The sequence below is a fragment of the Lactuca saligna genome, chromosome 2 (assembly GCF_052625555.1).
Source record: "Lactuca saligna cultivar CGN05327 chromosome 2, ASM5262555v1, whole genome shotgun sequence".
In the NCBI taxonomy this organism is placed as follows: domain Eukaryota; kingdom Viridiplantae; phylum Streptophyta; class Magnoliopsida; order Asterales; family Asteraceae; genus Lactuca; species Lactuca saligna.
Window position 1 is genome coordinate 185,620,118 of NC_136418.1, and position 72,089 is coordinate 185,692,206.

Here is a 72,089-nt window from a genome sequence, read left to right on the forward strand (position 1 = left end):
ATACCGTATGTTTATACAAGTTACACTTGGCCGTATCAAACTACCTAGAATGAGGTTGTAACAAATACTAAAAGAATCGACTTTATCTCCTAATCGATTTAGAACCGATATGAAACCTTTGAGACTTTATCTCCTAATCAGAAACTTTAAGCCTTTGATTATAACTAAGGATGAGAAACAAAAGGAAATCAGAAATGAAAATCGGAAGCTTTCATCAAACCTTTATCTCTTTGTGGATTTAGAAATTAGGTTCAGAATACTTTGCAAGAGAATCGAGCATGAGAAGCAGAGAAGGGGATGGCTAGATGGATTGAGAAAACTCAGAATGATATCGTTATGCAGAGAGAGAGAGAGAGAGAGAGAGAGAGAGAGAGAGAGAGAGAGAGAGAGAGAGAGAGAGAGAGAGAGAGAGAGAGAGTCCACTTTTATATTTAATAATAATAATAATAATTTCAATAAGTGAAAAAAATGAAAATTAAATTCATTAATGTATAATAGTCTTTTTAGTTTGGACAGGGATCAAACTTGTAAGCAAACTAACTCAAAATGATCACTAACCTAAAAAAAATCGAGGTTTAAACTAAATCTAAAGAAAAAAAAAAAAAAAAATTGCATAACTCACGGACAATTGTTGCAATTTTGTCGATTGTGAATTGAAAAAACAAAAGGTTTAAAGGCAAACAAAGATTTTTTGAAATTCATCGGTTTGCATGAAGACAAATTCAAAATTATATATTTTAAAAATCCAAAATACTCATGTTTTATGATTATTTTGATAAATATAATAAAAGTTAAATCATTCACTCTAATTCTAAAAAATTATGTGGTTATTTTACGAGTATCCTTTGAATAGTAACCTGAAAATGGCAGGCGCCGTCCATGCCTTCTCCTCAACCTAAATAAGATGTGATTCGTCCAAATCTCCTCTTTCTCTTTCATCTTCGGAGAGAAACAAACAGAACCTTCACCACAAGTGGCATGTTTATCTAATATCTTCAAGCACGGCACCAACTATCTTCCACTCAAGTGATCATTATAAACCCTAAATCAAGATGTCGCTATTCAACTGCCAACAGTGATTCTATTTTAACTTAATGAAGACGTAAATTCCAAGTTCCCCTGTTTCAGAGATCCCTGTTTAAATCGTGGGTTGATGGAGAAATTGGTATTCGTTAAAGAGCTTCACGCTCGGTTGATTAAAACCCATCTCCACACTGACCCATCATCAATATTTCCCGTAATCCAATCCTATTCTCTTCAGCCAAGTAATCTGCAGAGAACCCTTTTCATATTTGACCAAATTGAAAGACCCACTTTATCTATTTGGAACATTCTGATCCGATGCGTCTCGCGGAGCGATCGTCCTGTTTTTGCACTCCATTTGTTTGATGAAATGCGGGTCCGAGGATTGATAGGAAATAACCTGACCTCTATATATGTTTTAAAAGCTTGTGGTCGTGCTCAAGATGCTAGCTATGGAGGAAAAATTCACGCACATTCGTTTAAGATGGGTTTCAGATCGTATCTTTATGTTTGCAACTCACTGATTCATATGTATGCTTCATGCAAGCAGTTGGAACGCGCGCAGAAAGTGTTCGATGAAATGCCTGAGAGAGACTTGGTTTCTTGGAACTCCATGATTTGTGGGTATAGTCAATCTAACAGATATAAAGAGGTTTTACGTCTTTTTGATCTTCTCCAAGAAGCTGATCTGATCGCTGATTCGGTAACAATGGTGAAGGTTATATTAGCATGCATCAACATAGGTGACAAGAGCATCGGATTGTCCATGGCTAAGTACATTAAAGATAATACCATTAAAACGGATGTTTACCTTGGAAACACTTTAATCGATATGCATGGAAGACATGGTTCAATGGATTTGGCTCGTGAAGTATTTGATCAAATGGAGGAACGGAATATGGTTTCCTGGAATGCCATGATCTCAGGTTATGCAAAAGCAGGCGACTTGACCAATGCACGGAAGCTATTTGATAAAATGCCAAAAAGAGATGTCATTTCATGGACTACTATGATCACTGGTTACTCTCAAGTTTCTCAATTCTCTGATGCATTAACCCTCTTTATCGACATGATGAACACAAACATTAAACCTGATGAAATCACAGTTGCTAGCGTGCTCTCTGCATGTGCTCATCTAGGGTCAATCGATATGGGCAAATCTGTCCATGACTACATTTGTAAAAACAACATAAAACAGGATTTATACGTTGGGAACTCTTTGATCGATATGTACTGTAAATGTGGTTCAACAGAAAAAGCATTACAAGTGTTTCAAAAAATGGAACACAAAGATTCGGTTTCCTGGACCTCAGTGATTTCAGGACTTGCTGTGAATGGAAATGCCAATTACGCCCTGGACCTCTTCTCCAAGATGAACACGAAGCCAACTCATGGAACATTTGTAGGGGTGTTACTTGCTTGTGCTCATGCTGGCATGGTGGATAAAGGTTTGGAGTATTTTGAGAGCATGAAAAGAGAGTATGGATTGCATCCAGAAATGAAACATTATGGATGTGTAGTTGATATGTTGAGTAGATCAGGTGATGTTGAAAGAGCATATGAGTTTATGAAAGAAATGCCAATGAATCCAGATGTGATAATATGGAGGATGTTACTAGGTGCTTGTAAGCTTCAAGGAAACATAGTCATAGGAGAGATTGCCTCTAACAAACTCCTTGAATTGGATCCTGATAACAGTGGGAATTATGTTCTTTCATCAAACATTTATGCAACTGCTGAGAGATGGGATGATGCTATGAATATGAGAAAGTTGTTAAAAAAAGGCCATGTGTTTAAACCATTAGGTTGGAGTTCTTTGCAAGTTTAAGACAATCTTGGATACAAAACATAAATTATTACAAAAGTATACATATAAGATTAAACATACTTAACGTACAATAATATTTTTATTGTCTAGTCCCTATACTACATACTTTAACAAATCAGCCTCAAAGATTAAACATAACCTTAATCGCATTACCACCCTGAGCACTTGTTTCAAATGCTTTCTCGACATCTTGTTGTGTAAAGTTGTATCTGTGAGTTATAAGTGGCATCACATCAATCTTTTTGGTTCTTAGAAGCTCAATACATAGTGGCCATGTGTTTCTGTATCTAAATATCCCAATAACGTCAACTTCCCTGTCATCAGAAATTCATGTCATCAATCTGTCTCTGTGTGTGTGTGTGTGTGAAGTAAAATGTAAATGAAAGAACCTTGAAGCCGCAGCAACCAAAGGGATAGTCATGTGAGTCTGTCCCAATCCCACAAGGCAGACTTTGCCACCAGCCCGGGTGGCATTCAGAGCCGTTGACATTGTTTTATCAAACCCGACACAGTCAAAGCTTATGTCAACACTCTCACCCATGGCTTCAAAAATCATTGTTGTTTCCTTTTCTATATCCTGTCCAATAAAATAAAAAACGTACATTAATTAAAGACTTGATAATTCATATAATATCATCAATTAAAAAAAAAAAAAAAAAACCTGGATGTTTGTTGAGACTTGAATGGTGGCATCGGCACCAAGGTCCTTTGCGAATGATAATCGAAGATCATCGACATCAGCAATGATGATTTTGGGTGCTCCAAATGCACGGGCTGCAAGCATGGTTACAAGCCCAATAGGCCCAGCTCCAAAGATCAAGACTTTAGTATCTGGGCTGACGTTGGCCCGTCTACAAGCATGTATACCAACGCTAAGTGGCTCACACATGGCACCTTCTTCCAAGCTCACGTTATCAGGTAACTTGAACACCAGATTTTCAGGGTGAATCACCTGTGAATGATTCGAAAGAAAATCGAGTTGTTATTCTGCATTTAGCAACAGGGAGATTAAGTAGGTTTACCTGATTTGCAAGAGCGCCGTTGTTTGGGGGAGAACCGAAGAACTTCATCTTTCTGCATAAATTGTACCTTCCATTTTTGCAAAGATTACAGCTTTGGCAACTGATACCAGGCTCCAAGGCTACTCGATCACCCACTGCTAAACTTTTCACGTCGTGTCCGATTTCTTTGATGATTCCAGCACATTCATGTCCGAGTACCATTGGTTTTTTCACTATGAAATTTGCAACTCGCATGTTCTAAATAATCAAATCGTAATCAATGAACTGAATTAATTAAGCATCTGTCTGGGATACGAATTAGAAGGGAGGTTTACGTTTACGTACCTTGAAGTGATGAACATCACTCCCACAAATTCCGAGAGCCTTGATCTGGACTTTTACATCGTTAGGGCCTAAATCGTTGAACAAAAATCAAGTGTAAGAAGATTCTGTAGAATGTTTTAGTTTTTACCCGGTTTGGATCTTAAGTTTTGTAATTGGAGTGTAGAGTATTTTGATTCTATTTCTGTTGCAGGTGAAATGATTGGGAAAGAAGAAGAAGAAGAAGAACCTAGAGGAGGAAGATGGTAAGGTTGAATTTGCAGGTGCTTGATTCCAAGAAGCCAAGCTGCCATGTTCGTCTCTTCACCACCTTCATTCTCATTCTCTTGTGTGTGGCTGTGCATCATCTTTCAGAAAGCAGCAATCCAAGTGTCGAAGTTGATTATTGGTTGGTTTGATTTGAAGTTATGGACATGATAAACCTTTTTCTCACGACTACGAATTATTGAGACGAAAAATCAAAAAATACACGAGGATAATGTGTACCTCATCTCCAGCTCCACTAGTAAGCTCACTGATATTAAATTTTGGCTATAATAATATTACAACAAATATAAAATTGCATAATTTATTATTTTATTTTAACTTTTATTTCACTATTAGTTACGAGACTTAAATAAGTTTAAAAGAAAAGTTAAAGTATTTAAATTTATAAGAAAATTTTAAAAATAAAAAATTTAAAATTGATTTGTATTTTTTTCTCCTTTAAATTAAAAAAAAAAAATAGATAGATAAACAAAGAAACTAATGGGGCCTTAATTTACGAATTTTAAAATTAGAAAAAAAAATCTATTAATGAAATTGATATCTATTAATTGTTACATTTATTACAATTATTACATTTAAATATTATATGAAATTTAATAAAATGAAAACACCATAATTTTTTTTTGGGAAATGATGGAATTATATTAAAAAAACCACTTTCTAAATGACGAAGGCCGGGCAAAAAACACAGAAAAAGTTAGATCATGTGGAAAAGACAAACACATTAGACCCGTTATAATTTCTGAAATACCCCTATGCTTTACCCAACTAAACACCGTGATGATACTATCCACCAATTTCAAAGAAGAAACACATGTTTTATTGAAACTTTTGTCATTCCGAGCCCGCTACCCCCCCCCCCCCCCCCCCCCCCCCCGCGTAAATAGCCACAGATGAAGGCTACGAAAAGCTTATTTTTTTGGATAATTTCCCTAATGGTCTATAAAGTTAACCAACCCATTAACATATGAAGCTAGATGGGGAGAGATATTACACAACTAAAGAATCCTATCTAATGTCTCGATAGCAAAAGGACATCTAAGAAAAATATGCTTCGTTTCATCCAGCCCCGAGTCACAACTATAACATGAAGTAACATGAATTCTGATACCTCTCCAAGAAAGTGCAATCGCAAATGGAATGCGATCCATGCAAGCACGCCAATTGAAACAAATGATTTTTAAAGGAACCAACTTGATCCAAACGGTAGAGTTTTTCACTAGAGTAGTAAGTCTCGAGTCAATCAATCTTTGGAGATCTCGAACATAGAATTTCCCATCCGAAGAGAGATGTGGAAAAAAATAAATTAAAAAAAAAAAACCATAAAATGACACGTGGAAAAAAAAATCCAAATGACATATGTTAAATTGAATGATAGTATGACATTTGACAAATATATATATATATATATATATATATATATATATATATATATATATATATATATATATATACTATTTGTGAAACCCGTGTATTACACAAGTTTACTGAAAAAATATGAATATTTATAAAGTTAGGAAGTTTGAATTTATAAAGAAAGAAATAAACATTGTGAATTATTTAAATGTAATGTTCAATTTGTTATATTTAACTATTTTTTTAATTTTTTTTTTAAATTTAAACAAATAAACAAATAAAATTGGATTAAATTTAGAAACTTAGAAATTAAAAAGGAAACTTACATTAATTAATATGATATGGAATTTATTATTACATTTATTACAATTATTACATTAGATATGTGGAATTTAATAAAAAAAATACATAAAATATATATATTTTTAAAATGGCATGTAAAAAATGCAATGAAAATAACACATTTGTCAAAATTGATTTTCATTTATTATGATAGATTATAATAGATTTAAATTTGTTGAATATTTAGTTTATTTGAATTATTAAAAAAAAAAAAATTATATACTTTGAATTTATTTAATTATATTGTTATATTTTAAATATACATTTGTTCTAAATAAAGGGTGAATATCACATATACCCTTATTAAAAAACAAAATATCATATTTACCCTTTTTAATTTTTTGAAATATCATATTTGTTTGAATCTATTTTTTAAGTATTTTTTAATAAAAAATATGACGGTGAATTGTTCGAGGTTCTTAGAAGAAGAACCAATATCAATTTTTAATAGTGCATTGCAAGAGTATCATTGTGAATACTCCATGAGCAACAAATATGGATAATTAATCGAAGGAAGTAAATTATGTATATGATATAATTTGAGGCAATGGTTCAATAAAATTCATTCTTTAAGGAATGAGATATGTCAGATCCATGTTAGTAAAGTCAATTTTAAACAAGCATATGAAGGAAGAGTATGCGATTAAATGAAGAATTGAAGATAAACCATTATTTGCAATGGTTATATGTTCCTAACCATTAACTGCAATGGTTATATGCTCCTTACAATAAATATGATTTGCCGTTGTTTAAATTGCGCACACTAATAAGTTTGGTAAAAATGATATATTTAAAGTTTATGAATGGGCATAGATAATATTATAAATTTTTAAAAAGGATATAATAGTCAATCGATAAAAATAAGAATTTAAAATGATTATAATATATTAAGAAATATTAAAAAACAAGCTTAGGACAAATTTGATATTTTGAAATTTTATTATGGTCAAATATGATATTTAGAAACTGACAAATATGATATTTGAATGTTTAATAAGGGTACATATGAAATTCACCCTTAAATAAATATATTTAACTTTTAATATTTCGAATAGTTTTATAATGTGATAACGTGTTTAAATGTATGTGTTATATTTTTCAAATAATGCACAATGTTTCAATAATGACTGTATATATTTATCTCAACATGTTATGAATAAAATTATTTAATTGATAAATTGGTCGTTTTATTAATATCAAAATTAATTTGATTCATTTTTATATGAACTATTTATTTAATAATATATATTTAAAATTATTGAATAAAGGATACTAAATAAATTTATGGAACCTTGTAAATTGAAAAGGTGTTTATGAAAATTTTAAAAAGATGGAGAAAAAGCTTTTTTTCATATATAAAATACAAAATTGCAAAAATGGTCCCTGTGACATGAATTTTTTGGGGTTTTGATCCAAACCACGAATTTTTTGAATCGATGATCTTTTGAGCTAGTTTGTTTAAAGTTTTGGTCCTTGTCCAAACTAAAAAGACTATTATATCATTAATGAATTTTGTTTTCACTTTTCTTTTACTTTTTAAAATAGTTATTATTATTATTAAATACAAAAGTGGGCCCCCTTATCCACCTCCCCCCCCTCTCTCTCTCTCTCTCTCTCTCTCTCTCTCTCTCTCTCTCTCTCTCTCTCTCTCTCTCTCTCTCGTAACACATCGTATCCCCCAGATTCATATATATTTAATACCCTGTATCTTCTATGCTTCCAAACCCAGGACGTAGCTCTCATAGTGGGGGATGTGATGGTTGATCGTAGTGTTCAAGGTGGCGGCAACTCAAAAAAGAAAAAAAAAATGACAGCGATGGTGATGGGTGGCGTACAGTGGCAGTTACGTTGTCTTTTTTGTTTGTTTTTTTGTCGGCATGAACTCAGGGAGAGGGATGAGGAAGGTGGCAATTGATCTGATGATGAGAAGATTCTGACAACAACAACAATGGTGGTGGGTTGCATCGACGAGGGGTGACAAGTGGTGGTTGAAGTAACTCGGCAGCAGCAGCTCACTAGCGGTGGGTCGGAAAGTCTCACTGTGTCAATGAGGTGGCGACCTTGTTGCCCTGTTTCTCTTCTGTGGGTAATGAACGAGAATAAGAAGGGGGGGGGGGGGGGGAAGCAAGGAGATGGTTTGGTGGTCAGATGGTTGTTTTAGTTTGGAGTGGGTTGGGATGGTTGTTTCCGGTGGGGAGAAGGTGATGACAGTAGGGTGGTGTAGCTTCTTCCTGCTCGTTTTTCAGTACACCAATGGAAGGTGGCAAAGCTGTGGGATTTACGGTGACATCTAGTGGCTGACAGGAGGCTAGCAGGTGGTGTGGTGGTTGCCTCTAGATCACCAGAGGTGGCAGTCTCCACTCTTTGGCTTCGTTTTTCCGGCAAGGCTAAGAAGAGACGAGGGGTCGATATTTTAGGGGGGAGAGAGAAAGAGAGATGGTGGATAAGTGGGCCCACATTTATATGTAATAATAATAACAATTTTTAAAAGTAAAAGAAAAATGAAAACTAAATTCATTATGGGTATAGTTGTTTTTTTAGTTTGGACAGAGACCAAAATTACATGCAAACTAGTTTAAAAGGATCATCAATCCAAAAAAACTCATGGTTTGGACCAAAACCCCAAAAAATGCATACCACAAGACTATTTTTGCAATTTTGTCTATATAAAAATATAGTGTAAAATAAAATATAGTTAGAAATTTATATATATATATATATATATATATATATATATATATATATATATATTATATGTAGAGAGAGAGAGCTAGATTATTTTGTTTTTTACATTTATTGTATGCTATAATGCAACAATAGAAATTTAGTAAATTAAATAATTATGGATATTAAATGATTTCCAAAATTATATGTATATTAAATGATATCCATAATTATAATTCTCTTTTTATTGAAACTAATTAAATCCGTCGTTAATGCCAACAATAAAATTCTTTCAGAATGAATTTGCATCTAGGTTTTTGTATATGAGTTCTTATTTTGTTTCAAGACTCAATCACTTAAAATACAATAAAGTTGTATGAAATATGAAGAACGAGAGTGTATCTCATTCTGCTGCAATACACTCTCATTCTTCTAAATATGAATTTATTCTGAAAGAATATTATTGTTGACATTAATGACAAATTTAATTAGTTTCCATAAAAATGAGTTATAAGTATGGAGAGCATTTAATATAGATATAATTAATATTAAATTCCTATTGGTGCATTGTAGCACACAATAGATGTGAAAATCATTTGAATATATATATATATATATATATATATATATATATATATATATATATATATATATATATATATATATATATATATATATATATATATATATATATATATTATCATACGGCTAATTTTAACTTATAAATCCAAACCTATTTTTCCATATTTACTTAAATTGGACCATTTATATATATGTAATATGTCTAAGAGAATTATTAGTTAAATTCACCATTTCATCCCTCTTATGTGGGATAATGTTCTACTTAATTAAATCCCAACAATAACAATGAAAGGATAAATTACTTTTTTGTACATTGTGATACTATATGTTTTGGATATTCTTAATCTATAATCTACTAAAAATCAGATAATTTTTTTTTTTCAAAAACAAAAGAGGTATCAAAGAACCCGAGATAGACGCTAATAAAAGTTGATGGCATCTAATTCTACAAGATTTGATATTATATACTTTTTGATAAGTGTACGTTATATGGGATTTTCTAGACGTTAATAAAAGTTGATGGCATCTACTTTCTACAAGATTTGATATTATATACTTTTTGATAAGTGTACGTTATATGGGATTTTCAAACTAAAAACTGTATGAAAATGTAAAAGAAAAAGTTATAAAAACATTTTATACCGTTATGAAAATATAAAATTCCCTAACCCCGAGCTTCATTTATGGCGTCTCATCGCACTCTTACCACCTCACCTTCCTTGTCAGTTGTTGGCCGTTGGAAAGATGAGCTACCATCAATGATCTCTCTTACATTTTCACGTGGCCACCGGAGAAGACGTCGTCGCTTTAATGTTACTGTCATAGATCATCTCTCCCATCTCCCCCATGAAGCTCGTCTACTATTTATCCATAGAGAAGACACGACACTGCCACTTATCTCATATCTTCTCTATGATTGTCGATCTCATCCCATCTTCATGTGACCATTGGAAAAAGAAGCCACCAGTTTTATATCAACTAGAAAAGGACGTCCGGCTCCACCGCTTTTGCACTATGTCATAGAAGTTAAAAATCGGTAAAATTTAAAAGATACGTAGAAAGTGTAAATCGCCACAAATAGATAAGAAAACCGACAACCCCTAAAATTAGATGTCAAAAGTGTAACCAAAAGAAAAAACATTGATGGAGAAAACCCAAAAATATTGTGGCTATAGTGTGAAAGTTGTCAAAGTTTGAAAAATATATTGACAAAAGTCTAAATGAGGTTTTCTGTGTTTTTTATGTCAAAATATAAAATTTTGATTGGAATGTTGAGAAGTGTCAAATTCTGTAAAAATTGTGGCAAAAACATCAAAATATAAAAGTTTTGACTATAAGGATAAAAAGTGTCAAAATCACTAAAGATTTGTGGCAGAAACCTAAAGGCACAAAAACTTATTCAAAACTTAAAAATGTAAAAGTTTTCACTTCGAGGACGAAAATTATAAATCATCATAAATAGAGGAAAAAGTCCACAGCCCTTAAAATTAGATGTCAAAAGTGTACAACCAAAAGAAGTGACATTGGTGGAGAAAATCCAAAAATGTTGTGGCAATAATGTTAAAATTGTCAAAGTTGGGTAAATATAGTGGCAAAATTCTAAAAGAAGTTTTTTGTGTTTTTTAATCAAAATGTAAAAGTTTTGACTACAATAACGAAAATTGTCAAATTCATTAAAGCTTTGTGGCAAAAACACAAAAATGTAAACTTTTGAATGCAAGGACTAAAAGTGTCAAATTCACTAAAAATTTGTGGCAAAAACCTAAAATCATAAAAACTTAATCAAAACATAAAAACTTAAAAGTTTTGATTTTAGGGACAAAAAATGTCAAATGCACCAAACATTTGTGGCAAAAACCTAAAATCAAAAAATTTAATGTTCCTAAGGTCCTTTGGATTATATATATATATATATATATATATATATATATATATATATATATATATATATATATATATATATAATGCCATAGATCATATCTGGCATCTCCCTTGTGATTACTAGTATAGCTCCCATCTTTCTATGATTGTCAAATACATGAAATGTCATGGGTAGCACACGTAAATTTTCAAGGTATCACACCGAAAAAATTGCACTACATTGTCGCTTGTTTAGCCCCATTTTGTTATCATCCTCTTGACTTCAAATTTGGTAAAGTTATTCTTAATTGCAAAACATATTGCCAAATAGACAAAAGTTGATATGTATGCGCTTATAACATGGTTGCATTGGATTTGGATTTTGTTTAACTTCTTTTATTGTTCCAATCTACAAACTTTTGTTAGAACGCTTTTGTTTCACCTTTTTTGTTTTATATAACACAAAGGAACTAGCTATGAATCTTTTACTAAATTAATCGTTAGGAAGGAGTCCTAATAAGGTTACCCGAAGTGGTACATCGAAGATGCGTGAGAGGCTGACATGGAGCCCACCAAGACGCGTGTACACCGATCCTAGGACCGGTGTTTTTACTATGACGTGAGTGCAAAGACGGAGGAAGACGGATGCTCTAATTGGGTATCTCGATTTTCACCGTTGGGAGGGGGGGTACATTTCGCCCGCTTAAAAGTTATTTTAAAAAATCATTCAATTCTTATATAGATATTAAAGATGGACACTTCTTAGGAATAGTGAATTTCTCTGTTTTTTGGCAGAAATAGTCCTTTGTTTATACCCGTATGTCATGTTTTGGCTTGGCTTCTATTCTGGGTAGCATTTGCTGTTTTATGAATAGTTTATGTCTACGTGTTTGCCTTTTGTTTGTAACAAAGTAAAAACCAAAATTTTCATTTTCAGACATAATAAAACACATGTCACATTTTCTTAAAAATCTCAAGTATCAAATATCACACATATTTCAAAAATTGTTTATCACAAATCCAGGATCCTCTAAAAATATAACTCCAGCTAAGATGTGTGTACAATCAAGCCGGTGCCTTCCCGCGATCCTCGGAAGTACCTGAATCACATAACACATAACACGGTAAGCACGGAGCTTAGTGAGTTCCCCAAAATACCACACACGGCTCATTAGCCACTCGATGCTATAGCTCAGTAAAACCCTCCAGTCAATGTGTCTCAGTGGGACCCTCCGCTCTCACAGCTCGGTTTAGACCCTCTGGTTCCACAACTCGGGTTGGACCCTCCAGTCCGATCTCAGTAAACACAATTATAACACATATATTACACAGACAAAATACATAATATCACATAACTCAAATAAGCACATAAGACCCTCCGGTCACACACAGATACCACTCATGGTAAAGTATAGTGAGAAGCCTCACCTCGTAAGAACTCGGATAATCTCGAACTCGAATCACCGGTCTAGCCTCTACCTAACACATACGATAATTATCCCTAATTAATAACGGCTCTTATTAAGCTAGACTAACCCTTATATAACTCACAGAAGGGTAAAAGACCATTTTACCCCTCCATCGGCTTAATAGTCCACAAATTGACCAAACCCAAAAAGTCAACCAAAAAGTCAATGACAGTGAGTATGTTGCGCGCACCAGCTCTTTATGTTGGGCGTACTCAGCTGTCATGCAGGCATGCTGCGCGTACTGGGATTTTGCCCAGCGTACGTCCCAATCTCACTATTCTCACTCATTTGGTCTTAATTAGTTAAGACTTTGGCTCATATCACATATTTGGACTCCCTAATAGCTCTGCTCCATAAAGTGAGTGACTTTAAGCCTTTGCATGGCTGATATGGTCACAAACACACAAAACACTCACTCTCTTATCTCAAAAAGCTCATAACTCATGCATGGCTTGATTCCAACGTCCAAGATTGGATTTTTATGATATTACACCACTAAATACACTCAAAGGGGTTGATTAAAGTCTCTGGTGCTCAATATCTAATAAAGTCTCCAACTTTTGGGACAAAGCCCTAAAATACTCTACTATGATGCACAAATCAAAAGAGTAAGAAAGCTTGAAGCTTTATACCTCTATGTGAAGCTCCCAACACAAATATGCTTAGATCCAAGGGCCTAGACTCTCACTCCTTCTTCTCCAAAGGTTCTCCTTCACTTCAAGAACACACAAAGACTCTCAAAGGCTCTCAAATGCACTCACAAGCTCAATAACGAAGGTTTAGGGCACAAGAGGGTTTGTTGTATGAGAATGGTAGCCAGGAATGAGGCCATCATATCCTTTATATAGGGGACTCACCCTAAATTACGGTTTTCACTATGGGCCTAGTACGCCTAGTGTACCCTCTGGTACGCCCAGCATACTAGGTGGCTTCCGCATCAAATGCACGCATATGAGTGCGCTGAGTGTACACTCGCGTACGCCCCACATTTCCTCAATAAAAGGCTAAAATGGACAAGTACTCAAAAGATCAAGGGTTTAAAGGTATACTTGGACTTGGGATGTTACAATTCTCCCCCACTAGAATCAGACTTCGCCCTCGAAGTCATGCTCCACAAATAACTCTGGATACTGCTATCGCATCTCAGACTCTGACTCCCAAGTCAACTCGGACCCTCTCCGATGTTGCCACTAGACCTGAACCGGGGGCACCTCTTTGTTCCCCAGAAACTTCACCTTTCAATCCAAAATCGCGATCGACCTCTTAATGTAGTTCAGGATCGCATCCACCTGAATGTCCTCTAGGGGTACCACTGCAGTCTCATCGGCTACACACTTCATCAACTGGGACACGTGGAAGGTGTTATGAATCTGACTCAACTCTGCAGGTAGCTCCAACCGGTACACTACGCTACTCACTCTGGCGGTCACTCTGAAAGGACCAATGTATCGGGCCCCCAGCTTGCCCCGTTTCCTGAATCGGATCACCTCTCTCCATGGGGATACCTTCAGGAGGACAATCTCCGACCTGGAAATCTAGCTCGGATCGTCGCCTGTCTGCATAACTCTTCTGGCGACTCTGGGCCGTCAATAATCTCTATCTGACCTGCCGAATTTGCCCAGTCGTCTTCAACACTATCTCAATGCCACCCATCACTCACCGCCTCACTTTTCCCCAACAAATGGGAGTCTGACACCTCCTCCCGTATAGAAGCTCAAAAGCAAGCATACTAATACTCGCATGATGGTTGTTATTGTAAGAAAACTCAGCCATGGGTAAATAAGTGTCCCAACTTCCTCCGAAGTCCATAACACATACACGCACCATGTCCTCAAGCTTCTGAATCGTCTGCTCACTCTACCCGTCCGTCTGTGGGTGGTATGCAGTACTGAAATGCAAACACGTACCCAACTCCTCATGAAATTTCTTCTAAAACCTGGAAGTAGATCGCACGTCTCGATCTGAAACTATCGAGGTCGGAACCCCATGCCATGCTACCACCTCTCTCACATAGATCTCAACAAATCTTTCTACAGAAGAGCTCTCATTAATAGCAAGGAAGTGAGCACTCTTCATCATCTAGTCCACAATCACCCAAATCGCGTCAACTCCACGCGCAGTCCTCGGTAACTTGGTGATAAAGTCGATAGAGATATGTTCCCACTTCCACTGGGGAATCTCCAGAGGCTGTAATGGACCATATGGACATTGGTGTTCTGCCTTAACCCGATGGCAGGTCAAGCACCTCTCAACTACCCATGCCACATCCCTCTTCATACAATGACACCAATAATCTCTTTTCAAGTCCAAATACATCTTAGTGACCCTGGTATGGATCGAGAATCTCGATCTATATGCCTCCTCCATCAGTATACGCTGAGCTCCGCCCGTATAGGGCACCCAAATCCGCCCTCGGAAAGTCATAAGCCCTCGACTATCCGTCACAAGCTCAGACACCTGCTCAATCACCCGCTCCCTCTTGCAGTTCTCCGCTCTCACGACCTCCACCTGGGCCTCTTGAATGGTATGTAAGACTGGAGTCATCACCGTCATCCTTACACACACATCTCGGATAGGATCACTCTCTCCTTTACGGCTCAGGGCGCCGGCTACCATATTAGCCTTGCCTGGATGATATAGGATCTCACATTCATAGTCTTTCACTACATCTAACCATCTCCTATGTCTCATATTTAGGTTAGGCTGATCCATGAGATACTTCATGTAACACTCGTATTTCTAGGCTAGGCATTAATGATGATGTAATAGTTTAGGTCAACCTTTGTAACTTGTTTTGAAATAAAAATATGTATTATTTCAGTATTATGTGCTTATACTTAATTATTATGATTTAATGAATTAAGGACAAAAAATAAGTGTCGAAAATAATTATTAGATAACCCCAATATCTATGAAGGAAGTTGTAGTGGTTGAAATAAGGATTCCGGAGAAATAAAGAATACCGAAATCCGAGTTATAACGAAGAAGTTATGACCTGTCGAAGTTTCGCGACAGAACCGACACGACGTTGTATGACGTAAAAAGTGAATTTACGATAAAGTGCTTTTTAGCAATAGTGATCTAAATGAAATTCGTAGTGTTCGTTAAACCGAGAGCGTGCATAAAAAGAATGTCCAAATCTGATTTTGTATGAAGAAGTTATGAATTTTCTAAGATTTGGCATAACAGTATTCAGCCCGAAACTCGAATTTTAGATCGAGTGATTTTTAGCTGAAACAACCTAAACGAGAATCGAAGATCTTGTCGATTGTAGTTTAACGGTAAAAAGACATACGAAAACCTGGAAATGGCCAAAAATGACAACAAGCAAGCTTAAATGAAGATCTAAGTGAAAAGGAGCCAATGTATAAGTTTTATACCTCTAACAAGTCTGAAATGCAACCCAAGCTCTAGATCTTTTGTCTTTTCCTTGGATATTCTAGTCTTTCCTTTCTCCTTCTAGCTTCATATCACAAAATGGAAAGAAAAATAACTCAAGAACACACAAGGTTGATTAGGGTTTCGAAAGTAGGGTGTGGAGGTGATGGAGGCTAGAGTTAAGGTCGAATAAGGTGTTTAAATAGGGTTTAAAACCCCGAAATTAGGGTTTCACCTTGGGCGAGCTACTTGCCGACTCAAGGACCTCAAATCGTCGAGTAGATAACTTAAACCCCCACGCATAGTTTGCCCTCTACTCGACGAGTTAGGGCCACCAACTCATCGAGTCAATCTTTCAAAATAAATAAATAATTAAATTAATTGTGTACCGGGAAACCAGGCGTTACAACTTCGAGCGACTTGCACCGAATTTAGCGGCTTATTTGACAATCTTAAAATATGCATAGAAGTGGTAGCAACGATTTCAACATTTTATCAACCGTGTTGTATCAATACAACATTACCAACAATGGTAAATCATTCGCCAACCAAAAAGCGTGAGAAGCTTGTCGTAATGGTCCAAAATGGGTTATTTATCTGCATACGGGGCTTTCGGGATCTACCAGCGACTCCAATAAAAGGACAAGAACTTTCGAGTCAGACATTAGTGTTAGCCTTGACCTCAATGATGAGTTCGACACCACTGAGGGGGAGGGTCCACCAGACGTCCATCTTCATCGACCACTGGGAATGGACAAAACGAGAAAGGGGGTGTCTTTAAGCGGAATATCAACCAACGATGATGTACTAGCAAACAAAATAGACAAAACTCTAAGTTTTTTAGAAAAAAAATTGAATCAACAGACGAAGCTCGTCGATGAAAAATGACACTCACCGATCTTCAAATTTTAAACACGATACCGCAACTGAATATCGACCTGAAAAATTTAAGGACGCTTTTAAAATTCAATAAGAAGTTTTCGAAAAATATCTCAGCCAAATTCTATGTTTTTTTTTAGTAATTTAGGTTTAATTTTCTATGTTTTTTAGTAATTTATGTTTAATTTTCTATTTTTATGGTTTTTTAGTAATTTTGCTTTAATTTTCTATTTTTTAGGTTTAATTTTCTATGTTTTTTAATTAATGTAATGTGGTTTCAATTAATGTAAAATATTTTATTATGTTTTAAATTGTGTTTCTATTTAATTTAATCATACAAAATAAAAAAAATAAAAAATAAAATTATGAAATAGTAACCATTTTCAATGTCTAGTGAGTTGATGGTGAAACTGATGTGACTTTGAGTTGGTATCATTTTTTTGATAGTTTGGCTGTGACTACTCTCCACAGCTTAATGGTGACAGTAGTGATGGTCTAGCACGGTTGGAGATCTTGGAGAGGAGGGGAGTATGTGAAGTATGTTTAACTTTTCATTTTATCATAGTTTAACGGAAAAAACTAAATATCAAAAGAAAATATGCAATAAATGTAAAAAAGGGACATTCAAGCCAAAAAGAAAAACTAGGGTCTAATTGTGCAAATCGCCAATAAATGTAACTTTAGGTTAGGGTAGGGGTGAGCAAAAACCAAACCGATTAAAAAAAACCGATGAAACCGCAATAAACCGCAACCGACAAACCGAAATCGATGCAAAAACCAATGGTGCGGATTTCATTTATGCAAAAACCGAAGGTCAACGGTGCGGTCCGGTTTTTATGCAAAAACCGATCCACCAAAACCGAACCGCATATATATATATATATATATATATATATATATATATATATATATATATATATATATATATATATATATATATATATATATATATATAAACTAAATGTTGACTTTCATTCTTTGAGTTTTACAAATTCACGTTAATGAATTCACTTTACCTCCAGCGACTACCGACTAGCTCCAATCCGACCGTTTTTTTTTAACCTTCTCTCCTACCTTTTTTTTTTTGTTACCTTCCCTCCTACCTTTTGGCTTCTGTTACACACGAAATTATGATATAGTTTATGAGCATCTTGTCTTGCAAGTTACGACATCACTCCCAGCGACCATTCTCCATCACAGTCTACAGGTTTAAAACCGAAACCGCACCGATATAAACCGAAACCGCATTTAAAAACCGCAAAACCGAACCATTGAAAAACCGCACCAAACGGTTTTAAGAATGCAAAAACCGCAGCATGCGGTTTGCGGTTCGGTTTTTCCTTAAAACCGCACCAAACCGCACCATGCTCACCCCTACTTTAGGGACATTCCAAACTAAAAAAATAGGGTCTAATTGTGCTTATCGCCAAATAATTTACTCAAGATGTATTAGATTCTTTTATGTTGTTTTTTTTTTTTTTTTTTTTTTTTTTCGAAAACCTCTTGTGCGCCATGAAAAAACGTTTTTTTTCGCAAACAAATCGTCCCATCCATTTCTTCATAAGAAACAGCCGGCAAATTCATTTGTATAAAAGCCAATTATTGATGCTGTTTTACTATAAAGTTTTTGTTCTATTTTAAAATTTAAAAGTGATATCCAAATTTATTCCAAACAAATAGATTGGTGTAAATATTGTTTAGAAAATCCATTAAACCGCCCAACACTAGAATTGTGTCCGCCACATCGAGGAAAATCATTATGTTTTTTTTAATGCAAGTATTTCTTCGGTTTTAAAAAAAAAATTATATACATATATAGACACACATACTAGTGGGGTAGCCGCACTATCTGAGGTCAGTGATTAGGTTTTGATGAGTAGTTGCTGGGCAACGAAAAATTCTTTTTTGTGAATAGTTTTCTTTTGGGAATAAAACTTGTTAAGGTAATTAACTTTTCGGGTTGTTCACATGTAGGTAACTATTTTTTTTTTTACACATTTAGGTAATAAACTTTTTGAAACTGTTCACATATGACCATTATGACCTGCTGTACCAGGTTACATCCAGCTACAGCAGGTCATAATGGTTATATATGAACAGTTTCATCAAGTTCGTGACCTACATGTGTACAAAAAAAATAGTTACCTAAATATGAATAAAACCAAAAGTAAGAGTAAATTACATGAATGGTCCCTTTTGTTTGGGGGAATTTGTGCATTTGGTCCCTAACTTATTTTTTTTAACTCGGATGGTCCCTACTGTTTATTTTTGTTGCGTGCTTAGTCCCTGTCTTAACTAAAAAGACTATTATGCCCTTATTAATTTATTTTTTTAATTAATTTTCTTATTTATGTTTTTTTAATATGTTTAAAAAAAAATTAATAGACCCTACATATCTGTATCTCCTCACTGTAAACCTGAAACCACATTTGAGAAATTTAATTTGGGTCCCACCGGTCACCATCTCATCTCGCATCCTCTTCAACCTCTATTTTCTTTCAATCTTTAGTGACATGGAAATCTTCACCATCCTTTTTTTTGGTCCTTCAACTCTTGCGAACAAACACCATAATCCACTGTCTCTTCACTTTATTGGGTTGTAGTGTTAGTTCGCTGGAGTTAAGGACCGAAAAAGAATAGATGGTGAAGACTTCGTTGTCATTAAAGATGAAAAAGAAATAGAAGTTGAAGATGATGAAAGATGGGATGGTGAGGAGATACAGATATGTGAGGTCTATTAGTTTTTTTTAAACATATAAAAAATACATAAATAAAAAAATTAATTAAAAAATTAAATTAATAAGGACACGTTAGTCTTTTTAGGTAATACATGGACCAAACGCAACAAAACAAAACAGTAGGGACCATCCGAATTAAAAAAATAAGTTAGGGACCAAACGCATAAATTCCTCCAAACCACATGGATCATTCGTGTAATTTACTCTTATTATTTTTCTTTTGTACACATCTAGGTAACGAACTTGTTGAAAGTGTTCACATGTAACCATTATGACCTACTGTACCCGGATGTAACATGCTACAGCAGGTCATAATGGTCATATATGAACAGTTTCAAAAAGTTTGTTACCTAGATGTGTACAAAAAAAGATAGTTACCTACATGTGAACAAACCGAAAAGTTAATTACCTTAATTATTCCTATTCCATTTTCTTTTCTGTGAATAACTTTTTTGTAATTTGGTAATTCGTCATGACTCTATATAACTTAAAAAAAGTATAAGATTTAGACGGAACGCCAATTTCTCTAACATTTTAATATTAAACTTATAGGTGACAAATTGTTAAATTTTAAAATTATAATTGGTGGTTGTTAAATTTATTTCCTGAGCATTTTTGCTCAACACCCTTAAATTAACATACTTTCGATTAATGTTAAAATAATAATATTTTGTTTAGACTATCTTTCAAGGTGCAATTTTATATTCATCTTTTGACCATGGTTGTAAAAATCGGTCTAGGTGGCCGATTAATCGGTGCCTAGGTGCTTGGCGGCCTCCAACCGCCTACAAATAAGGGTTAGAAGGTAAAATAATCGACAATGGTCAATATCGGTTAAGACTGGTCCAATTCGGTCCAAATCAGACTAAATCGGACCCAAAATTGGATCCAAAATCAGACCCAAATTCAGGCTTAACAGAGACCACTGCCCCAAAGCATGGTTGGATCTGAATTTCAGTGAGGCCTTCTACCTTTTTTTTATAGGGATATTTGCCTTGGTTTTTTATCCCACCAACGATGTGGGATACTCAATTGAAAAAACACATTTTAATGAAGTTGAGAGCTGGTCAAACTTAAAATCAACAATTCATTCTTTCTTCTTCTATTTTCTTATTCGTATGTTCAGAGGATGTTTGGGATTCTCGGTTTGATCGGAAAAGCCTACTCCAACGATTACATATGCTTTTATTAAGATATTGGATTGTTTTTTTCTTTAATCCGGGATCAAACATAGGGCTGAAGAACAAGCATCGAAATTGAGACCTGCTCAAACTCAAAATAGTCGGAATTGAGAGCTGCTCGAAATTGACGGAGCCTCACCCATCGCTTCATGTATCATCGCTTCATCAGAATTCGTCGATTGTTCGTCGATTTCACCTGCTTGACTCTCTCTCCTTCTTGTTAGCGATTGAATCAGATGAAATGATTGTTAATTTTTTGTTCGTCGAAACACTCAGGAACAATCAATAGTCATCACAATTTTGGTTGTTTTCGTTCTCAATCATCGTGACCAGTTACCCCTGCCCCATCAAACCACGAAACACATAAACTGAAGTTGTTCCTTATGAATATTGATTGTATGTCACATATGAATATTGATTGTATGTCATCATTCACCATGTCTATGCTCCAATCTGTAAACTTGACTGTTCTTTTGAAGGAGTGGAAATCTTGTGTTGTTAACTACAAGTTTGGGTTTCATTCTATTTGGTTGTATACTGGAAATAAGCAATTGTTTGTATACTACAAATATGAAAATTGATGTTTGTGTGTTATATTTTGTGTTTATCAACATGTATACAATATGCTCGATGAAATGCTAATGTGGTTAAAATGTTGTTCTTTATTCCAGGTTCACCTGATGAAATGCCTAATGTGGTTAGATATGGAACCTTAAAGGTTAAATACCTAAATAGTGCTCCAATCATTGAAGATCATCTTGCATCAACACGCTTGATGGGTAGGCATAGGGTCTTCTAACATAAGATAGTGATATAGATGTAACATGTATTTGAATTGGTTTTGTTTCACAAGAATGCTAGAAAAAGAGTCCCACCATATATTTGTATTGTTTTTATTTACTTATATTCTTATGATTAATGTTATATTTATTAAAATTTTAATACTTTTTTTAATAATTAATGGTCCCTGATTAATCATCGCCTTGCCGATTAATCCCTTGACCACAGTCCACCGATTAGCCTGTCGAACGATTTCTACAACCTTGCTTTTGACAACGGTAAATAACCTAGAAATATATATTTTATGTTTTATGGCATTTGACAACTTTTAGATCAAGTATATACCAATTTGATAGCTTTCTTTTAGTACCTATATCACCAAGTATTTTCATTTTCATCTTCTTTACTACTTACAGTTAGTTGTATGTGAATGTCAAATGGAAAGAATAAAAATATTATTTATCATTCATGCTTTTACTTCTTTTCTTGTTCGACATTTAATGCTATATTTCGAATTCTATTTAAAACGGTTAGAATTGTCTTATAACAAAACCAAAATCAAAAACCCCTCTCTTTCTATCTTATGCTGTCACGAGAGTTTGTTGGAAAAGGACATTATTTTATTGGGAAAAATAGTCATTTTAAAGGTTCACTAAAAGTGGTTCAACATGCATTGTTATATCAATGAAAAAAATGACATTATAAGCTTTAAAACTACAAAACTAATGAACAAAAAAGCACATGATAAAGCTTGAAAGTACCTTGCTTATTCACGCAGAATATGCACTTGAAGGTAAAAAAAATGACATTTTATTGATAAAAGGTATGCACTACATCAGATTATAAGTACATTGCTATTTAAACAAAAAAAAGTTAAAACCTAAAACATTTACTTTTCATTAATGCCCTATGTATTTGCAAGTTTTCAAAACATTCACTCACATCCTCTATAAAATATATCGAATACATGTATAACGTCCAGTATGTTTTTAACATCTTACTTTGTTTATTTTCAATCCTATCCCTAAGAGCCATTAATACCCACGTTGAAAGCGACAAAAACCAATCAAATAACTCGTTGAGCCTATAAATCGAACACCTTATGTGCATGAAACCAAAAAACTATTTAACCTTTCAGAATTTGATCATTTGAAGTTATATATGTTGGGTTATGAGCATTCTAACACTCCTAAGTGTACATGCAACCCTAAATACCTTGGATCTATGTTTTCTCTATTATACATGCAAATATGAATATCCAAGGTATTATCCTAAACTAGCATACAAAACTATCAATATAACAAGATAAAATACATACCTCTTTGATGGTTCTTGTCTTCATGAAGCTTGAGTGCCTAGTGCCCCAAGTGTGACACCTCAAATGGTTCACAATCATCAAAACACTTAGAATAACTTAGAGAGAATTCTACACTTCATGAAATCGGCTAGCCCTTTCTTTTTCTCACTAGTGGCCGATTTTCCTCAAGAATAAGATGCTTATATAGTTATACAATTAGGGTAAACCCTAATTGTCATGACTTTCCATTTCCTTGGATCCATGGGTTCAAATACACCATGGAGCATCATATGGGTTTTGGCCCAACTAGATAATCCATGGAGCATTAGCCCACTATACAAGTATGGATGATTTACACAATCAACCCATATATTTAATTAGTCTTCTTTTGATCACTCAATTAATCCTAGATTAATTCTTGATCAATACTAATTAAATAATCTCATTATTATTATTATTAATATACTAGAACTTATAATATATTAATAACCATAAGTGTTTTATTTCTCTCATTTAGTCTATCCAAGTGCATGATGGTATGCAACCCAAATGGACCATGTCGGGTCGGGTCAAGTCTTACCAATTATAGTTATGGACTTAGACATTAATCCAACAATATATTCAGAATATATACCAGAGAGGGAAAAAATTCACATTGAAAGTACCATATTTTCACATAGACAAATGTTATGATATAAGAAAATTCACAACCCCTAGATCAACCTCATGGATTATACCATCCAGTTAATTTACTAATAAAATCATCTAATGCTACAAAAATATGTGTTTTGCAGGAAAAAAAAGATTTGCAAGACGAACAGTAGTTCAAATTACACTCTGCCTTGTAGAAAAATGGAACAAAAGATAATTTTATGTAACTTGCTAATGGATTCGTCAAGTACATAGTAAAATGAAAGCTTTAGCTTGCTGTAACGCCCCATTTTCTGGTATGTAATTTAAATTAAGTATTTTAATTTCTTAAGGGGTACTCGACGAGTCTGTAGCCCGACTCGTCGAGTAGAGACAGGATGATCATGCGATTTAAGTTGGCTACTCGATGAGTCCATATGCTGGGACTCGGCGAGTCTGCCTGTCTGGTTGAAGCCCTAATTTATAGGGTTTGCACCCTATTTAAACGCATTTGTGTGCCCCAAAACCAACCTTCATCACCCTTAGAGCGTCCTTTACCAAACCCTAGCCTCCCTTTAATCTTTTTGGAGTATTTCTCATCTTGTGAAGCATTTTTGGTGCATTTGAAGTTAGGTAAGAAGAGAGAAGAGAGGTTCTCAAGAGGAGAAAATGAGATCTGAGTTTCTTGTGTCCTTACAGTCTCCAATAAGGTATAAAGCTCGAATTTTTGGCTTGTCATTATATAGATCTCTTTAAAAGCTTGCTAGTGTTGCTTCTTTTTCCATTTTCTAGACATTGAGGTTGTTTTATGGGAAGTTAAGATGAATGGGTTCAGATCTAAGCATTTTTGGACTCCTTGAGCTCTAGGTTGCCACCTTTATTGAGTTAAACACCCATTCCGAACCTAGATCTCCTCTTTTAGCTTCTTTTTGGGCATTTTAGCTTCTTATGTTCTTGCATGAACGTAAAGTTAGAAACTTTACGTGTGAAATCAGTCCTAGGGACCCAGATCTATGTATTGGATGCACTGGAATCAAGCAAAATCGACTGTATAGTAATAACATGCTTGGGACTCGGCGAGTTGTTCTTCAGACTCAACGAGTCGAGTCACGAGTCCCTGTTTTTCCCCGATTTTAGAGTTTAGAGTGAAAAGTGAGTGGGGAAGGGACTCGGTGAGTTAGAGTCAAATCTAGTGATGGAGGGACTTGGTGAGTCTACGCCATGACTCGGCAAGTCCGATCAACTGAAAGTTGACTTTGACCGGGGGTAAAATAGTCATTTTACCCTGAGGGCATTTATCAGTACCTGATTTAGTGTTTTTGGAATCTGTAGCCGAGGAGTTCCGGAGTAGCAGCCAGCCAGCTTTAGAGTCAATATCTCAGCAGCCAACGTTACGAGGTGAGTTTTCCTTCCAGTAGGAATGGGTCTACGGCCACAATGCCTGCCCGTTTAATTAGCAGTATTTCCAGATTTCGGTCCAATGCAGTAGTTCAGTGTGCTTGATGTCTTTGTGATTCAAGCATGTCTTTATGTTATGTGTTTCGGACTCCGGTCCGATACAATATGTAGTATGTGTGTTTATGTTAGTAGTTATGATTATGTTATGCTATGTTCAGTCAGTTCCGGACTTCGGTCTGATGTAGCTAGTTCCGGACTTTAGTCCGATGCAGGGGACAAGGTCCCACTCAGTTCCGGACTTCGGTCCGATGCAATTTCCTGACATCGGTCTGATGCAGAGGGCAAGGCGTTGGTTAGTTATGGACTTTGCTCTGATGCAGTTTTCGGACTTCGGTCTGATGCAGTGGTCATGGCCCAATAGTTGTTTATTTGTTATTGTATGATATGTGGTAGTTTGGGGAGCTCACTAAGCTTTGTGCTTATAGTTTCAGTTTTGGTTTCAGGTACTTCCGCAAGCAAAGGGAAGAGCTCGGGTTGATGGCATCGCATGCACCACAACTTCAGTTTCATCCTGGGAGTTTTATTCAAATATTTTGATATGATTGATACAGTTTTGTTTTGACACAGTTACTATGACTTTTGGGTTATTCATTCCATGGTTTTTATTACATATGACATTCGATGATGTGACTTTTAGTAATATTAAAACAAAAAATTTTGGGTCGTATTTTGAGTCGTTAGACTAGCTAAAACGAATTTTGCAGCACACAATCTCACTGGCATATATACTCTACACTCACAACTTCTTACATCGATCCAGAGTATGTATTTGAGTCAATATCGATCCATATCAGGACATTTTAGCTCATTTTCGTCATCATCTTCACCTAAAAACGTAAAATTATATATTAATTTTCTGTATAAATAAGCAAATAACCATAAAACAATAACCATTTCAACGAAAACCTGAAAATCAACCAAAACTAAATAAAATTCAAGATTCAACCAAAAACCCAAAATTTTCATTTAACATTTTTACAAATAAAACCTAGATGGGTATCTTTATCCAATATATATATATATATATATATATATATATATATATATATATATATATATATATATATATTGTTTTTCAAAAGTTGAATACTCATATACATAGATTTATCATAATAAAGTGAACCAGGATGAACTTAAACATCTGGAGGCTTAGTTATGTGTGTATAAACCTTTAACCATTGCACAAATTTGGTAATCTTGTTCTTTGTGAAGCCTGTCATATAAACCATACACAAAATTAGTGAAACTTGACGATTGTTTTTAGGGCTAGGGGTTTCTTGGAGAAACAGTGGGAGATAGAGAGAAAAAATGAAGTTGTGTATGGGTCGTAATAGAGGTGAAGGAAGGTAGCGAAGATCAGTGGCAGCAGAAGCGACATAAAAGAGTTTCTTGATGGTGGAAGAAGTGGAGAGGGCATTGAGAGTGGAGGAGGCAGCCAGGTTTCTGAGAAAATGATAGAACGGGCAGAAACACTCATAAAATGAATGGGGAAGGGTGGCTTAAAAAATGCTTTAAAGAAGAGGGAGAAAAGTAAGCGATAGATTAGGGTTTTAGAGAAGGGTGAAAAGAAGGGTGGCCATGGATGGTAGAGAAAGGTGCAACTATGCACCAAGGGAAAAGTAATTGTTATGGTAGTGAGATAATGGATGATTAGGGCCGAGATTGGTAGGTAGGATAGGAGTTACCATTAAAATTATTCAACATTTTCTCCAAGCATCTTATGATGGTATTTGATGCTATAATAGTTGTACCTCTTAAATCTTTCAAGAAACATCAAATATGCTTTATATAATAGTGTGTGTGTGTGTGTGTGTATATATATATATATATATATATATATATATATATATATATAGACTAAATTTTATTTCAATTTTGGTTTATTTTAACAGTATGCAGTCGTTAAAAAACAAACAATCTTATCCTTGCAGATTGCAGACATTTGGACCACCTCTTCACCCATGACACTCACCTGAAATGAAGAAACCAAGAACACTATGATACGCTCCCTGCTACACTGCTTTTAATTATAACATTTCCATTTTCTTTGGAAGAGTGGGCCGACTGTAAGTCGTAGGCACAGAGGCTTTGGAAGAGTGGTTGGGTTGAGGTGGTAGGCAAACAAACCCTGGCATTCAATTTTTAATTATAACATTTCCATTTTCTTTTAAAAATTGGTTTCAAACGTATGTAAATAAAAAATCACTGTAACTTTCATTCGATGATGAAAATCTCGAATGAGTTAATCAATTGAATTAGCTTCATAGTATTTGCCAACCAACTAACTACTAATCATTATATTATGTTTAGATATCATTTTGTTCAAATTCATTTATCCAGTAGCAAATAAAAACTGTATGTAACATCCTATTTTTCGCAACCAAAATTTTTCATTTTTATTAAGGTAAAACTCCCCAATTTATAAATCAATTATTAAGAAAACCGTTTATTCCAAATTACATTTATTAAGAATCAAAGTATCATAGAAAATGCGGAACCCCAATGCTATTAATGAGTGTGTACAGTCCCACCTTCGCCTTTCCATAGTCGCCGATGATACAACCGGGTAAGCATAAAGCTTAGTGAGTTTCCCCCAAAATACCCCATACGATAAGCATACAAGCATGCATCGGGTCTATTCAGCCATCGAGCTGGAATACCCAGGGTTTTTTGGCCTACCACCTCAACCCAACCACTCTTCCAAAGCCTCTGTGCCTACGACTTACAACTGGCCCACATAAGGTATCTTGGCCTCAACCCAACCGCTCAAGCCACTACTACCATATGTTGACATATAAACATTCAGGATCAAGTAGGCACATAATAAAGGCAAACAACAATCATACAACTCATTACAACCTACTAGTCATCTTACAACATATAACCTTGCTACCAACTAACCTCCATAGAATGCGTAACTATAAGTAACCAGAGTTGAGATAGCCACCCGAACATATGATCATAGTCTAGAGCCACAATCAAACAAGGAACAGGAAAGAAAGCCTAGATCAAGAGTTCTCAGGCTATCCTACATAACTACATGTAGTCCTTAGGGTACTCCATTAGATGATAACCATCAAGTACAGATAACATACAACTCTATAGATCACTACCGCATAACAACATCCTATATACCAAGATACAGATCTAACAGATCACTCATCACAGCAAAATCCTATATAACAGGTACAAATCTAAAATATCACTACAACATAGCAACATCCTATATACCAGGATACCGATCTAACATATCACGATAGCATAACAACATCCTATATACCAGGACACAGATTTCACAGGTCACTACAACATAGCAACATCCCATATACCAAGATACCGATCTAACAGATCACTACAACATAACAACATCCTATATACCAGAATACCGATCTAACAGATCACTACTGCATAACAGCATACTAAATATCAACAATCCAGGGAATGCATAACCGTATATACTTAGAGGTGAGATAGGCACCCGGACAGGTGATCCTACTCCAGAGCTACAACCCAACAAGGAACAGGTAAAAGAGACTAGATCAAGAGTCCTCGGTCAATCCTACATGACTATATATAGTCCGCAAGGCATCCATCTACTAACAGATAACAAAAACTAGTGGGTCGTCATTGGTGCCTTCGACCCACAGGTATAGTGAGGCGAAACTCACCTGAAATGAAGAAACCAAGAACACTATGACACACTCCCTGCTACACTGCTTGCTCCCGCGGATCCACTAACATTAGAACCATATAAAATCCTAAAGTCATGCTTGGTCAAAAATTCAACGGTCAACGGAGTCAGCAAAAGTCAAAGTCCAAGGCTGGTTGAGTACGCCCTGCGTATTCAACTTATGCCCCGCGTACATGGGATTGCTAAGTAGGCTGAACGTATGAAAATTATGCCCAACGTACTCGAGCTGGTTCCATCATTTCCATTCAGCACTTAAACGCTTAAGGACTTTTCACCCAAACTCAATCTAGGCTTAAAACATTGTCTTATGTCATAAAGTTTCCACCTTCATGACTTTCTATGTCTAGGGAAGGTCCAAAAGCTAAAATCCTAACTTATTAATCGATTAAGACATCACAACTCTTTCATGGAAGGGATAGATGGACCAATATCACATTTTTATGATTCATAATAGCTCCATAATGGATAAAATTTACAACTTTATCCATTAGAATGGTCCCAACAAACAAGATCTAGTCTTTAAGCCTCAAAGGGACCAAAAGTGCATCTTTTTCAACTTAATCCATTAAGTCGAAGTCTCCAACTTTCATATTTGAATCAAAATGATGTTTAGATGGATAATGTTTCCAACTTTATCCATAACAAGGTCACAAACTTTCAAGATCTAAATTTTATGTACTTAAAGTGACCAAAAGCTCATAACACCCAAAACGAGCTAGATCTAACAATTTTATCATACATATTCAAACTTTATACATCTAGAAGAAAGATCAATGTGAACAAGGTCTGGATCTACAAACTCCAAAGCAACCAATGCTTCTTCAGTTAGTTCTTCCTTCTCCAAGGTGCACCAAAAACACTCCAAAACATTTAAAAACACTTTCTTTTTGCTCACAAGGCTCAATCTAAGGTTAAGGAGAGGGTGTTGGAGAGGTGGAGGATGATAATGGAGTGGATTTTGGAATGTTAAGGAGCTTAAATATAGGTCAAACCATGAAAATAGGGTTTAGGCACTGATCGTGTATGCCCAACGTACTCAATTTACGCCCAGTGTACTAGGGATGACTTAGTACGCTCAACATACTCCCATTACGCCCAGCGTATGCGGCTCCGTTTTCGACGTTCTTGATGGGTTTTTGGTCATAAGACATCCTATGTGCTCATACAAACCCTAATGCTTGGATCTAGGTTTCTCTATTGTACATGCTTTGAATCCAAGACTATAAACCCTAATTCTAGCATACATATAATCATATTAACATGAGAATAAGTTTATAGTGTTACCTTGATTGTTATGTAGCAATAACAATCCCAAATCTCCTTGTATTAACTTTGGAAGGCTTAGAGTCACAAGTGTCACTCCTCTAATGGCTCACAAACACCATAAGCAAGAGGATGAAGAGGAGAGAGGATGGAGGCTGCCAAAAACGTGTGTAAACCCTTACAAGAAGCTTAGCCCCGTTTTTGAGCCTTAAGGGGTCTTTATATAGTTGGGCTATTAGGGTTATCTAACAAGGAAACCCTAATTTGGATGCTTAAGCCCTAAGCAACCCATAGACTCCTTTAATTAAGCCCATGGACGATTTCCTTATGGGTTTCCCATTAGAATTCGTCCATCCCTTAATATAAGGCAATCCATGCCCAAATTGCAATTATCCTGTAATTACAATTCCAGTCCCTTAAGTTTAATTAATCTCTTTTAGTCACAAAACTAATTACCAATTAATTATTGACTAATATTAATTAAACAATATGATTTCTCCTTTAATATATTATTCTCATAATACATTAATAAATCATATTTAATCCTTACTCTCCATAAATCATCCTATCAAGTTGCTTTGGTGAAGGCAACCCAAAAGGACCATGCACCATCGGGTCAAGTACATACCAAAATAGTTATGGACTTAGACACTAATCCAACAGTCTCCCACTTGGATAAGTCTAACAACTATTCTGCGTATGACTTCAGATCCTGATCTGCAATCATAGCTTTCCAAAGCCGCTATCAACTCTGATCATATCAGATACGCGTGTCCTTAGATAAGGGATCATATATTCCTCCATTCTAGATATCGTATGAGATATGATTTCAAATCATTCTCTTTGTACTATATCTCGATTTCCGATTTATGACGACAGACTAATTGAACAAATCAAATTAGTCCTACCCCGGCCGAGCATTTACGTATGTCATCACTAAACCATCGAGGGGCCTAAAGATATCGCTTTTATCCTACTTTGGATAAAAGGAACGGATAAACTTTGATACAATGCTCGCTTGCACTCACTCACCGAATTACACACAACAATATGTTTTATAACACCAAGTTACTGGTGCGTTTACATATTATCAATGTGCAACCGATCAGCAAGATACAACTCCCACATCTCGGTTTCAAGAATATAAGATGTTATCGTCTCACTAATCACTCGTAATATAATTCATGGAGTGATCCAAGTGAGCGTGGGTTTAATCCAATGCTCAAATCATATTCATAAGCACTCATGAACGTTGCAGCAAACATTTGCTTATGTCTAATACTTTTCTAGACAATCCACACACCAATTCATGACAATCTTCATTCATATCTACTTCCAACATATGAACGACTGTGGCCCGTTTGAATAATTTGATTATTCTTAATAAACTCAATTATTCTGGAAGTCAAAACATGCAAAGTGAAACACAAGAATAATACTAATCCCATATGGCCTCAAACCTTTGAGTATAAACAAAACACATTTTATTTATCACCATATCGATTACTCATTATTTGTCGTTTCGGGTAATCAACTTTTTACTTGAATCATTACACTTGTCCCATGCTCCTAGCATGCACACAATGTTTACCTATGGTTCTTACTTTTGTGAAATAGACAAATTGAACACATTTCCAATCATTCTCATTTCACAACTCCAAATCCATTTTCTTAAGTGTAAGAATATCAAATTCTTGTTACTTATAGAATATACTAGATTCTAACACTTTATGCAACGATCCTTTTGTAATGTCACTGCACCAAAGTCTCAAAGACTATTGCCAATGATATTACAAAGTCCTCTATCGGAGATTGTTACAAGACAATTCCTTAGATGTGATGTCTCTCACTCAAAGTACATTCCTTTGAACATCCTTTTGCATAAAAGTTTCTAATCTAGACATAGATTTTTAATCTTTATTTCCCAATATGGACACATTTCCATACTTTCCATATGACAACTCATTTCTTAATAGAATCTTTTCTATTCATCATAATGTCAATATGGTCCATTAATACCATGCTTCCAACTACTCACAAGCAACCAATCCTCGTCGAACTTTGGATTGTTCTTTGACAATTGTTTAATTATTTTAGTCAAAACCGATTCTAGTCCCTTTTCCCTCTAAATGCGCTAGACATTTGGAAAATTTTAGAATGGTCAAACATTAAAGCATTTGCAATCGATCCTATACCCGAAGCGTATGGGACATGATGCACAATGTTTTATTTGCTATGTTCTCAAAATTCGAATTGTGAAGAGGAATGCCGTAATCATAATCGAAATTTTAAGAACACACTATGTACCTTTGACTAAATTTATTAACATTTCACAACCTAATCCTTTAGATTTGAAATGAAGCATAATATTCTCTCCCTTAATTATAGCAAAACAACCTTTCAACTCTTACAACTTTGCAAAGTATGACTCTTGTTTTCTATAATTAATATTGCCAACTATGCAATACTTGCCTTAATAATCATACAATCATAACATTTATGCTCCCACTATCATGATGATTATTATAAAACATAACACTTATGCTCCCACTAGCTTCGACATATATTCATAAACATCTTAACTTTTAGAAAAACAATACTTATTGAATTTCTTAAGTTCATGTTTCTAATACTTAGTGCTTTGATAATCTTTTATCAGGACTTCTTGAACTTATACACTTTTGCCTTAGATAGTTCATATGTGTGTCTTAACAATTAAGATTAATTTCCAAACCTCACAATTCAAATTATGGAAAGGGATGCCGTAACCATGATCGAATTCGAGAATGCAATTTTACAATCACTATCTTTTAAAATCTTTCTTAGTGAAAGCATTTTCTCACAATCATTTTCATGAAGGAGGAAATCTTATGACACTTAGATTTAAACGGTGTATGTGTTCCTATCCATGTGAATTTGTTAAAACCAAAGTTTACGACAAATTCAAACTCATATAGATCGAACTTCCTTAATCTTGATTTCTTGCCTTATGGTAGCACAGCTGCCCACCACGTCTTCCAAGTAGTTAAGCAGCTCACCTTTTCCTATCAATGTACTTTCCATTGATCAAGGTCCTTGCCTTTTATGCTTTCAAATGAGAACTCACAGGACTCACATGCATAATTAACTCGATTGGATTGGCACAAAAACAAAATAATGTCTTCACGATAGGTTGTAAACCTCAACTCGTGTGCTAGTGATGATCGATAAGGTTTATTTGATTTGTTCTTGAAACTTTTCAAGACTATTAAGACTCCCACTGACTCCTTGACATATACGATTCTCTTATCAAAACATTTCTTGACAAACAAATATTCAAGAGTTAGTGTAGCTTTTATCAAAACACTTCATAAATTGGTCCAAGTTGGTCTTTGTCTTATTCAAGACATCACAACTTTCCACATTTGATGAATGTTATAAACCTTTAATACTTTTCACTTATTGTCACAATCTTAACTTTAAGACTTGTTATTGGAACGAAGTATGATAGACTTCTTGATTTAACCATTTCTTCAATCCTTGATTCCTCTTCTTAAACATACAATTGTACTAAGACTCACTTAGAGGATCAATTGAGATATGGTTCTTAATCATTAAGACCTATCATAAAGCATAAAAGCTACTCTCCCTTCTTCTTAGAATGGAGAAACTCTTATCTTTCTGCCTACTTGATTCTTCTTATTCGTTTTGCTATTGATCTAAACCCTTCAATCAATTCAAAATTCCACTAATCTTGTAAGTGTAATCATATTTACTAAGCCTTTAGTAAATCATGACGAATATCTTTGTTACTCTTATGGTGAACTCGATCAACACACAACTTTGTGTACTCGATCTCCTAGTCCTTCACTTGACATTTCCATAAATAACATAACTAAGAATCATATCCATTCGTTTGTAGAAATATGCAAACATCAATTTTCATAATGATTTCATTGCAAGGAAGTAAACAAATAAATAAGTCAAACAAAATTTATTTTATTTATAAAAGCAGCGGAAAAACATTTGTCCTTACAATGCAAAATCTATTGAAAACTATGTAAAAAGAAAATTTCTAACAACTCTATCATAACTATCTAAGCTCAAAATCCAATCTTCAAGTCCATGCGATCAAGATCCATCTCTTGTGATTAGATTCATCTTGCTCTCTTATCAAGCTTCCTTTCTTTTCACCGATCCTTCAAAACATTCAAATGCAATCTTATCACATCATGTATTAAGAATCAATGAATAGGAACTTAATGGAGTTAGATAGTGGATTCTTACCTAAAGTGTAGTCATACTTTTGACTCTCCCATCTCTTAGATCTCTTAGGTAAATAGGGCAACTTCGTCTCCAATGCCCCTTCTTTTGGCAATAAAAGCAAATTGACTCTTTTGGAACAACACATGGAACTACTTCAGACATCGCCTTTCTCTTATGATCAAACTTTTCGATCATTGCATGTCTTTCATTGCCATTGTCTATATCCATAGAGGTCTTGAAGGCAGATTCACCAATCAACTTTGCTTTTCTGTTGCGCCAAACCATTGTTGATTCAGCAACAATAAGCATGTAGGTGAGATCTATAAGTGTCACGTCGTGGTTCATCATATAGTACTCTCTTACGAACTCACTATACGAGTTAGGAAGTGACTGAAGAACCCAATCAACAGCCATTGCTTCACCGACAACGGATCCCATCATTCTTAATCTATCAATGTGTGACTTCATCCCTAAGACGTGTGCACACACCGACTTGCCCTCTTTATGTTCACTTGCCAAAAGGGCTTGAGTGATATTGAATCTTTCAATTTTACAATCTTGTGGGTTAGGGAGAATAATTGGAGGAGGAGGAGGAAGTGAAGCATGATTTCTTGTTCCTCGATCGAATCGTGGAATATCATCTTCATGTGGAATGCTTGTTACACAGGATTTGAGAAGACCATAGTTGTCGAACTTTGACATCGGGAGAAAAAACGAATTCAAGTTAGTTGATTGATTGAGTCCTTGGTAAATCACCCAAATGAAATTCCAAGGCTAGGACCCAACACAATATCCTACAACTCGGGAGAGGGATGCCGTAACCCAAATTGCAGAACATTTGAAGGTAAGTGAATGACGATTCACTAGTTTCCACCATGAAAAACGAAAAAGAAATTTAAGTTTTAAATCTATGAAAACTCCTAGATCCTTTGAGATTCATTGAACTTTCAATGGCATGTTTAAATCTCGATATGCCCCTCTTGTTTGTGACTGGGATGTCGAGGATCACAAAGCAGGTGTGAATAACCATGCAAACTACATGGTACCCTCACATGTTACAATCACCTATACGATGTGCCGGTAAACCACACACACTCCACCGAACTATGACAAACATTGAGTCACCCTTTGCTACCTTTGCTTAGAACCATTTAGTGTGCCGGTAAACCACACACGCTCCACTAACGTCTTTGCAAGGGCACAAAGTGTAATTTCATGGAATTGCATCAATTCACTTTTGCCTAAGTAACTAAGATTGGGAATTTGAAAAACATTTAGTTACTTTGTATTTCATTATACTTATAATGGAAGGTTTCGTCCTATCCTACCCGTTCGGCTAACGACCCTCCACTAGTCAAGAGTGCGGTGGGTAAGAGTGGATACCCATTCAATCGCCATTTTATAGGCAATTTCCTTAAACACCCCTTACATACCAGCTTCGTGAATGAGGCCTACTAACGGTAAGACTGACTTTTACTCATACATATATATATAATGTTAGACCTTTAATGTTATATATATAGTATATGGTGTATTTCACACTTTTAAAATACTATATGGTTAACTTTAACAATTACACTTTTAATTCAATTAAATGGTTAACCTAAACTTTTATGGATTTATTAAACCTCTTTTAATTATACTCCTTAATTAATTAATAAAGCCATAAGGGTGTGATTTGAACTTTTCAAAACATTACTAGGGTTTTAGAATTTAACATTTCTAATTAAACCTTTAATCAACTTTTAAATTCCAAAACTTGAGGGCAAGTTTTGAAACCTTTTTCAAAACATTAGGGTTTTAACTATTTAAATTTCAAAACAACAAAACTTTTAGGTTCAAATTTAAACTATAAAACGTAAATGGTAAAATATGAAACTTTTTATAACAACAAGAATCAAATAACAAATAATCTAAATTAACATTTAATCACATAATTATCTATATTTGATTTATTTAATGATTTCTTGCAAAACAATTTATCAATTTACTCAAAATAATTAATCAATTATCTTATAAGGAAACAATTATCTTGTTAATTGATAATTATCTTTAATTAGATCAAGAATATAGTCATATATATCATAAAATCGGATTTATATTGATCTAACATGATAAGGTAACTATCCAAATGCAAAAACAGCAAGAAATCCCGAGATAAGCATTATCTGACGCTCGAACTCGCCGAGTACTACACTGTACTCGCCGAGTTGAGGGGTACTCGCCGAGTTCCTCAGCCATAAAGCCCAAAAAACGATTTTCCAGTTATACAATGCATCAATACAATTGAAACCAAACTAGGCTCTGATACCACTGATGGGTTTTTGGTCATAAGACATCCTATGTGCTCATACAAACCCTAATGCTTGGATCTAGGTTTCTCTATTATACATGCTTTGAATCCAAAACTATAAACCCTAATTCTAGCATACATATAATCATATTAACATGAGAATAAGTTTATAGTGTTACCTTGATTGTTATGTAGCAATAACAATCCCAAATCTCCTTGTATTAACTTTGGAAGGCTTAGAGTCACAAGTGTCACTCCTCTAATGGCTCACAAACACCATAAGCAAGAGGATGAAGAGGAGAGAGGATGGAGGCTGCCAAAAATGTGTGTAAACCCTTACAAGAAGCTTAGCCCCGTTTTTGAGCCTTAAGGGGTCTTTATATAGTTGGGCTATTAGGGTTATCTAACAAGGAAACCCTAATTTGGATGCTTAAGCCCTAAGCAACCCATAGACTCCTTTAATTAAGCCCATGGACGATTTCCTTATGGGTTTCCCATTAGAATTCGTCCATCCCTTAATATAAGGCAATCCATGCCCAAATTGCAATTATCCTATAGTTACAATTCCAGTCCCTTAAGTTTAATTAATCTCTTTTAGTCACAAAACTAATTACCAATTAATTATTGACTAATATTAATTAAACAATATGATTTCTCCTTTAATATATTATTCTCATAATACATTAATAAATCATATTTAATCCTTACTCTCCATAAATCATCCTATCAAGTTGCTTTGGTGAAGGCAACCCAAAAGGACCATGCACCATCGGGTCAAGTACATACCAAAATAGTTATGGACTTAGACACTAATCCAACAGTTCTTTATATCCATAGAAAGGTATTGAAGAGCTCTACAATATTATCTAAATATATTGGACTAAAAACTTCTTGAATGAAAATCCATATTTCATGCAAGAACCCGACTTATAACTTTTTCCGTTCTACCCTTCGGCCTAAAACACAATTCAAAGGTTTAGATCTCATAACCATCATTATCTCCTTCAAAAAGGTCTAAACATTACATCCTTAAGGCCCAAAGCCTTTACACAATCGACTTTCACACCACGATCCTGAAATAAGAAATGATGGGACAGATGATGTTACACATTCTTTATTTTCTTTAATCATTTTTAACTATTAGTGGTAGCCTTCACTCCAGTGATGTTAAACGAGATTTTATTTGTTAATCTTTACATATATATATATATATATATATATATATATATATATATATATATATATATATATATATATATATATAAAACGGTATAGTTCGGTTATCTGCGGATACCTAAATTAGGATCAGCTTTTATCAGTTTCAGTTTTTTTCAATTTAGGATCAGCCGGTTCAGCTAGTTTTTTGGGTTTTGCGGTTTTTTGCACATATCAACTGAGTATTAGATTAAACATGTTAATCAGACCTAGGGACAACTTCTAAAGTTTACTCCTTGTTATCCCTACAATTAGGCTGGGAGGTATTATCACCTGTAAGAAGGGAAGAAAAAAAAAGCCATGTCATTATTTTAACAATTCCACAACCAACCTACTAGGTTGTGGAAATGGTGTTCCCTAGTGAAGTGACGATGAAGAAAAGAGAGATCGTAGAGAGAAATAGACACAAACAAATGCTCTACCAATTAATGGGCATCACGCCACAAGATACCTATCCATCTTTAGAGCGATGTCGACATCAGGCGTAGGAGTGATGCCCCATACCATACCGCACACCCTTATCTCGCATCCCATACCAGTGAGAGAAAAGTACGAAGTTCATTTGAATAATGATGATAGTGAGATTGGATAAAGTATTAAAATATGTGAATTTGTGATAATACACGTGTATATCTAGTCCGATCGTCCATACCTCTGTTACAATCCTTTTTTCATAAAATATTAAAATATGTGACTAGTTAGACGTATGATGAGATGCAAGAATTTTATTTTAATCTTCACCTTTATCTTTGGATTCCAATTTTCAATTTTACAACCTTTTCTTATCCAAATTTATAATTTTTGGTATCACAAATTAATAAAAACTGCAGAAAATAGACAAGTATATCACCACAAGGGCCAAGAAGACCAATTAGCGATATCAAGCCTCATCGATCATTGTGAAGTTGTAGAGAGATTGAGAGATGGGTAAGGGAGGAAAGAGTGATGGCTCAAATGTTGAAGAAGAAAACATGGCTGCTTGGCTTGTTTCCATCAACACCCTCAAGATCCAGCCCTTTAAACTTCCGCCTCTTGGTATCCTTTCTATCTTCATCTTCCACTTCTTAATTTCAAGTTTGTACAAGTAAATCGAGATTAATTTCAATAGTTGACCAACTTGATTGAATTGATTCAGGGCCTTATGATGTTAGAGTAAGAATGAAAGCTGTGGGTATCTGCGGTAGTGATGTTCACTATCTCAAGGTCCGTCATCATCCCCCTCACTCCTTTTAGGGTTTCATCGGATTCTGGATATGTGATTTCGCCAAATTGAATAATCAGAATCCTCTTTTGAATTATGGATGCTTCTTGATTATTATTGCTATTTGCTTGATAGAATATACAAAGTAACAATCGATGTAATTGATTCCCGATACAAATTTTACTATGAAAACATACGCAGACATTAAGATGTGCAGATTTTGTGGTGAAAGAACCGATGGTTATCGGACATGAATGTGCTGGTGTGATTGAAGAAATTGGGAGCAACGTGAAGGATCTTGTCCCTGGTGATCGTGTAGCTCTTGAGCCTGGAATTAGCTGCTGGAGATGCACACAATGCAAAGAAGGCAGATACAATCTTTGCCCGGATATGAAATTTTTCGCCACTCCTCCCGTCCACGGATCTCTTGCCAATCAGGTAAAGTTTATACTGTTACATCGTCATCGTCCCCAATAAGATGTTGAAACCCTAATTTTGATTATGGGTTCAATCAACAGGTGGTGCATCCAGCGGATTTATGTTTCAAACTGCCGGAAAATGTGAGTTTGGAAGAAGGTGCGATGTGTGAACCGTTGAGTGTCGGAGTCCATGCTTGTCGTCGTGCTAATATAGGCCCTGAAACAAATGTTTTGGTCATGGGGGCGGGGCCCATCGGCCTTGTCACCATGCTTGCTGCTCGAGCTTTTGGAGCTCCGAGGATCGTGATTGTTGATGTTGATGACAGCCGGTTGTCAGTCGCAAAAGAGCTTGGAGCAGATGAAATCATCAAAGTCTCGATTAATATTCAGGTTTTGTTTTGTCGATCCCTAAACCCTAAATTTTTTTAATTGCAAATCGATCGGCTGAAATTATTTGTTTAATGAACTTAGGATGTGGAAGGAGAAGTGGAATCGATACAGAAAGCCATGGGAGGTAGCGTGGATGTGAGCTTTGATTGTGCAGGTTTCAACAAGACAATGACAACGGCTCTCACCGCCACACGTGCCGGCGGCAAAGTGTGTCTGGTGGGGATGGGCCACCATGAGATGACTGTTCCGCTTACTCCGGCAGCCGCCAGGTGAGTTTCCTTTTTGAACTCTGTTTATAGAATTTGATTTGGTTGCCGGTAAACTGAATGGTGGTGGTGGTGGTGGTGGTTGATTAGGGAGGTTGATGTGGTGGGGATCTTCCGGTACAAGAACACGTGGCCTTTGTGTTTGGAGTTTTTGAGAAGTGGGAAGATTGATGTGAAGCCATTGATAACTCATAGATTTGGTTTCTCTCAGAAGGAAGTGGAAGAAGCTTTTGAGACGAGTGCACGTGGCGGCAGTGCCATTAAGGTTATGTTTAACCTTTGAAGAAGAACTCAAGAAGAAGAAGAAGAACAAAAATAAATGAAATGTTGCTTTTAAATATTTGGTTGTAATTTTCATGTTTCTGAAAATGTATATTGCCTATATGAAAGTAATTTATAGTATTTTCATCAAGTTTTTTTGTACTAACATCAACAAATAAATAAGCTTTAACATATCCATAACAAAGAAGTATTATCCATGGAACGATCCTACTAAGAATATAATGAGTTTAAATCCACTCTAATAACTAAAAATTGTTTTTATCATATATTATTCTCTAATTTATTTTATCATTAAAAATAGTTTTTATCATATATTATTCTCTAATTTACTTTATCATATGTTATTTATGATCAATTTAAATTAATTTTTTCTATATGTTATTTTATCATTTTTTATTCTTTTTTAGTAAACTTCATATAAATGTAATGATTCGTAATACATCACAATAAATGTGATGTAGTTTTATGGATTAGATTATTCTATTCAAAGTAATTATTACTTTATATATATATATATATATATATATATATATATATATATATATATATATATAGATAGAGGTTCAGGTTCATTTGAAATCATTCTAATTTTGTGAGACCATGAGACCAAATCTAAAAATAATTTTAAAATGCAAAATAAATGAAAAAATCCAAAAAAAAAATTTTAAATATTATTTTCGGAACTTGAATTAACTAAAAAAATATAAAAAAAAATTAAAAAAAAATTCCGTTTTTTTTTTTTGAAAAATACGTGAATATTCTAAATAGAATATTACACTAACATATTTTAAAAAACAATTTTAAAATGCAAAATAAATAGAAAAATCTAAAAAAAAAATTTTTAAATATTATTTTCGGAACTTGAATTAACTAAAAAAAATTAAAAAAAATAAAAAAAAAATCTTTTTTTTTTTGAAAAATACGTGAAGTATTCTAAATAAAATATTACACTGTACATATTCTAAAAATAATTTTAAAATGCAAAATAAATGGAAAAATCAAAAAATTCTTTTTTTAAATATTATTTTCGGAACATGAATTAACTAAAAAAAATAAAATAAAATAAAATAAAATAAAATAAAAAAATGCGTCTCACGGTCTCACAAAATATAGGTGGTCTCAAATGAACCTAACTATATATATATATATATATATATATATATATATATATATATATATATATATATATATATATATATATATATATATATATATATGGTTAAGTTCAAAATGTGAAAACGTGAGAACACCACTCTACGTTACTATTCTACGATGAATTTTGTATATACAGTGATATAACATTATTCATCAACAAATATACGAACAATCACACATTAATATTCACATTAAAATTTTTATATACAACTTTATGACATTATTCATCACCGAATATATGAACAATCACATATTTAACATTTACATTAGAATTTACTAAATTACTACACATATATATAAATTTTATAGTAGAATACCAATATAAAATTAAATATATTCATATTATAATTACTACAATAGTATAAATATTAAATTTAACATAAAGTAGTGTTCTCACGTTCTCTAATTAAATAGTGTTCTTATTTGAACTTAACCGTATATATATATATATATATATATATATATATATATATATATATATATATATATATATATATATATATATATATATAGGATTAAGTTCTATGGAAAATAAAAACTAGAGCATCAAGTTAGGATCCAATGAATAATTGACACGTGTTACTTTATTCTCTAATGGGTGAATTACACGAATGGTCCCTCTAAATTAGGATAATTTGTGTGTTTGATCCTAAAATTATTATATTTTAAATTATGGATAAATTATAACTATCAAACAGTTTTAGATCTTGAGTATTCTTAAATTTGCAAAATTCATTCTTAGTGGGACGTGATTGACGGTTAACCTTTTTTTATGATGAACAAAGTTGTTGCATATTCAAACAACCATTACATATTCAAATAATTGTCTAATTTATTGAATTAAACATCCTTTAACTTACTAGGCTTTTTGGGATGAATGAAAATATAACTTCCTTCCATTAATGCTTGATATTATTAATTAAGCACTTTGAATTAAAACAGAAGTCATAAATTACAAATTCATAAGATTTGTATTTATTCTTAAATATGTCAATGGAAATCCATCGGTTTAAAAGGAAAGTGTATATTAACTTCCATTACTTCTTTAAATTAACACGTGTTACTTTCATCCGAACGGAAGTTGGAAACTAAAAATTCTTGATGTTAGTTTTTAATCGTTAAAGGTAACTGTAATTTCTTTGATCGTGGGTTTAAAACCATAATTACAATTGAAACAACCATATTTTCTAAAATAGAAGTTAGGGATATCTACACAAATTATACCAAACCATACGGACCATTTACGTAATTCATGTTTTCATTGGTTAAGGAGTTGTTGCGCTATTTTCCATATAACCCTTCCCTATATATATATATATATATATATATATATATATGAGGGGAGTTGATGAGTGTAACCATGTTTCCCAAACTTACATCCATTTTAACAAGATCGGCCCCTCCCCACCCAAATCTTTTCCAATTTAAATCCAAATCTTACCTTTTAGCCCCTAACTCCATAATTTCCTTTCATTTTAAGTCCAAAACTTACCAAATAGCCCTCCACTTGAGAATCTTTTGCAAAGCAACCCATAAATTACCTTTTTAACCCCTGCCTTCAATATTCTTTACAAATGAAGCCCAAAACTTACACTTTTTAATTTTATTTAAACAAACGAGCGTTAGAACTCTCCCCCACTTAAATTAGATTTCGTCCTCGAAATCATTCCTTACCATTGCCTACTTGTCCAACCACGCTAGTAGCATGGTCACCAACTTGGGCACACCCTAGCCTTCCCAAGGTAGCCTTGACCAGTCTTCGCAGAGACCTAAACTCCGTAGGTGAATGAATTCCTCATAACAAGATCACATCTACTTCGTCTAAAATTTGTTGTCTTGAGATAGTTTGATTCCCTAATAGACTACTCATAATGGATCATTATTGTTGAATACAACCCGTTTATCCTGCAACTGACTACTCAACTTCTGATCACTTGCGGTTCCCACTATAAACAGTGTCACAGACCCAATTATCCATGTTGGTCAATTATACTTAGCTAAGGCTCAGGTAATCCCGCTGCGATTGACTTAGCTTAACCCAAGCAATCTGTTATTCCATTCGTACTCTTAACCAACAACACCAATATTAATACTGCCCAAACACTGGAACCGCCCAAACACTAAACTTCCTAAAGCAGTATGCTGCTACATGGTTGCTTCCCAAAATCTATCGATACCTTCCTGGTCTCAATTCACCCGTTTGTCATCTGAAATATTAGGTTCCGGTCTGGCTGCAGAATCTGAATCTCACTCTTGGGTGCTTAACACCATATTGAACTGACATTCCAAGGATTCGAATATACCCAAGAATCCTTACCACCTTTCACTGGCATAACCAACCCCGCTACCTTGTAGTAGCCTAAGCCCTTGGAGCGACAAACTTCCTCGTGCACCTCCCTGTACGTGATGTACTGACTCTGGCCCTGCCGACCTTTCACCTGATGATCGAAAGTCATGGGTCTCTTCCCGGACCCTTCTACTATACACACCTAGCATGACCCTCTCTTCCCAGGGTACTCCAAATCAACCTTGCATCTGCAACTCTTGGAAATCATATCTTTCAGGGTCTAACACCCTGTCACGCTCACTAGCTCACCTGCCAATGGCTAAGCTGCAACGACTGAAACATCCTCTATCCCGAACTGGGTCATAAACTCTTCCCCGAAGCTTCTCAGATTCTCCAAGACTCTTACTGATTTGAGTATGGATCATGTGCTTTCTGTAGTACGGGCCCAATACTACCTTCCACACCTATCCATACTTTCCTTAGTAATCCTCCTGAATCCTCCGAGTCACTTCCACAAACGGGTACACCCAATTCTCACTAAGCCTCACTACTAACCCACTGAAACATATCCTAGGCTTTCCTAGGTTCCCGTACCCACCCAGTCCTCATCTGCTGAAAGGTTTCTAGCAATGTCAACTAGCTACCTCATGAATATCGCTACATGCAACAGAGATCAGATAATCCTTCGAGTAAAAGACCCATCCCTAGAACGGTTGGACTCAAACAAAAGTTGTGCAATAGGGTCAAATCTATCACTATGAGATTATCCAGCCTGTGCCACATGTGACTTAGCATATTCACTTAATAGCTAGCTCACATTACTAAAAGTCCCACAAAGCACAAAGCAAGCAGCATTCAAACAATGGAAAATCTAACCAACATATTCCAATCAAATCATTCTATCCTCTAATCAGGAATCTGTACATGCAATTCAAAGGCTCATACAATCAGGCATAACCTAAACAGGTTATCCTATCACTGACTGATCAGTATTAGCATGCAAGTCTACAAGCACATATAATAGGCATATAAGGCATTCTCCTAGATCCTTAGCCCTAATCTAGCATGTAGTTTACATAATCATATCATAACATAACATATCATAACATGTATGAGTATCTTAGGGAAAACTTACTTGAGCTCGGCTGATTGTATGCATCACACACATTGTTCTTTTCAAAGTCATTTTCTCTTTTCAAACTTCTTTTTATAAAATGATTTTACTTTTGAAATTTTTTATACCAAGTCCTTAGTTTGAGTTCAGACACGCACGGGAGTGTGCCCGAATCCCTCAAACGAAGTCTCTGATACCAACTTGTAACGTCCCAAAATTCAAGGCCAAAATTTCATTTTTAAATAAGTTATTATAAAACCAACTGTATAGGATAACATCCATAATATCATGTCATGTAAAAACCTAAGTAGAAACAGTCAAAACATATTATCATAAAACAATATCAGAGTGTAATCCCAAAGATCTCACATACGGAAAACCCTAGTGTGATGCGCTGCGATCGAGTCGGCTCCTTTCCTTTGAAGACGAAGTACCTGAAACCAAAACTGAAAATCGTAAGCACGAAGCTTAGTGAATTCCCCCATCATACCACATACCATATATTCACATAACATACATATACTGTCAGGAATATCTGGTTGCCCGACCTACCCCTTCGGTCCTCTCAATCGGATATTGCCTAGCATACCTGGGTGTTGGCATCCCTTTTGGTCCTCTTGACCGAATACTGTCTAACATATATGGGTGTTGGCCTCCCCTTCGGTCCTCTCGACCGGATACTAGGGATTATTTCACCCTCTACTACTACCACATAACATGTATCACATAATCATATTCTATCGAGAATGATTGGGTATGACTACACCCTTCGGCCCTATTGATCGGTAATCTTGGGAACTATCTCCCCTACTACTACTAACATATAACGTCATATCATACTAGCACATAACATATCAGGTAGTAGCAACCTAGATGAATATCACAAATACAATCATCTAACATACAACTCCTACTGGTGGGCTGCTAATAGTCCCTTAGACCCACTTCTACTGGAAGGTAACTCACTTCACACTGCTGAAGTCCCGTAGACACAATCCCACACTGCTGAAATCCCACAAACTCAACCCCAACTGCTGGATGACAAATTCTCGAACTGTCAACACCAAAACAACACCCAATTAATAATTGGGTCCCAACACATAACCAAAATATATACTTTGGATAATTACTACACTCCCCCAAACTTGGGTTTATGCAAGCCCAAGGCCCAATCCATAGGCCCAAAGTCAACTAGGAAACCAAAACCCAACATATGACCCAGTTTTCCAAATTGGGCCTAAGCCTATACATGGTCTTATTCTAAGACCCAACATCATATAATCATTAAGGCCTAAACTGTGGCCCATCTATGGCCCAATTTTCCAAATTTGGCCCAAACCCCTTACATGTGCCTTACCCTAAGCCCATTAAATTGTTTTAGTCCATATGATTATTCTTAGATGGTCCATTAATAATCCAATCATCAAGAACCAACAATAAACCCAAGTGAAGTTAGAATTTCACATAAAATCCCAATTAGGGTTAAGTTTACTACTTAACCCATTAAGAACTTAATCCACTAAGGACTTAATCCATTAAGTCCAATATTGCTTAAATTAATTTCTGCAAATTATTATTATTTAATATTCCAAGTTATTAAACAATTCCAGCGTGTGTTCCAATTAATTCCCCAAAATAGGGTTTTATTGTCGTTAGGGTTTTCCAACCCAACTACTAGCCCATTTATCAATTTGCTAGGCTTTTAGGTCAACTAGAGCATTATTGGGCCTTTTAAACCCACTAGAATATTATTAAGCTCATTGGGGTTTTCCTTAGGCCCATTAGGCTTCATTTGGCCCATTAGGGGTTACAAGGCCCATTAGGTTTCAAGCACCCCAAACGAATCAACTCACAATGTAAGCACACCGCCACCCGAAACGGTGGCCAGTGGTGGCAGGAGGCGGCAACCACCACCCTAAGGTGGTGGTTTTCAATTTCTTTTCATTATTCTTCTTTTCGATTACATACGCTAAAACTCAAATAAACACACACATACACACTAAACAGCATAAACACACACAGCCACTCTATGGTGGTCGGTGGTGGGTTTTATAAGGATTCTAATCAAGCAACACCTGAGGAGGATAGCTTCAGCTACAATAAACACACCCATAGCACCATTACACACCCATAGACGGCACATGGCAGCAGCAAAGGATTTTTATGATGGTAGCGGCGACGGAACGGCGGCAGCAACCGGTGTTACTGAGTCTTCTTCCAGTTGCCGACGATTCTAGCTTGTTCATGACCAGACAGCAGCGAGTTCGACCCATCGTCGTCCCCCAGTGGTAGTCTCGGTTGCTCACTGTGTCACTGGGAACGAAGTATGGTGATGGTGGTGCTGGAGGTCGTCGAAACGGAGATGGCGGTGGCGTAGAATCGGAGGTAACGACAGCAGCAGGTTTGTGGTGGCGGATTCGGTGGTCGACAGACTCAGTATTGGTTCCCGGCATCTACAGCGATCGGATGGGCGGTGTTTTGATGACTTCGCTACAATTGAAGAACGGGGAGAAAGGGTTACGACTCCGACTTGGGAACAACAGCGGGAGTCGGCAACTCTTCATCGGTTGACGCCTCTCATGGCTTTTCGTCACTAATCGTGGTTGCGCCGATGATTGGCTTCGCTTGGTCGGCACCGGTGGCTATCAGACGATGGTCAGAAACAGAAGAGACGGCTGTTGGAAATCAGGCCCTCTTTTGTCAACTGCAAAACAAAGATTCAACCTTCTTTTGCACATATTATTCAGAAAATAAAAGGCTTTTATAGCCTACATATCCTAATGAACCCTAAACAAACTAAACTCAACTAAAGGAGAACAAGCCCACGTTTTTCCCCTTTTCCAGCTCCTAATAATTGATCCACATGACCCATTCAATTGAAGACCCAAAGTATTTACTTTACTAAATAACAAAGACTAACATACTAATTAAATAAACCTGTCAAGATTAAATAAATCCCAACAACGGCGACTGGACGACCATGGTGGGGGTGGCGGCTGAAAGCATTGCTTAGGGTTAGGGTTTTTTTTCTTTCAAATATACTTAGCTATATATATATAGCTGCATGAGGGGAGGTGACGGGTTACACCCGTGTTTCACAAAATTACATCCATTTTAACAAGATCGGCCCCTCCCCACTCAAATCTTTTCCAATTTAAATCCAAATCTTACCTTTAGCCCCTAGCTCCATAATTTCCTTTCATTTTAAGTCCAAAACTTACCAAATAGCCCTCCACTTGAGAATCTTTTGCAAAGCAACCAAGCAATTACCTTTTTAACCCATGCCTTCAATATTCTTTACAAATCAAGCCCAAAACTTACACTTTATTAATTTATTTAAATAAACAGGTGTTACAAGTATTATGTATTATTAATCATTTACCTTCTAAAACTATTTAGTTTGAATATTACTATATAATATTATTTGTTCATCCTAACATAAAATAGAATCCTATCTAGTTCGCACATAACACGTTATATATCCTAACATATAATCCAAGAAATAAGCACATAATTCACATACCACTTCCGATAGCTTTTTAATATCTTAATTAATACTTGTATTTAATCATGTTCATGAAAGAGACTATGCACTCACCTAAAAAAGTGTCCGGTGATTGGTGAACTGGGCAAAGCTTTGGCTTACACCTTTTTTCCAAAAGACCTAGATGTACATAACGGTAAGTCTTAGTGTAATTTCATGGAACTATTAACCTAAGGGTTTAGATTCATTAATAATCCCAAAGTCCACTTCAAGATCTAAATAAGGAATAACCAGGTAGGATCATATCGGAGGTAGGGTCCGTTTGGTATACAAAGTATATTGTTTGGAAATCCTACTTTAAAGAGCTCACTAAATCCAACCTAGACATCAATCCCATAAGTAGATTAATCAATATAACGACATGGAGTTACTGATAAATCTTATTTATAGGTTCATAATAACAATTTTTTACCATAAATATAAGTTACACTAAAAGCGATAGAGTGCAGCTTAACTTACAAATGATTTAGCAAAAAGTTGGGATTTATGTGGGCATAATTATGCTCTAGGATCTTCTATTCACCGTCTATCTAACACCACATGGCTTCTACTTGATATCTACTACTACTTCAGGGATCGCAGGGCTTCGCCGAAGCCTAAAACTAAGGGAAAATGGGGTTAAAATCGAAGGAAATCGAGAGAGATAGTGTGGGTGGTGTGAACTGGATGATGTTGAACACATTTATTTATCGTCCATATGCGCGCCACACATGAGGTGCGCGTTGTGCACTCCAGCCATGTCGATCCTCTCGTTTTGCGACATGTGTCAGGTCTAGATATGTCTACGTCCCTATGTCGGCAGCCTACTGTGCGCCGTGCCCCTCGTGTGTGAATTTCTCATTTTTCAAAAAATCATATCTTTCATTCGAGCTTTGTTTTCGATATTCATTATAACCACATGTAACTATCGACGAGATCTACAACTTTCATTTAGACTCCATTGGCAAATTTTGACTTTATTTTAATGTTATATTTTTAACAGGCTGAAACTGTTAAAGTCTGTTAAAAATTCATAAATTTCTCATATGATATCTGTTCTCGACTGTCTTTATATCGACGAAACCACATGGACGAAATGTACAACTCTCGTTTAGATTGTTTTTCCTAACAATCAAATGATCTTTACTTAGGTTTTTGAGTTGTCTATTGTTGCGTTGAAACTTCTAAAAATCTTAACTTCCTCGTACCAAGTCAGATTTGGACGTTCTCTATATGCACGCTCATGGTTTAACGATAACTACGAACTTTTGTTTAGACCTCTTAGGATAAAAAGCAATATGTCAAAAATTCACTTTTTACAATAGACAGAGTCGTACCGATTTAATTGCGAAACTTCAAAGAGGCATAACTTCTTTATACGAAGTCGTATTTCAACGTTCTTTATATGTACAAAACCCTTGTCACATTGATGTGAATAAGTATGCACTAGTTTTAACCAACTAATTTAACTAATTAATACTCCTAAGGAAATGTACCTAGTCGAAAATTCAATAACACAAATAGTCGGGTATCGAACACAGGGAACATCATTACTAGCTAGTTTTATGTACTAAAGTTAACTATTTTACTATTTAATTAAAAAGGAGTTTTTTCTCTAGTTTTTCAAGACTAGAAGCTTTATTAATTAAACTAAAACTTAGAAAGGAACTAATTATCAACTAATGAAATGCAAAGCAAAACTAAAAAGCAACAAAACACAAAAGATGATTTTAATCAAGATAATTGAGAGACTTTCGTTTAGATTCGATATACTTGCTATTATGGTTGATTTAATGGAAGTGCAATGGATTAATAATTCGTTGATTACCGATTCCTAAGATGATTAGATTAATGTTCACTGACCTAATCCTTTAAAGAATAAGTTCATTCATATGGTGATCAAGCAGATAAACTAACATATTTACTAGTGTTTAGTTCGAGTTATGTGACACTTATAATTGATTAATCTATTTGGTTAATTAAATCAATTCAATATATGATTGGTCTTCAGATATTAGCTCCTACATTTACTTACCCAATTTTTTATTTAACCCTAGGTTTTTGGTCAAACACTAGTCCTAGAATTTTGCAAATCACAAGATCATAAGATTCACGTTAATCAAGAATGATAGGTCATGAAAACTTAATTAAACTCAACAATAAACAGAAAATTAGTTATCAGAAACATAGATAGGTTCTTTAATAAGCTAAGATAACAAATAATTAACTTAGCATAATCTAATCCATAAATCAAATCATAAATAAGCAAGTAATCTAGTCTAAACAAAAGTTAGGGTATTTAGCCCATAACTTCAGCAAACAAACATGTAAAAATGAAATTCAACTTGTAGTCCGTGATCAAACACAAGAAGAATAAGTAAATATAAGAAGTATTGCCTCAAATCTCTTTAAATCGAGCTTTTAATCGATCTTTGCACTTCCAAGCTTCCAAGTAACGTTCTTGGCCTTCAAAAGTCGACTAAAGCTCCTAGAAAAAGTGCACACGTCATTCTCAATTCAATAAGAGTCAAAAATTTCATTTCGATCATTATGTTTATATATATCCTCTAATATCCTAAAGGCATAATTATAAGCTAATAACTAAGTATAGCCTAAATCTAAAGTGAGTTATGGTATTATAACTTAATAAAAGGGAATAGTCTAAGGATTTAATCATAAAAACAACTCCGAAAAGGAGTTCACGCCTAGAACTAACTTCAAAAGGGAGTTTACGACCACAAAATACACTCCAAAAGAGTGTTCACGGTCCAAGAGTAAACTCTAAAGGAGTTGACGGTCCAAGGAAACTTCCCAAATGTAGTTCATGACCAAAGTTAAAGTGAAAACAAGGGTTTATGGCCAAGCAATGACAATGAACACCGCTTATTAGGATGAAAATCCCAATTCAAGTCCATTAGTGGACCGTAAACACAAAGGCCCAAGGCCACTTGAACCATAAACACCCCTATATATACGTTTTCACCCATGAATCAATTCATTTTCCCCAATTTTCAACCATGGACCACTCCAAAATTCTCTCAACTAACATCCCTGAACAGGCCCATTTTCTCTCAATCTTCAAGAGTTTATGCCCAGAATCTTCAATCTTCATATCCCCCACTAAGAACATTCAAAACCACATTCAAATCTTCAAGCAATCTTCAAATCTTCATAATTCTCAAGATCCAATCGTGGACCCTAACCCCCAACCGTAAACCCTTATTTTCCAACCAAAAATCAATTTGCAACATTTCAAACTATTCCAAATTAATTTTGTAAGTACTCCTTACATAATTAATTATTTAACACATTATTTAAATAATTTATTATTAATTTAAATACGTCGTCGAATATAATTATTTTTAGGGTAACAATATTAACGCCTACACTAGCCCGATGATCGTTTCTACAACTCGTTAAATCCTAACACAAACGTACATTTAAGGTGAGTTCATACGCCTACATTTTTAACGTTTTTAATATTTTAGGAGGTGGGGGGGGGGGGGGGGGGGGGGAATACAAGTAAAACACAAGGACTTTTGTGTTTAATCCAACATTTTTAAATGGATTAAAAACCTTTGCAATTGTTTCAAAACGAGTATTCGCTACATTTCCTACAAATATTTAATATATTTTTAACCCGTTTGTAATATGTCGAGCATAAGGGTAATTGCTTTCATACAAATAAATTGAAAATGTTTTCATTTCACTATGAAACATTACAGTCAAACTATAATCGGTATAGTTTGAGATTCGCTACATTATTTTGCTATGTACTACACATGAAACAGGAATATACAAACAAAACTATAATAGACATAGTTTGGGAAACGTTACTCTACTACATTGGTACATTTATACACTATTAAAATAATTATTTAAGTATAATTATTTTACACTACAAGGTACATTAATACAAGGAGATACTTATAGTTTATAATACAAGAGAACACTAAAACACTACAACACTACACGTCAACTAGTTAATACAAGGTTTTGAGGCACTACTTCACTAGTATCAACCAGGGTACATAACTAAATCCAATACAGTATAACTAGAGTCTCCTGGAAGGAGAATATGAGATTTGTGTATAGATCTATACGAGATTGACAATCCCACACCTGAACTGCTAGCTACAGTTAGGCTGGCAGACCTGGGGTGATAAATTTCATAACTTTCAGACGCCTAAAGAACGTCTTAGAGGTCACTAGGTCATATCAAACATGGTTATATGAAACTCACAACAGTATAACTAATTTTTTTACAGGATTACACTACTTCATTGATTTTATTTTAATTAACAAAATTACATTACACTACTTACAATACAGCTGGTAGTAACCAGACATTTGTACTAGATTTTTTATACAAACGCTATTACAATACACCACTTTCACTACTACTGGTGGTATCCAGGTATACGTACAAAGGTTTTCATATAAATATAGATACAAAACACTGTTTTCTAGTACTGATCACACTAATACAATACACATTTTTAAGGAACATACATGACTACATTACATTCACTATAGAAAATATTGGATTTTCTGGAGAAACAATACTAGTATATTCCATGTTCGAAGACAAGTTTTCCATCACTAAAACATGCTTATGAACTCATCAATTTAAATATTGATACACTTTCAAAATCAATTGTATTCTCAGGAAATTGATAAGACAGGTACACCCGCAAGATTTTGAGAAGACGGAGCTTTCTAGAGTCGCGTCTTTTATACTTTTTTTATACATTTTGGATGTCATACAAACTATATATTGAGCAGATGTAAATACTTTACCTTATCAATGTAATGGTTGTGTTTGCTTTGATTCCTATTATACAATTGTTGTGATACTATACATAATGCCCTCCGCCCCCGAACGTTTCCACCGTTCCGGTTTGGGGTTGTGACAAAAAGTTAGGTTTTCTGAGAAATCAACCTTTCATTTATAACTTTTCGAAGTCGGTTCACCACATTATGGTAAGTCCCACCACGATGTGGTCCTTGAGTTTATCGCGTAATCAACAAGTCTTCGAAGCTCATCGGGAAGTTTCAAAATGCCACGTCGTGGTGGATGTCACCACGTCGTGATAGATAAACTTTTCTTCATTTAAGCCTTGATCCAAGTTCCTAGCTTCCAGCTTCTTCTTTGTCGTTCCGAGCATGTCTTTTACTTCTACAACACAACATATAATAGGTTATGTACCTTTTGTCCTACAATGAACATAATAATGGCTAAAAATATTAAGATATGATGTCAAATATATATATAGATATGCCCATATAAAAAATACCCCACACTTAACCTTTGCTTTCCCCAAGGAAAATTGAGTTTTAACATACCAATATCGCATAAAACAATCCATTTTAAACCCGTCCATTACCCTAAGACCGCAACGCATGTATTTGTGTCTACAATTCATGATAACTTCCCAGTCTTAAATACTCTCAATCCTTATGAACCTTCAACCTTTAGTTTATACGATACTCATTTTTGCAACGCTTCGAATCCATCCTTAGAAATCTTTCTTAATCTCAGTGTACTTTTGGTTAAGCTAACCAAGCATACATATGATCTAGAAAGAATAACAACTTTGATACCATAATGGAGCTCTTTGAATTCATCTCTTCTTTGATATTTGTTTTTCGATTTCTTTGAATTCAACACCTTCCTGTTTGATTTTTGGTATCTTTAATTTTTGATTCTTTAAAATATTTGATCTTTTGATTTTCATACTTTTATACCTCCCAAAATTCTTCCAACTTTTTCAATTTTTTTTTATTATTTTTTTATTTTTTTATATCTCACTTTTTTTTCTGCTCAAATCCTATATGCTTAAGTAAGGGAGCTTAACTTCAATATTTATTGGTTAGATGTATTAGTATAAGTGCAATGAATACATAAGCTCTAATGAATAGATTTCAGGTAAATGCTGCAAAACTTATTACATCGTACAAACTACCAAATTATCTTTCATATCTCATGACATTTCACTAGGAAAGGCAAGCCACAAATACACTATAACATATGTTGGCTTAGGTAAACATTTACGCTCTCATCGGATTATCCCACACAACACTAGCAAAAAAAATTCTAATTGGCTATATTTTCCTAAATTAAACTATTATTTCAAGTTTATGTTAAGGCATATTGTCAAAACTAGCAATTTTTTTATGACAATGCAATTTTTGGAAAAATCAAATGCTTGTACTCTAATGTAATCACCCCTACCCCACACTTATTTTATGCAATGTTCCCATTGCATGCTATGAAAAACATAAAAGTAAAGAAGGAGAAAAAGGAACAGACTCCCCTGGGATAGAAGTTGCGAGATTGATCTTGTTTCTTGTGTGGTTGATAGCTTGCCAATTTGTGGAAAAAAATAGAACTCTTTGACTGCTATGAAATTGATTTCTGATACTTTGAAATAATGTACTTCAATAGGTGTAGGAAAACTACTCGAAATTTGAAATTAATTTTTCCACCACGTTTTGATAATTGGTGACCACGTCATGGTTGACGTTTGACTAATGGAGTTCGTCTTATGTATCTTCACCACATCGTGGTAATTGGTGACCACGACGTAGTCTGTGTTAAAGGTTAAAAAATCATTCGGAAATAATATTTCTTCAATAAATGTCTGGTACTCATGGTGGTATATATTCCTCTAACACTCTGAAAAAGGTAATTCTTCAGCTATTGTGACCAAATAAACGCTCTCGATGCTCAACTTCGCTTCTCTCGTTGCATTCGTAACTCCTCACTTATGCTCATCAATGTCTCTCTAAATATGCTCCTCTCAGCAAACACTAACTTCTATGAGATCTACAAACATAAAACAATAATAAAAGGGGAATAAACCAACCAAATTACTGAATTCCTACATATTACCAAAATTCCAGAAAACAAAAAATTAAACAAACCAAACAAAAACAAATGAAAATAAAATTGTCTTGAAAGTCCTTAAACCAACAACAAAAAAAGGATAAATCACTCCTCATCATCTCCAAAATATTGATACATAGCAAATAACATATATACAAATAACAACATGTAATGGGTCCATAGTTCTATAGAATGGATTACCCTTGAGACCATAGTGTGAGTCTGGTTTGCCTTCCGGGCCCACAACTTACATCTAGCTTGCCCCCACGCCCACAACATTAGTCTGGATTGCTCTCGAGCCCACATCTTATGATTGGCTTGCATCCTCATTCATTGGACTAGAATACAAAAGATTAGCCCACAGTACGAGTCTGGTATGCCCTGCCCGACCCTCAACTCGTATCTGAAATGCTCAGGAGTCCTCAGTATGAGTCTGGCGTGCCCTTCCTAGCCCTCAGCTTATATCTGGCATACTCTATGGTATGTTGGCTACCGCACGGAGCAGCACAACCTCAACCCATCCTACACAACATGTCGAAATATAACAACTAAGTGCATATACAGATAATCAGACAGTAACGCAGGTAATCCTACTGGTCTACCAAACTGGTATAGCAAACTAGCATGCATAACTAACTCATACTCAACATATCGCCAACTGCTAGGATAACAGATTCAATGGGCCGGCCTTGGTGTCTTCGACTCCTAAGTATAGTGAGGTTAACTCACCTTACAAGTAGCTCGGGATGATAAATGTCAAACTCTCCAATTACAGCTCCAAACTCAACCACCTACATCCACAAATGATTCACCTTCATAAATTCTTAAATTACTAAAATACCCCCAAAAGTTAAATTGGTTAACCCTTGGTCAAATTCAAAGTCAACGTTCAAGGTCAACAGTCCATGTTGACCCAACTCGTCAAGTGTAGCTCACTAACTCGTCGAGTCCTTCCATAACTCAAAATTCGTGAAAACCCTAGTTGACTCGTCGAGTTTCCAAACAACTCGTCGAGTCCATGAGATGTCCAAATGTCAGGAAAACCCTAACTGACTCGTCAAGTCGTCTCGCTGACTCGCCGAGTCCATGTAGAAACCAACAACTTTAAATCTTTATCTGACTCGTCGAATTAACCATGCAAGTCGTTGATTCCCTTTAGTCCATTTCTTATTCAGATGTTTTTAAGCTACCCCAAAGCTCTAAATTATAGATCTAACTTCCTAAGGAACAAATTCCATGTAAAGTTACAAACTTTACGTGCATGCAAGGTCTTAAATGCTTGAAACACCAAAACCAAGTCTAGAATGAGGTTTAGGGCATGATGAAAGGTCAATACAAGATAAAGTTGATAGCTTTATGAATTTAGGACCAAGAGGAGTCCAGATCTGTGACCATGTCCTTGTGACAAGCTTAAACCCAAGAGTGGCTCCATTAAACCCCAAAAATGACCATAAATGTCCATAAAAGAAGATCTAAGTATGAAAGGGTCAAGGTGTTAGTTTTTTTACCTTAAATTGGTCGCCAAAACGAAGTAGATGACATATTCACTTCCTCATTTTTCGATCCAAGCTCCTCACTCTTCAAGTTTCCTTTCCAAGATCAACAAATAACACATTTCAAGCTCTCAACACACACAATGGGGGTTCAGTACTCGATCTAGGGTTTCCTCTGGCTATAATGACGATGAGGGAGGCTAGAAACGGCACATAAGTTCTTTACATAGGGTGCAAAACCCTAAAATTTAGGGTTTCCATGCACAACCTCTACTCGTCGCAACTCGTCGAGTAGACCTCATAAAATTACGCGGGTCTGACTAGGTTCGACACGACGAGTTAGGGCCTCCAACTCGTCACGTTTCTTTAATAAAATGAATATAAAGCTTTTAAAAATATACCTAGGAATCGGGGTGTTACATACCAACATAAATTCTACTATATTTTATTCTAGCCTTCAAAGTATAAAAAACAATTTATTTATGATAATATTGTCGAGTATTCTTATCGTTGTTTATTTTTAATAACTTTAATGCTAGGATTAATTGGAATGCGCGGTTGCAAAATCCAACCATCCCTTAATTTGTATTTTGCTAGTCTCTAGCTAGCTTTTTCTTTTGTTATAAAATTTTGATGTTATTAATTTTTTTTTTTTTTTTTTTTTTTTATTTTTTTTTATTTTTATGGTTTTAGTAGAATAACAAAAAACACAAACAAACATGGAGATTGATACACAAAATCCATCAACCACAATTACAACACAAGTATGAAAAACATAAATGAAACAAGATAAAGCTTTAAAACGAGGACATGATAATGATCATTGTCTTTAAGGTTGATTAACTCTTTCATGGGATCAAGGCTAACATATGTCCATCACCTCCTCGATTTTAAGAGGTGTATGCAACAATCATATATTCTCTTCTAGTGGCTATTATAAATGTTTATGTATAATTAAACTTATGAATATATTTTTATAGAACGCAACAATCCAATGATGATGAAGACTAAGGTGCTGTTTGTTTTTTCGAAGCGAAAATTCATGAAGTCTGCAGACCACCTCTGCAATCCTCTGTAGCAGAAGAGGTGGAACAAACGGCTGCAGCCTATAATAAGAAGCATGTTTGTTTTTTAACATCTGCAGACTGCTGCGGTAAACTAAAATTTAAATAAACTAATTTTATAAACTGAAATAATTCTCAACATTGAAATCTAATAATTCTAGTCTTAAAACATTGAAATAATAATAACAATAACATGTAAAAAACAAAAATATAAAACTTTTTTTAAAAAAAAAACATTAAAAAATGTAAAAGAAGCTAATAGTTTTATTCTAGAAAAAAAAAACTAATTTAAAAAAAGCATTAAAAAAGAAAATAATAAAAAATTTAAGAAAGTATTGCAAACGTTGTCTACAAAGTTCGTAAAAAATTACACACATTAAAAAAATGTAACTGAAATTGAAAATATAACGGTAAAAAAAAAAAACAAATTAAAAAAATCGTGGAAATTATAAAAATAAATTGTATCACATCCGTAAATAAAAATTTAAGAAAATCAAAGTTAAAAAAAAAAAAGAAATTAAAAAAAAAGTTATACAAAAATTCTTAAAAAAACACTTAGAAAAAATGAAAGCTGAAGAGGTTAGAAGAGGCAAGTCAAGTGCTGCGCCACGCAACACACGCGCAGAGGTTTTGTAGTCTGAAGTCTTCCAAAAAACAAACTACTGCGAGAGGGAAAGTGCTGCGCCGCGCAGCAATAAGTGGTTTGAAGAAGTTTTTTTAGAAAAACAAACAGCACCTAAATATTTATATTTTTAAAATTTTAGTTTTACACGTTAATCAGAGTAATGTATTTTTTTATTGACATTTTTTTAAGTTTATGAAAATTTTAATTATTATTACTGTTTTATTTTTGTTCAAAAATTTAAAATTATTATCTGGGTTTAAAAAAGGAATGAGGTGAAAGAATAATATAACATAGTTTGAAAGAATAAGTGAAAATAAAAGAGGGTTGACATGACGGTGACCGACATATAGTAGAAAATTAAAGGTAATTCAAAGTTTAAGAACGAGTTGGATCAAATATGAAAGTGAACTTTAAATAAGTTGTACAAAATGGTTTAAAATGTTTCAACAATTGCCAAGTATTTGTTTAACAAAGCTCATTGTACTAATTAATAGATAAGTTAACTCTCGTGGATTTATACAACATTATTCTTATGTAACATTATCTCATGTTGATTAATTAGATCTTTTGGTTAATCAAGCCACGGCACTTTGTTCACTTTATTGATCAACCGTATTTTATGAAAGCTATAAATAAGCATGTGATGGTCATTTTCTTATAGGAAATAAGAACAAATGCATGCCTTCAATGAATTAAATGAGTGTTCTCATTTCTTGCTTTATATCCATCATGAAACAGACGAAAAATCCAACTATTGTGTTACTTATAAGACTAAAAAGAATGATGTTATAGTTGTTCGTTCCTTTTGCATGTCATATTAGTGTCATCCTAGTCATAGGCGGAGCTACTTGGTTGGCAAAGGTAGCACATGCTACCACTTGTTTTATCCCTACAACTGAAAAAAAAAAAATGAAGATTTTATTTATTAAATATATATGGTACGCCTCATGAACAAAAATAAGCAACTACTAGCCCAAATAAATTCATCTACCAAATAAATATAAAGTCTATTTAATAGCCCAATCTATTCAATTAGCCAAATTAATAAAGACGCTTGAAAACTATTATGGTACTCACAACAATTAAAAAAACAAAACTTATTATTGATTATTTACTACGTCATGATAGCATTTTTGTGCTACTTTCTTATATTTAATGAAATTGTAATATAAAAAATATCTTATTATTTTATTGAAAACCATAAAATCCTGTTGTGTTACCTTTTATAAAAGTTTTTGATCCCGATACTGGTTCCAATTCATTTTTTTGCATATTTGTCTAAAATGTTACCAAACATAATGAAAGGTTTGTCATACCATGCCACATTTATTTTTTTAATTTTGTTTAAACAATTTCATATAGATAAAAACTAAAAATTTCATTAATTGAAAGTAAAAATACATAACAAAAAAATAAAAACTTAAAAACTTAAAAATATAAAAAAATAATAATTAAAACATCCTAAATTTGTTTCTTGTTTGGTTGCACTTGATTAAAATATCTACTTACATTACATTAAACAGTAAAATTTATACAAATAAATATACAATTGAAATGTGTTTCGCAAATGTTTAAAAAACATATGTTATCAATTTTAAAAAAATAACACAATTCTATAATAATAATAATAATAATAATAATAATAATAATAATAATAATAATAATAATAATATATTTATGGAAAAATGAATTTTTATTTTTAGATAAAGCAAACAATCATATTTAATTATAACATGAAATTTAAAACCTAAAATTTTTATAAAAGAAATACAGTAGAATGAAATGTAAAACCTAAAAACTTAAAACAAGATACATTTTTGTTGTCTTAAAATTGGATGATGAGTGATATTATTTATAATTTAAACAAATTGGAAAAATAATAAAAAAGAAGAGAGAAAATTGAAATAAAGAAGAAAGAGAGAAAAGAGAGGAAGAAGCATGACTTTAGGGTTTTTATATACACCACACATTAGGGATGGTGTTCACCATGATTTAGTTGGCAAACCATGTCGTAAACCGTAATCGTTCCGTTAAATTTTAAAAGTAAAATCGTATTTATGTCAAACAGAAAAATATACTATTCACTAAAAGACATTTGGTCTAACGGTATCTTTGTATTTAACGGATATGTGCCTTCAGCTATAAATTGAGGGTTCAAATCCTATTATAAATATAGATTTATTATTAGAGTAATGTATGCATATGTATAATATGCTTTCTAAAAAATAAAATAAACACTCTAATATCAATGGTTACATAGTAACATATTGCAAGTGATGTCAACTTAAGGTTTATATTCATGTGTATTCATGTGGGGCATAAGGTCGTGAGGAGTTTATTTTTTTTGAATCACTTCTTTAGTGCTCCATGTTGTGAAAAATTTCCTTAAAAATCATTTGAGTTTCGAGTTTGCCCTATAAAGAAGCTTGAACTCGGGTCTCTGTAGGTGGAGCGGCTACCACTTATTCGTTTATTGTTTCCAAGAATGCAGTAACATATAATTATATTATGTAAGAGTTGAAATTTTTATATACATAGAATAAAAATAAGATCTAAGAATTTTTTAACAGTACAAAAATTTGTAAATAATTAAATAAATATTACAATAATGAATTATTCTTATACGAGTAGCCCTGTAAAAATATCACAAGTTTGAAGAGAATAAAACTACAGTTGCTCCAATAATTCGTGGGACCCAGGAAACATTTAAATTATTGAACTAACGAATTGGATGTGTACACGGTGTTTCACATGGACTGGGATGACTCTCTGTCGCCTTCAAAAGTTGCGGCCTAACACCTTTTTTTAATTCTCTGTTTGCTCCGCAAGTAAATTCTCAACAATCTCTAACTTTAAATATGTAAATAATAAATTACTAAAACATATATGGATTTCAGAATCTTTAATCATATTATTTATATGGGATTGGCTTAATTAAATAATAAATGAAATATTAATTGAATATTTGTAGTATTATATATTCCATCCACTTTCACTACCAGCCAACAACAATGACATTGTTTACTAAAATTCGCACATATCTTCTTATGAAAATAAAGTTTTGAACATCGAAAACAAGGGAAAAGGGCAAAATAAATAAAATAAAAAAACAATAAGAGGACAAATATATCAGCTCATAAGTGCAAAACATAACACAGGAACACAAGGAAGTGGGGTGGCTTTTTAATTTTAGGTTAAATTGGGCAAAAAGTTCGAAGGAGAAGGAAACCATCAGAGCCCACACCCCATAACTTCCCCCCCTCTCGTGGGGAGAATCAATTTCTAAACCCACTTCAACGTTCTTGAACTTGAATCTATCTCTCTGACTCTCTCTCCAGGTTAAACTCTTTCTCTTTCTCCTGAAATTAATGAATTTTGAAACCTTTTCTTGAATCGAAATCAATTTCTAGATCTGGGTTGTCGTCTTTCAAACTGAATCTTGATTGGCCTTCTTGATTTCTATTCTTTAATGCTTTCCATGCTCTACTGTTCATGGACGTTGTAATTTAGGGTTTTGAAGTGGTTTAACTGTTGTATAAGTGTTTCAAGCAAGTTTATTCATGTGCTATCCTCGATTTTGATCGGTTTAAAGTATGCGATGTGTCAGAAATTTAACCTTATGCGTTTGTTTTTCAATAAAAAAGTATGCATCTTGTAGAGTTTTGCACGAGCTTTCGATTTCGGAAAATTTGAAATTTAAAAAAAGTTGGACTCTTCTAATGTTTTTGCAGATCCAGCTGGAGCTGTTCAGAGGGTTAGATTTACGTTGAATCACATTGTAACTTTCTCAAGAATCATGACCTCCAAAGTTTGACTTTAATCAGAGGTTTGAAAAGTCAGTGGATGATTCAAAGTCAAACAAATTTGGGGGTGTTCAATACTTTGAAACTTCGCACCCAAAATTAGGGTTTTCAGATTTCTCGATACTTACAAAGATTTCGTATGGCCGTTGCCAAGAGCGACACCAAAAGATATAACGAATCATCTTTCAAATTCCACAACTGTTTCAAAGTCGATAGCTTGACAGAAACCATACTAGAAACCGATCAGATCTCAAATCTAAAAGATCGATATGTTCTTGGAGACCAATTGGGGTGGGGGCAATTTGGTATAATCCGAGAATGCTCTGATAAATTGACGGGAGAGGTATTGGCCTGCAAATCAATATCAAAAAACAGACTCGTGACTGATGAAGATGTAAGAAGCATCAAACTTGAGATTGAGATAATGACTAGGTTGTCTGGGCATCCAAACGTGGTTGATCTCAAAGCAGTTTATGAAGAAGAAGGTTATGTTCATCTGGTTATGGAGTTATGTGCAGGTGGAGAGCTTTTTCATCGGTTAGAAAAACAGGGGAGATTTTCCGAATCTGAGGCTCGGATCTTATTCAGGCATTTAATGCAAGTGGTGAGGTTTTGTCATGATAAAGGTATTGTTCATAGAGATTTAAAGCCCGAAAATATTTTATTAGCAACAAAAGCATCATCTTCTCAGATCAAGTTGGCTGATTTTGGCCTCGCAACATACATTAATCCAGGTATAATCTAAATCCTCATATGATATTTTTAAATCCAAATCTTGTAAATTGTAATTACGATTCTTGTAGTTGCAATAAATAATCAGTTTCAACTTTTGCATATTCAAAACATGTTACTTGGATATCTTTCTATATATAGAAAACTCAGGGTTTATTAATTGCTATGGTAGAGGAGGTGTTGACTTTTGTTGACCAAACAGGAGAAAATTTGCATGGGACAGTTGGGAGTCCGTTTTATATAGCACCGGAGGTATTAGCAGGAGGTTACAACCAGGCTGCTGATGTATGGAGTGCAGGGGTAATTCTGTACATTCTTCTTAGTGGGAAGCCACCATTTTGGGGGAAGACTAAATCGCGAATATTTGATGCGGTTAGAGCTGCTGCTTTGAGATTCCAGCCAGATCCCTGGAATGGAATCTCTGATTCCGCCAAAGAATTGATCAGAGGAATGCTCCATACCGATCCTTCTCTGAGGCTCACCGCTCATGAAGTTCTTGGTAATCTTTTACAAAAAAAAAAAAAAAAAACCCACTTAAATTACTTCTCAATATTTTTTGATGTGGCATCTAGCCTTTTTGTCATTTAACACTTTCTAGCTGGCTTATCAGCTAGTTTCTACCAAACGTTATTTTTTATCGGCTAAAATATTTTGTTCATTGGGTTTGTAGATCATACATGGACTAGTGGCATTGGCCCAATACCTAAATCACCTCCAACATGTGAACAACTTGAGTTAGCAGGAAGCCCAACATCATCTTTATTCATGGCCCGAAACAATGACATCAGCTTTGGGCTCGGATCTCCAATCATATGTGAAACATTCAGTTGCAAGTCATCGTTTTCTTCATTCCTTGTGGAGCCCGTGACACCTCTTGTGAACTCCTGCGGGTTTTCTTTCCATAGCAGTGGTGGGTCTGGAACCGGGTCCGGGTCATCAAACACCACCGCCCTAGACTTCTGCACCCCGATCCATTCCATGCCAAGTTTCTCCTTCTTTGGGCCGGGTCCGGATACGGATCATGACCCGCCCGTGTCTGTGTGCTTGTTGGATCTGGATACGAGGGAAGTGAAAGAGCAGAGATTGGGTGAGGTTAAAAGGGGAGGCGGGTCGAGGATATCGGGGATTCATAGTAAGAGGAACCGTACGATCGGGTTGGGAGAGTTTGAGCCGTTGGATGTTGTGGTTGCGGAGTCGGTTATCCGGTGGGTGTCGTGCACGCAGCTAACGGCGTCCCTCAGGTCTGATTTTGTTTGTTGAATTGGAAGTTGGAAGTTGGAAGTGGATTTTGACTTTTATTCTCTTGAGTCTTGAGTTTGATGATATAAAATGTTAGTTGACTTTTTACTATTTATAGTGGAGATGTACAAAAAGGATTGGGCTTTTGATATTGTTAAGGCCGGTCCGGTCCTGATATGTGATGTCCGGCTGGGCTAAACCGGTCTAGGCCAGTGTTCTAATTCTTCCTTTTTTTTTTTGTTGGTTTTTTTTTTAATCAACATGTATATGGTTTTGGACTTTTGGGGTATAAGGCTATTTACATATGGGTGGATCAATCTTTGGATTTAAGTGGTAGAACCATGTAAAAGCAATAACCGAAACACATCAATTTGACTTGTTTGGTTAAGTAGTATGGTTAGTAAATGGTAAATTAATTAAGTTGGAAAGGTTTAAGCAATTAGATTTGTAACAAAAATTGAATATCGATGATTTTTAGGTTATCAAGTATTTGAGTAATTAGAATTTACATAAAAATGAATTAGATTTTAAGTTACTGCTTGCAGTACTCAGGAAGTGTGAAGTGCACGTTTAAATTGACTTGTTTGGTTAAGTAATATCCTTAAAAGGATACATAAAGGGAGAAAAGGGGGTCACATCTCGAAATGGAACGATTTTTTAGGGTTTCATCATTCATGTCAACTTAAATGCAATTATTGGCATATATACTAACACACCATCTTTGGGCTAGATGATAGATCTGATTTCGAACATATTTCAACATATATTTAGTCATTCTCTGACTAAAATAGAACCTGATGTCTTGATTGGATTATGCTAAATAGCAAGAAGAAATGAAGTCAAAAGGATACTTCAACAAAGTGTTTAAAATGATCAATTTTTATATCCACGTTGCTAACCAAAAATAAACATAATGATAACAATTATGGGAATATAATGTCGTAACAAGAAAGAACATAATGATAACCAAAAATCAATATAAAAGTATCACATATATTCTATGAATGGTAAGATCATATTAACAAGATATAGCTTTATGCCTTGTATCGTAATCTATTTCCTACAAATTTCGGAACACACTTTTCTCTGTCATCAAATTTTAGCCCAAAAAATGAGTTTGAAATATTACTTTTCACAAAGTAGATTGGAGATAAATCTATTTTGAAGATAATGATCGTTGAGTAAATTACTGAAATCATCCCCATGGTTTGGTCAAAATTGCATGTTTAGTTTCTAACTTTCTTTTTGCACTCGGATCGTCCATGTGGTTTGATTTTGTTGCGTTTCTCATCCATTACCTACATAAACTTAGGGATCAAATGTAGCATCCGCAAATTCGGGCTAGTCAATTTAGAGACGATAAGCGTAAAAATGACTTTTTGATAGTTGATTATTTAGAATAAACAATCTTAACTAAGTTGTAATATATGTCACAAGATTTCCGTACATATAAAGAACGACGAAATCCCAGTTATAACGAAGATGTTATGACATGTCGAAGTTTTGCGACAAAACCGACATGACACTAGTAATCGTAAAAAGTGAGTTTACGATAAAATACTTTTTAGCCTAAGGGGTCTAAATGAAAGTTGTATAGTATGTCTCGGCCTACGCGTGGATATAAAGAACGTAAAAACGGAGCTCGTATGCAAAAGTTATAGCCTTTGGAAGATGTAGTTGTCTGAGAGCATGACACGTGTCAGAAACCCTAATCTGACTAGACTCACGACATGAGCAAGATTTCTCACGACGTGAGGAGTCAAACGGACACTAATCGAGCCTAGAAAACACCTAAGAAGTCTACGAGATGACTCTGCTCACGACGTGAGCATATCATTCACACGACGTGAGAAGTCGTCCGGACACGTTTCGAAGCTATAAACGCAGATGGCGAAGCTACAAGGTGATACAGCCATGGCTCACGACGTGAGCAATGAATTCTCACGACGTGAAAGGCCAAAAATTAGCCTATAAATAGCCATTTCAACACTAAGCCTCTTTACACCAAAACCTCTTTCCCTTTTCTCGTTTGTTGAAGCCGTTTCGCGTCCCGAGCCTGACGATCACGAACCGCTGATCGTTTCTAGTTAGAGTCTACCAACTCACGCTACTAATGTGAGAGCATAGTTACTTTCATCTTACGCATAGATATGATGTATTTAATATAAATTACGTGTTATGTGTGCATATTATTAGTGTTTTTGATATCTATGTTAGATGACCGATTTATACATGTTTACGTGATTTAAACTGTATACGTATTTTTATACTTATAAATATATATCGGGTAGCAACGGGTGATGAGAGATAGGTGATAATAGAAATGTGATGATAATTAGGTGTTGATAGATATGTGATGATAAATATGTGATGTGAGATGAGAGGATATACCATAACTTTGACCGGCGATGTGGCGATGTAGCCATCTACCAGAGTATAGATGGCGACCACAGACTATTCTGGATAATTATGTGGAAACACTAGCAGGCTCATAACCTGTAGGTGATGAATTATGAGTTTATGCGATTTTGTAACTACGTATTCATGCGATGATTCTCTAATCCCTACTATGAATTACGAGTTCAGGCGATATAACTACGTATTCATGTGATGATACTCTAACCCTTATTATAAATTACGAGTTCATGCGATATTGTAACTATATATTCATGCGATGATACCCTAACCCTTACTATGAATTACGAGTTCAAGCGATGTTGTAACTACATATTCATGTGATGATACCCTAACCCTTACTAGACATGTATTGATGGAGTAATCCCCGAATCAATACTGCCTATACGATGTAGGCGATGATCCTTAGGAAAAGTCCTTAGTGACAAACATATAAGGAAATGCGATGTAAGGAGATGAGAAGTAAATATAATTTAGGAGATGACCCTTAGGATAAATCTTTAAGGAATACTTAATGAAGATAATGAGGATGGGTAATTATGTTAGTTATTTGATGATTAAACATAATAATTATATTATTGTGGGTTGAAAACCCTACACACTCACCATATTTCCTAACCTGATCCACTCAGTTTATTTGTATTACAGGTGTTGATACGAAGCTACATTACACTGAGAAATTAACGGAGATGTAAATCATTAGTGTAATTAAGGTCTGTTTATGCTTATATGTTTCTGAATTGACGATGACATCCCAAAGTTTTAATATGAACAAAATACATTTATTCGGAAATGCTTTAATAATATATCTATTATGTTTTTCTGGAAACAAATTCCGCAATATTATTCATTAAAATGAATACTCTGATTTTCAAATAAACATAAATACAATTTTTAAAATGACCGTGAATTTGATGTCACACCAAACGTATAATTTTAACCAAACCATAGGGATGAAAAACATAACAAAATCAAACCACATGGACGATCCGAATGCAAAAGGAAAGTTAGGGACCAAACATACAATTTTGGTAAACCATAGGAACGACTTTAGTGATTTACTTTTTTTATAAATGAATCAAAATATGACTAGGCTCTCCCTCGAGGGCTGATCCAAATCATAGAGAAAGGGGAGTTGTTCCAATACTTCAAAATATTTTACATGTAATGATGGAATAAAATGGATCAACTTTCTTTTCAAATAGGTAGGTTATAAACCTTTTGATGTATGTGTAACTGTGTATAATGTATTGGTAGTGAAAAAACAAATCCTTCCTAATAAATATAAATTTTTTTTTTCATATGTCCTCTTCTCATTCATTTGGATACATGATATTTTCTAGAATTTTTGAAATTTTTATTTTCCACTTGTCATTTTATTATATTTTTTATTTTATTAAATTAAAATTCCATATTTAATATGTAAGGTAATATATATAAGATATTTATAAGAAAAAAATTTATATATGTAATGTATTTAGTATATTAAAGTCTCATTAATTTTAATAATTCATATTTTTTTTATTTTTCTTATAAATTCAAAATTTTTAAAATGTTAAAATTTCATATATAATTTAAGTTTTAATTAAATTCATGCATTATATGGATATCGCGTATAGTTAAACAATAAGTAATTATAAATTTTTTTTATGTATCCAACGACGTTAACATATATCACACCATATATAGTTAAACAATAAATAATTATAACTTTTTTTTTATGTATCCAACGACGTTAGCATATATCACACCATTTTTTTTCACATCACCCCTGTCGTGGTGAATTTTGAATTGGTGATGATGTGGAGGTTTGTATCACACCATTTTTATCACATATTATCACACCATTTTTTTTCCTCTTTCTCGTTCCTTTTTTATGTAAGGGATATATGGGGTTGAGGTGACTACTTAACCCCTAATTATCAAAAAATCTATTTAAATTTATATTTGATAGGAAAATTTGAAAGATGACTCTTGGTTTTATATTAGGTTATGGGTGTGGTTGCGGTTTTTACCGCACTTTTTTGCCACATAGGCAGGGGAACAGTAACACCGCCCCCTGACTGCGGTTTGGTGCGGTTTAGACCGCAGTGCGGTACTTCTTTGCTGCACTTTCACACTCTCTCTCCTCTTTTATTTATTCTTTCTCTTCACTTTCAACCAATCACATTTTTTTTTCTCTCTCTCTACCATAATCCCACTCCCTTGGTGTGGTATGAAACCGCACTTGTATAGGAAAAAGTGACGTGACGCTTATGTAGCAGGGGAGGGAGTACGGTTTCGATGGCACCACTCCCTCCAGCCTTATGTCCCCCCGATTACGAAAAGACATGATATTTAGTAATGATCCCTTTTTAAAAACATATGCATTATACTTTTTAACTAATATATTTGATTATAATAGTCTGTTTTAACTAAAAACATATGCATCCCTTTTCAAAGTTTCAATGGCACATTTGCGTATCCATCAATCTGGCTAAACTTCTAGAAACTCCACAATGAAGCGTCAAAACTAAATTCCACGTCATCCTCACAGTTGTCGTACACAACGGTTACAGGTGGTGGTAGCATCAGTCCTTCCGCCATGTTGGCAAGAAACCCCGGCATCCCAAAAATCGCTTCCTCATCCATATACAACCCATTTACCGCCGCCAACTCCTTGCTCTCTTCCACCTCATCCGCCGGCCGGAAACCCTCAGCGGCCTCCACCGCTGCTTTCTGAATGTCCTTCACATTACTAGATTTCGGGACCGGCAGCCGCCACAACGAGTCAGCAAAATTCAAACACGCTGATCGCCCCTTCATAGCCAAAGCCGCCACATCATGAGCTCTGGCTGCCATGTCAGCTGTGGGATACGTCCCCAGCCACACCCTCGTTTTCTTATTCGGCTCTCTGATCTCACACACCCACTTGCCGGAATTCCTCCGGCGCACACCCCGGTAAATAGGGTGGCGTGTCTCCTTGAACTTCTTCCTCCCGGCTCGCTTCTTGGGGTTTCTTGAAGCTAAGAGGAGGTCCTCGTCGGAAAATCTTGCGGTGCTGCTGCAATCGGAAGTTGAACAAGATTCAGTTGACATTGTCGAGTATGGGGTATGGAATCGGATAAAAGTAGCTATTAATTGTCGTTTGGGAAGTTATTATGAGTGAGTTTTAGTTTGAGAGAGTGAATGTTTGTACTTTGTATATATATAATAATAAATATGGCCATGGGACTATGGGAGGTGATATAAGAAAATAGACACGGAGTGAGGCATGATAAGGAGACAGCTGGGACGGGGAAAAAAGAAGGTTGGGAGAAAGTCTATTTTGATAGAAAAACTATCAACTCACTGTACACCTTTGACCCTTATACTCAAACATTTTATTAAATGTTAATACACTTTACGGTAAATATTAGATGTCATAATTTTAAAGAATATGAAATTATTGTTGTAGTGTAATTTAACGAGGCTATCGAAACGAGTCGTAATGTGCATATTTTATCAATTGGAACGGTCATAAGACCGGCTAAAATTTAAATTAAAAAGAAATTACATATTAATTTTTACCTATAAATACTATATTTAAATATCATTTTTACCACACCTTTCTTCTCTTTATCTTATTTTACATCAAAAATCAATTTTTTTTTTTTTTTTTTTTTTCAAATTATGAAGCAAAACTCAAACACCACTCCACCAAACATAAATACATCCGTTCCCATGGGTTCACGTAATATGAGAGTTATATGAACCTCCTCAATTTTCAAAACTCACCACAAATACCATTTTAAAGAAACTATTTTATTCTCACCTCACCCTAATGCAATTTCCTACATTGCCGTACATTAAACAAAACATTATCAATACTTTTGCTTCCATGCCATAAACAACCACACAACTAATGCAAGATACGGTGCCTGAAACACAATTGGAAGGTAGTCGGAGAGGTAGAGGGAAAGAGAAAAAGAAATGGAAAGAGTTCGCGGAAAGTAAAAGAACCTCTACTATGGTCGACGCTGGAGGAGGAGTATGCTTTGGCGGTCGCAAGGTGAGGGACATCAAAAAATCCAACTATAGGAAATGATATGAGGAGAGTTGGTTTTTGGGAAGCCATGCTCGGAAAATTTTGACATGCTTATGAAGAAAGCTCCATATCGCAATGTCTATAGGCTTAGTAGCAAATGAACTCCAATCAGTCGTAACTGCATCAAGTATAATGGGATTTTCAGCAAACTTTCTTCGCAAAAACGAAGTGGTGCCAATGATTTTGATATGTTTAGAGTCGCGATGGAGCATTATCACGTCAAAATGGATCATGTTTTCGAATATGAAAAAATATGGAAGATTGTGAGAAAAGATCCAAAATTGATTAAAACGCCAACATCGTAGGAAATACAATCAAAGAGCTCACGCAATTCAAGTTCGTTTGACGTTTCCGACGTACGAACTAACATCGACCTCAACGCTGACATCGATGACATCCCCAACGACATCAAAGATCAAAGAGAGATTTGGAGTGCTTTATGTGATGAGGGAAAAGATGTGCAATAGATATTTGGATTAGGACTATCATTTTATGTTTTTAGTTTAGGACTATAGTATTTTATTTTCTTGTAATGTTCTTTTTTTCATGTAATGTTTTTTTTGTTATGTGCGAATTAGGATTTATTTAAATGGAATGTTTTATGTTTGTTTTTATAATAATTAAAAAATAAACAAAAAAAAAAACATTTAAAAATAGAAAAGGAATAAATCGGAAAAATAAAATAAAATATAAACATATGTAAATTATCGAAAGTTATAACGTTATATATGACATGACATTTGATTTGAGACGATATAAAAAATATTTTAACATGACATCCATTAAATCTTATTCGTAAACTATTCCATTATCGATAACTAGAGTTAAACCTTCATTCTTTTAGAAAGAAGAGGGAAACATTTTCAACACGCTAAGCATAGACATAGGTATATTTTAACATGCCGCCACACGAATAGCTAATGGTAGAGATATAGATGATAAAGAGACAGGCCGGGTAAATTGCAAGTTGGGTGCGTAAGTTGCAAGTTGGGTGGGTAAGTTGCAAGTTGGGTGGGTAAGTTGCAAGTTGGGGTTGGAGACAAGCTGTTGCCTGTTGGTCCTTATCAGTTATCTCAAAAGTTCCCCCTATCGCGTGTGAGTTTCGTGTTCCCACACCTTTTCCACTGTTTAAGAAAACAATATAATATCATTCCTTTATTCTACCTTAATTAATTATTTTAAACTAAATAATAACTTTGTTCTCTATGTTTTACACTTTAACTTAAAAGCATCAATTTTGTTTAATCTTTTTTTTTAAAAGCCGTTGTTAAGTTTAAATTTTGTTACGATATCTTCTGTTCATGTTTTACCAAAAATTACAACTTTAATTTGTTTTTAATTATT

At 34.6% G+C, this 72,089-nt stretch overlaps 4 protein-coding genes and 1 pseudogene across 4 annotated transcripts; 3 read left to right on the top strand and 2 right to left on the bottom strand.

Moving 5' to 3' along the window:
- Positions 1-848: 848 nt before the first annotated feature.
- LOC145028528 (pentatricopeptide repeat-containing protein At2g22410, mitochondrial pseudogene) lies at positions 849-2,925 on the top strand (annotated as a pseudogene).
- LOC145028529 (L-idonate 5-dehydrogenase-like) lies at positions 2,836-4,681 on the bottom strand. Its single transcript, XM_078977222.1, has 6 exons — positions 4,424-4,681; positions 4,198-4,265; positions 3,874-4,110; positions 3,513-3,803; positions 3,241-3,428; positions 2,836-3,165 (listed from the first exon to the last, which is right to left on the bottom strand). The coding sequence occupies exons 1-6, from the start codon at positions 4,539-4,541 to the stop codon at positions 2,973-2,975; spliced, it is 1,095 nt and encodes a 364-aa protein (XP_078833348.1). The 5' UTR covers positions 4,542-4,681; the 3' UTR covers positions 2,836-2,972.
- Positions 4,682-38,562: 33,881 nt separating this feature from the next.
- LOC145028531 (sorbitol dehydrogenase) lies at positions 38,563-40,470 on the top strand. The gene is made up of 6 exons (XM_078977223.1): positions 38,563-38,817; positions 38,918-38,985; positions 39,185-39,421; positions 39,502-39,792; positions 39,874-40,061; positions 40,149-40,470. The coding sequence occupies exons 1-6, from the start codon at positions 38,706-38,708 to the stop codon at positions 40,339-40,341; spliced, it is 1,089 nt and encodes a 362-aa protein (XP_078833349.1). The 5' UTR covers positions 38,563-38,705; the 3' UTR covers positions 40,342-40,470.
- Positions 40,471-61,635: 21,165 nt separating this feature from the next.
- Positions 61,636-64,542, top strand: PEPKR1 (phosphoenolpyruvate carboxylase-related kinase 1). The gene is made up of 4 exons (XM_078977224.1): positions 61,636-61,828; positions 62,222-63,027; positions 63,228-63,524; positions 63,696-64,542. The coding sequence occupies exons 2-4, from the start codon at positions 62,433-62,435 to the stop codon at positions 64,283-64,285; spliced, it is 1,482 nt and encodes a 493-aa protein (XP_078833350.1). The 5' UTR covers positions 61,636-61,828; positions 62,222-62,432; the 3' UTR covers positions 64,286-64,542.
- A 4,506-nt stretch (positions 64,543-69,048) lies between these two features.
- LOC145028533 (dehydration-responsive element-binding protein 1D-like) lies at positions 69,049-69,859 on the bottom strand. The gene has a single exon (XM_078977225.1). The coding sequence runs from the start codon at positions 69,755-69,757 to the stop codon at positions 69,164-69,166; it is 594 nt and encodes a 197-aa protein (XP_078833351.1). The 5' UTR covers positions 69,758-69,859; the 3' UTR covers positions 69,049-69,163.
- Between the last annotated feature and the right edge of the window lie 2,230 nt (positions 69,860-72,089).

Excerpts from the sequence above, each read along its gene's own strand:
- PEPKR1 (XM_078977224.1), top strand. The coding sequence starts at position 62,433 with ATGGCCGTTGCCAAGAGCGACACCAAAAGATATAACGAATCATCTTTC. Across the intron at positions 63,028-63,227 it reads CGCAACATACATTAATCCAG|GAGAAAATTTGCATGGGACA; the intron begins GTATAATCTAAA and ends TTGACCAAACAG. Across the intron at positions 63,525-63,695 it reads CACCGCTCATGAAGTTCTTG|ATCATACATGGACTAGTGGC; the intron begins GTAATCTTTTAC and ends TTGGGTTTGTAG.
- LOC145028533 (XM_078977225.1), bottom strand. The coding sequence starts at position 69,757 with ATGTCAACTGAATCTTGTTCAACTTCCGATTGCAGCAGCACCGCAAGA.
- LOC145028531 (XM_078977223.1), top strand. The coding sequence starts at position 38,706 with ATGGGTAAGGGAGGAAAGAGTGATGGCTCAAATGTTGAAGAAGAAAAC. Across the intron at positions 38,818-38,917 it reads CTTTAAACTTCCGCCTCTTG|GGCCTTATGATGTTAGAGTA; the intron begins GTATCCTTTCTA and ends GAATTGATTCAG. Across the intron at positions 40,062-40,148 it reads CTTACTCCGGCAGCCGCCAG|GGAGGTTGATGTGGTGGGGA; the intron begins GTGAGTTTCCTT and ends GTGGTTGATTAG.
- LOC145028529 (XM_078977222.1), bottom strand. The coding sequence starts at position 4,541 with ATGATGCACAGCCACACACAAGAGAATGAGAATGAAGGTGGTGAAGAG. Across the intron at positions 4,266-4,423 it reads TTACCATCTTCCTCCTCTAG|GCCCTAACGATGTAAAAGTC; the intron begins GTTCTTCTTCTT and ends TCAACGATTTAG. Across the intron at positions 3,429-3,512 it reads AAGTCTCAACAAACATCCAG|GATATAGAAAAGGAAACAAC; the intron begins GTTTTTTTTTTT and ends TTTATTGGACAG.